This window comes from Peromyscus californicus, unplaced genomic scaffold (assembly GCF_007827085.1).
Source record: "Peromyscus californicus insignis strain IS unplaced genomic scaffold, ASM782708v3 Scaffold_4__1_contigs__length_199733344, whole genome shotgun sequence".
Taxonomy (NCBI): domain Eukaryota; kingdom Metazoa; phylum Chordata; class Mammalia; order Rodentia; family Cricetidae; genus Peromyscus; species Peromyscus californicus.
In genome coordinates, this window is record NW_026294562.1 from 138,064,910 (window position 1) to 138,135,286 (window position 70,377).

General features: G+C 52.0%; 1 protein-coding gene across 1 annotated transcript; it reads left to right on the plus strand.

The window, feature by feature from the left end:
- Positions 1 to 2,651: 2,651 nt before the first annotated feature.
- On the plus strand, positions 2,652 to 55,117 carry Klf13 (KLF transcription factor 13). The gene is made up of 2 exons (XM_052762366.1): positions 2,652 to 3,694; positions 49,669 to 55,117. The coding sequence occupies exons 1-2, from the start codon at positions 3,115 to 3,117 to the stop codon at positions 49,956 to 49,958; spliced, it is 870 nt and encodes a 289-aa protein (XP_052618326.1). The 5' UTR covers positions 2,652 to 3,114; the 3' UTR covers positions 49,959 to 55,117.
- The last annotated feature ends 15,260 nt before the right edge of the window (positions 55,118 to 70,377 follow it).

Below are 70,377 nucleotides of genomic sequence, written 5' to 3' on the forward strand. Positions count from 1 at the left end.
GCCCTGAAATCTCTGAAAGGGGCTTATAGATGTCAGTAGACGCATGCGCACTTGACCCTGATCCCAGCGTTGCTCCATTGCCGCTGCCACTCCGTTAGAGGAGTCTTTATCTCCTTCAGATGGATGCAGTCCCCGCTCAGGGAGAGGAAGGGGCAGCTGTAGCTTCTCCGGGAACAGACTCTTGTGCAATTATTCTTATTTCAAGTCCCTTTGTCGTCCATTTCCAGAGGTGCCCAGTGCCACCAGTTGTGAACCTTGTGGGGAAACTTTCCTTCCTGTTTCAGGCTTCCATTTTCTTGGGTCTGTGGGGGACTTTTTAGCATTACTGGCTGCCGCCGCTTCCTCTCCTGTGCATTTTTGTCTTATAGTTGAGATTTTTGTCTTACAGTTGAGGTTGTTTCAGAGACTCCAAATGGCAGTTAAAGTCGATTCAACTACCACCTCCACCCCCAAACCTCACCCATCTTTAGTCTCTTCATGGCTCACTTGCTCTCACTGGGTCCACCTGATCTGCCCTCCCCTCCCCATTTCCAGCTAAAAGGAACTATCCCTACTCTCACCTACCTATGCCATTGTTGTCAAAATCCTCCTGGCAAGGAAACATGGAACCATACAATGAGTGTTCACCGGAGAGCAGAACTGTACCCCTAGGATATTTCCATCTGGGCTTGGGACAAGAAAGACCAGGCTTGAGGCCCCAGTCATTAAGTTCTTGGTGAGTGAACTGTTCAGAAATCATTTGAGGTGCTGACTGTTGTACCTAAAATGCCCGTGGGCTCAGGGGAAACCCTTTGAAAGGCCACCATCTAAAGGAGGTTTGGATAGGGCACATCAGGGTAAGGGGCCATTGACTCAGGCTACCATAGAGGCCTGTGACGGAGGAGTGCAATGCCTACAATAGTGCATGTCCTAGGAAGGTTCCCCAGTGCAGGCAGAGCCCACGAGGACAGCACAAGTGACTGCTGAATCCCCCCAGCTACAGAGGGTCAGGAAGGAACACATGGCCAGAAAGGCAGTGTAGGGGCCAGCTCTTTCCCAATGAAATGACTGTCTGTGGCATGTGGTGGGAACAGAGGAACATTCTGAGTCATCACTTGGTCAGGACACAGTCTCTTAAATGTCATCAACACAATCTGCCCGGAACAAAGATGACCACTTTCTGCCAAGTCGAGACCCTCCTACGGAGCCTTGATCCAGCTTCTCCACCAGACAGCGGCCCGACGGTGAGGAAATTGAGGGTGTGTGTTAGCACTCAGGGGTGCTCAGACGTTAATATAAATTTCACAACTGAAAATTCCAAATTGCTCACTTTCCCATGATTAACAGAAGTCAAAGTCTTTTCTGTTCTAGGCTCCCAATTAATTTGGCGGAGAAATTAAAGTCGGAACCATGGTTCTGAATTTTGCCAGTGAGATGATTGCCTCTGCTTTAGTCCACTAGGGTGGACGTCTGGCTGCCTCCCCGACTTGCTGGTAGCGGCTGACTTGTTTCAAGACGTCACCCACAATGAAAAGCTGAGGCTGCTGACCCTGTTCTCACAGGTCAGAGGCCAGCTGTGACCAGAGTCCTGAAAAGTGCGTTAAGATTGGTTCAAAGGCAGTAGGAAGCTATGGTTTCTCTGATGATGGCCTAGTGTGTTTGGAGAGAAAGACTATGAACGTGTGTGTCTAGACTCTAGAGCAAGGTGGCCTGGTTGGAAGGCCCCGGCGGGGCGCAGCCGAGCATTTCCTTTAGAGGCCCAGACAGTGGATGGGTGGGGCGCCCTGGGCGGGGTCCTCGCAGCTAGTGGTGTTTGAAGCCTCCACGACCGCGGTGGGAGAGGGGCGGCCTGGAGAAGTTGGCAGCAGGCCTGGGGCAGGAAGGGGGAGGAAGGGGCCCCATGTTCCCTGAACAGCCGCGACCGCAGCCCCAGCACGTAGCTCACTCTCTCAGCACTGGCAATGGTGGGCCCTGCACCAGCCAGGTTAACATAGGCTCAAGGGCAGCGCGGCCGCGCGGGGGCGGGGCGGCCCGGGTGGTGACTTGGCTCTCGCCAGGACTGCACCGAGGACCGGAGCTCAATGGGGGCAGAGTGTGGAGGTGGCCGGAGGCTGCAATACAAGCCCGGCCACCCGAGAACTCCGCTGCGGTGGGGTGAGGAGAGGCAGTGTCCCGCCCATAGGCGAGGCCGGCCGCCTAGGTCCCGCTGAGACGGATACGCCACCTCGCCCGCGCTCCCAGCGGGCGGAGCGACCACAGGGTGCCCTCCCCAGCGTTGCCATCCTCGCGCCACCCACGGCTGCCTGCGCACAAAAGGCTCCGGCACGGAAAGGCCCGGCGGGGTTCCCGCTGCGGGAGGCACGCGCCTTAGCCCTGCGCCGCTACACCGCGGCCCGCCACCCTCCAACGTCGTGCGTCACCGTGCCCCGCGCTGGGCTCCGATTTCCGCCCCGCCTCCTGCCGGTCCAGGGACACGCCCACTGGCGCGCGCAGGTCCCGCGGCCAGTAGAGCCCTCTGGAGGCCCGGATTGGCGAGATGGAGTACTGCAGAGCCAATGGTGTTCGCGAATGCCACTAGCCACGCCCCTCCCGGGGCGCGGGCGCGCGACCGCACCGTCCCTCTGGTGCGCGCTCCAGGCTCCCCGCCCCCTTCGTGCGCGCTGCTCCCTGCGGCCGCTGCCGCCTGTAACCTGCGCCGCCAGGATGTGGCTGGGGGCTGACGTCGGGTCCAGATGTGGCCCCGGCCCCGCCCACCCCCGGGGCCGGTCCGCCCACACCGAGCCGCGGCGCGCACGGAGGCTGTCCCGCCTGCCACAATGCACGGTGGAACTGCGACCGCAACTTGCAGGGGTCGTGCCTAACATCGCCGCTCGACATCCGTAAGACAAGCCGGCCTTGACGCCGCACGCGGACCCTCCTCGTTGGAGCCCCCCATGCGCTCACCCTCCAGTACCCGGCCAGGCGGACGCGGAGCCGCGCGGGTGACGGCAGAAGCGGCTGCGCGCCCAGCCTAGCCCAGCCCAGCCGGAGAAGAGGGCGCGCCGCGCCCCCGCCCCCCGCCGCTCTCCGGAGGCCGTGGGTGCGGATGCGCCGCTGACGACTCCTGCGAGAGCACCGCGCGCCCGAGCCCGCAGCATGGCAGCCGCCGCCTATGTGGATCACTTTGCCGCCGAGTGCCTCGTGTCTATGTCCAGCCGCGCAGTCGTGCACGAGCCGCGGGAAGGGACTGAGCCCCGGCCCGAGGGCGCGGCCGCCGCCGCCCCCACACTGCCCCGTGTTGACGAACGCCGCGACGGCAAGGACAGCGCCTCGCTTTTCGTGGTGGCGCGGATCCTAGCGGACCTCAACCAGCAGGCGCCCGCGCCCGCCCCCGCGGAACGCAGAGAAGGGGCCGCTGCGCGCAAGGCGAGGACCCCCTGCCGCCTGCCGCCCGCGCCCCCTGCACCGCCGCCCGCCCCAGAACCCGCCTCCCCGGGACAAGCAGGCGCGCCGGCCGCGCCCCCCAGCCCCGCGTGGAGCGAGCCCGAGGCGGCACTGGAGCCGGAGCCGGGCCCCGCGGGGAGCGGCGAGCCCGGCCTCAGACAAAGGGGTCGGCGGGGCCGGAGTCGCGCCGACCTCGAGTCCCCGCAGAGGAAGCACAAGTGCCACTACGCGGGCTGCGAGAAAGTTTACGGGAAATCTTCGCACCTCAAGGCGCACCTGAGAACTCACACAGGTCAGTGGGGCGGCCCGAACGCCGCGAACGAGCGGACTAGGGACTGCTCGGGGGGCCGGCCACGCCCCCAGAGCTCCGGGCCCAGCGCTAGAGGGGCTGGGTGGGGGGGGCGGGGAGCCGGGAGCTGTGGGCGATCGCGGCCGCGCCCCTGCCCTGGCGCTCCGGCCTCGCGTGACGCTGGCCGGGGCGCTTGGAGCCGGCGCCCTCTCGGCGACCGCGCCCCCATCGGGCACGCCCCCTCCCTGGTTCTTGGGGCGGGGCCGCGGGGTAGATGTCGTCATCCGGGCTGCGGGCGGCGCGGGCAGGTGCGCTCGAGGTGGTTGGAAGGGGGGGGGACGGTCGGCGCACCCCGATTGGGGCGTGGGTGCTCCCGGGGCTGGAGCCTCGCCATCCTCCTCCCCAGGCCTCCGGGCGCGCTCTGGCTAGGGAGGGGCCGGCCCGGGCGGGCGAAGTTCACCCGGGGACAGAGATCCCTTCAGCCACTCGGCACATTCTTCGCACTCTTCTTCCTGTAATTTTTCCAGCGCTCTAAGGTTTAATTTGTCGCAACCCGACCCAGCGGCGGCGCTGGCCGACGCGGGGGGCGGTCCCAGTCCTGGCTCCCCACCCGCGGCTCTTTGTAGGAGCCCCAGCCCATCCGGCCGGCGGGGGCGCGCCCGGCCGCAGGGGGCTGCTCCGCTTTCTCTAGGAAGGCGCGCTCTGTTCTCTGCCCTTTCTGGCCCAACTTTCACCTGCTCCTGGGCTGGGTGCGGGCAGGTGGCACCTGTACCAAGACGGCCCGCCTGAGCCTGCAACCTGGGGTGGCGTAGGGTCACTCGCTTCTGTGGTTTCCGGGCACCGCTTCGCAGCGCTCGGGCCCCAAACTCGGTAGTTGATTCGTATATGGAAGCCCTCCCCCCCCCCCTTGCTTTTTGGTTTTAACACAGCGGTGCAAACATTTCGTTGTATTTCCTTTGAGCTCACGGAAACTCTTCTGTAATCCTGAACTCTTTTTACAGCTTTGAGGCAAGTTCACTACAAAACACTTAGTTGCGTTGTTTTGTTACCAGGGGCTGTACTTTTTTGTTGTTGTTGTTGCTAAAACAGTTAAGTGGCTGACCAAAAAGCACAGGAAGACACTGAGGCCGTGGAGGCGAGAGCTCAAGGCCTTTCTTGCCCGTTGGTAATGGGGCGTGCCCGAGCTCTGCCGATTTCTGGGCTAGGGGTTCTCAGGCGAACTTTTTCCGCAGAGGCGGGGTTGGGGGGGTGGTGGTCCTAGACCTTTGCTGTGGCCGCCCAAACCGCGTGGCAGGTGATGGGGTTGAGTGAAGGCCGGGCCATCTCCAGGCATTTAGAGTCAAAATTAATGGTGTGTGAGCCCGGGAGGTGGGTGGGGTTTCTGTAGGGCTCCCAGTTCTGCTAGGAAAAGCGGCCGCCGGGGTGGGTGTGGCCGTGGGGGAGGAGCAGAGCTGGGTTCAGAGAACCTGATGGACCAAGAGTGCTGGGTGGGGTTTGGGGTGTTCGGCGACCAACTATCGGATTGAGAAATCTTGGTGCAGAATATTTCACCGTGGCTTCTCACTTGCAGTACCGGGTAGCCGATCTGGTGAAATGCAGAGGACTTGCCTGAAGGGAGGGGCTGGTCGTCGTGGGCGGGTTGGGTCCAAGATGTTTTCCTTGTTGCCTCGCTCTTCCTTTCAGTCTCAATTGGCGTTTAGAAAACGTTTGGGGGCGCTGAGGACCGCGTCTTCCGTAGTGGGGAGGGAGACGTTCTCTCCGGAGCGCCAGGAAACTCAAGAGCAGGTAGAAGAGGATAGAGCGGCCTTCTTTTGAGTGCCAATAGTGTGCTGTACGACCACGGGTAGGCAACCGGGGCCGCCCTCCTTGTATGCTGAGATAAGAGGGAGGCGCCACCTTCGGGTGGCTGTAGAGTTCCAGGCCCTCTGGAGAGCTGGGGGAGGGAGGGAGAGTCTGCAGATGTCTAGGCTGCATTTTATTTGGTACCCAGGTGAGTCTGATGACGATGGTTGCCCATCTCAGATGCCTGCCTCTGGGTGGAGTCTGGTTCAGCCTCTGATTCGGAAAAGCCCTGGGAAGCCATTGCCAGATCTTGCAGCGCTTAAATAACTCACGTTCATAAGGGAAATAGTGAATGTGTTGGGCACAGGAGGGAGATTCCAGCAAGGTGGTCCCAGGGGCTTCCGCATAGGCTCTGGCTCTGGGGTGGATGTGGTTTGGTTTGTGAGTCACAGCGGGCAGTGGCTGACTGAGGCCGTGCCATGTCTGCCCCATCCCAATACCGGCCTTGAGAACAATAGTTTTTGGCAGGAGTGATAACAGCCACCTTAGCCAACAGGTAACCGGCAGCTCTGTGATGTGTAGCTGTTCCCCAGCCTCGCTGTGGTTTTGTGACATGTGCCATGACCACCTGGAAAGCTGGGGTGAGGACTTGATGTTTAGTGCCTTTGGGAAGGGCAAGGGTCCCTAGCCGGGGCTGTCCTCTGATATGGACGCCTGAACAGCTGTTTGCAAAGAGCTGCCCCTCCTGGTTAGCTACAAGGTAACGGCCCCTCCCTCCCTAGTAGTTCGGTGGACCCTTGCCTCTCACATGTCAGTAGTTGGTGTTACAGAAAATGCACAAAAGAAACAAATAAACAAGTCCAAGCCACTTGTTTGTTTAATTGGGACCTCTCAGCTTATACTTGGGGAATTTGCTAACCTTACTTTTGGAGGAGTAGCAAGGCCAGGAGCAGGTGGTTTTGGAGGCTAGGGGATTTGAGGTGGAAATGGAGGACTTCCAGAAGGCCTACTCCATTGAGCAGCAAGCTCTCCTGCATTTGGAGAGTCTGGCGTGGCTGGTGGGCCTGCGGTGGAATGGTGGGTCACTCAGTCTTCTGACATACCCTGAATAGATTCCTACTACCTCTTTGTTCCCATAAAGAATTGTTTTCAAAACTATTCCATGTTGTTATCCTTATAGCACCTAGAACCAAAATATCTCCTTGTATGTTGCCTGGGCTGGGCTACATAGTGGCCCCCAAGGCACCCTGAGGAAGGTAAGCACAGTGTTGGGTATAGTCCCTCCCTGGAGGCGGGGGTAGTAAGGTTTGTGGTCAACGGCCCTTGATTGGAGCAGGGGATGGGAAGTAGAATAAGATCCCCCTCACTGTCTCCTGAATTAATTTAGAGTCGAGGTTAGCCTGAAAATTTATCCTTCCCCACTGAAGTGGGGATTTGATTCTGCATGGGATTCTTGGACACAGTGTATTTCGGCCTCCTCAGAGTGCGCTCTGACCTCAGAGCCTCCTTTCCAAGATGGCGCTGGGCCCCTCTTCTCACTGGTACGCCCTAACATAACTGCCCAGAAATCAGTCTGTCTGAGCAGGGGATGGCTTGGGCAGGACTTCTTCTTCTTCTTCTTTTTGGTTTTTCCAGGCAGGGTTTCTCTGTGTAGTTTGGGTACCTGTCCTGGATCACCCTCTGTAGACCAGGATGGCCTCGAACTCACAGAGATCCGCCTGGCTCTGCTTCCTGAGTGCTAGGATTAAAGGCATGCACCACCACCGCCCGCCTTGGGCAGGACTTCTTTTACCTAGGGTAGAGCCAAGCTCCTTGATGGGCAGCCCTTTGTCCAGGAACATGCCTATACCAGTGGCTCCTAGCCCAGACTGCCAGTGGTCTCTCTCTTCTGAACCCTTACAAGCAGCGCACAGAACTGTCTCCCAGCTACCTATTGCTACCTGCACTGTGCATGTCTTTTCAGGCATCTTCTGTGGATTTGCACGTGTGCATACCACATTGACATTTAAGAAGTGCATGAGTAGGATCCTCTGCAGGGTTCATTCCCTGTGTTTACTTAAGGAGACAATAGTGTTCTTTATGGTGTGAGTATTTGATGGTATGGTCAGTTATATGGCCAGGCCATGACTTCTGTGACCTCTTGTCACCCATTGAAAGCACAGGATTTGGTTCTGCTGTCTACCTGGTAGGTGACAGTCTTGATGCCGAGGAGTCGGTGATTCTGTGGAGACCTGGTGACATTACTCATGAGCTGATTATAGCACATGTGGAGCCCGTTGGCCTGAAGGACAAGGAACCAGCTGCACCTCTTGGTCTCCCCTGGGCGGAGGGAGAGACTTGCTGTATCACCACCGCCTTTCAAAAGAGTTTTTATTTCTCCTTTTCTCATGGAGAGCTTTAGAGTCCAGACCCACATTGGACTCTGCAGACCAGGCTAACTCCCACTTGCCCTGTGCCTCCTCTCCTGGCTTCCTTAGCTCTGGCTTTTCCAGGCCCTTGGAAGTGCTCACCCACTGTTCAGTCCCTGTGGCAGTTAAGTGTGCCTCCTTGTACCCAGGCTGCTTGCCTGACGGTGGCTGGGGTGTACTGACAGGCAAGAATAAGTCCTAGGCTAGAGCTCACTCCAGAAGAGGCCTCGGATCTGGGGTGCACAGTGCTAGAAGTCTTCCAACCCTCCAGAGAGGGGCCTTGCCTTGCAGTCATGGGAATGAGCTTGTGGCAGCCTTTCTGCCTCCAGGTCCTGCTTGTTCCTGCTGCCAGCATAACCTTCCACCCGTGGTTCCTTGCTTCTTAGATGTAGCAGGGCAAAGGGACAGGTGAATTATATCCCAAAGCCGCTAAAGGTGAGTGAGGAAACACTAAGGAGTAAGTTACTCACGTACGCACTTGTGGATGTGTGTGCATTTAAATACGCACCCGAAGAAACCGGAGGCGCACAGTGCCGGGGTGCCTATGGTTCTGCTTCCAGCAGTCCCGGGACCTGCCTTAGAGACCCTGTACAAACCAGCATTCTCACAGAGATTTTCAGATGCCGGAGCGTTAAAGTGTATCTGGTTTGTGCTTTGAGAAGGCAATTTAAATGGTTCTCGAAAAACATCGAAAGCCAGTGGTTCTCAACCTTAAAACCATAAAGTGATTTTTGTTGGCTACTTCATAATTGTAATCTTGCTACTGTTATGAATAGTAATGTAAATATCTGGTAAATAACAAATATCTGTAAGGAATAGTAATGTGAATATTGTGACCCACAAGTTGAGAACCATGGATCTAGAGTGACAAGGTCGGTTCTCAGCCACATCTCTGACACTCCCAAACTACATGCTGGATGTTAGGCCTCTTTGTACTTCTTCAGAAGGGTTGGTTGTTTGTGTTTGTGGTACTGGGGGTCAAACCTAGGCATGCTAGGCAAGCATTCTATCCCTGAGCTGCATCCCTAAGACTTTTTTGCTTTATATCTTCTTTACTTTACTTATATCCTACAGGGCAGGGTCTTCCCATGTAGCCAAGGGTGACGTTCAACTTTTGGTCAACCTCCTGGGTAGCTGGGATTTCAGGAGTGTGCAGCCACATGTAGACCTGGTAGAAGCACTCATTTCAAATGAGGAAATTAAGGTTCAGATGGGTTAAAAAGTGCCCACACTGCAGGTCTTCACCAAAGGCTTGCATGGGCAATGTGCTGAGTTTGGACACACCTACCACGTGCCCCTTTGCCACACTTCTTGGACCAGCATTCTGAGTGCCACAGGCAGGCAAGGCTTACCCTGGTGTTACAGAGCTATGGTCACCCCTGCCTTCGTTTGTATGACTGCTCAGGTGCCTAGGGGGTGGGGCAGTGAGCACTGTGTGTCTCCCCAAACCGGGCAGTTGATACATGTTCTGTTCCCTTACCCCCTCTCTGTGAGGCTCTTTAACTATTATATGCGCTGTCTGTCTTCTGTTTGTGTAAGGGTCCCCAAAATCTCCACACAGGATCTGTCTAGGCAACATACTTTGTCCCAGCTGCCTTGAGTCTAGAACAGCCCATCTTCTGGCCGTTTGAGAAACTGACATTAAAAAGATGCTTTTTTTTTTTTTAGATTTATTTAAGTGTATGGGTATTTTGCATGCATGTATGTTGTGTCCCGTGTGCATTCCTGGTGCCGGAGGTGGTCAGGAGAGGGCATCAGATCTTCTGGAACTGGAGCTACAGGTTGTGAGCTATCATGCATGTTCTGGGAACTGAACCCAGGTCATCTGCAAGTGCTCTTAACCACTGAGCCATCTCTCTAACCTGAGACACTGACATTTTTAAAATGGAGCCCATTTGTCCTGGAGAACATCCCATAGCCTGGACTGATTTGATACCTCACACTTAGTAAGTATAGCTTTCAAGAAGTTTGATCAAACCGGGTGGTGGTGGTGGTGGTGGTGGTGGTGGTGGTGGTGGTGGTGGTGGTGAAGACCTTTAATCCCGGCACTTGGGAGGCAGAGGCAGGCGGATCTCTGTGAGTTTGAGGACAGCCTGAGCTACAGAGTGAGTTCCAGGATAGCCTGGAGAAACCTTGTCTTGGAAAACAGAACAAAACAAAACTAAAAAGTGACTGGTGATGTTGGGCATCTCTGTTACCAGAACTGGCAGGGAAAAGTATGTCAACTAGTTCCCTTGTTAAGATGGTGCTTGTTGACTCTTCACTCTACAGGGACATGTTTTTCTTTTCTTTTTTTGGTTTTTCAAGACAGGGTTTCTCTGTGTAGCTTTGCAAGCCTGGAACTCGATTTGTAGACCAGGCTGGCCTCGAACTCACAGAGATCCGCTTGGCTTTGCCTCCCGAGTGCTGGGATTAAAGGCGTGTGCCACCACCGCCTGGGTGTTTTTCTTAATACTAATCAACCTGTGGGCTGTTGCTCTGAGACTGGCCACCAGCCTTGTGCTCATCCGCTTGCATACCCCTGGTTGGTTTCTTTATCTAATATTCTAACATCCTTGACTGAACAAGTGTTCGAGGTTGGGGGTCGCTGCTTTTGTTGATGGCTTTCAAAGTTAAAGGGCAGTCCGGCGGTGGCACACGCCTTTAATCCCAGCATTCGGGAGGCAGAGGCAGGTGGATCTCTGAATTCAAGGCCAGCCTGGTCTCCAGAGGGAGTTCCAAGACGGCCGGGGCTGTTACACAGAGAAACTCTGTCTCAAAAAATAAAATAAGCCGGGCGGTGGTGGCGCACGCCTTTAATCCCAGCACTCGGGAGGCAGAGCCAGGCGGATCTCTGTGAGTTCGAGGCCAGCCTGGTCTACGGCGCGAGATCCAGGAAAGGCGCAAAGCTACGCAGAGAAACCCTGTCTCGAAAAACCAAAAAAAAAAAAAAAAAAAAAAAATAATAATAATAATAATAATAAAAAAATAAAATAAAATAAAAGAAATAAAGAAATGTAAATAAAAATAAAATCTAACAGTATCCTGAGGGAACTTCAGGCACTGCCCTCTCCAGACAAATACAGCAACTCATTGCTTGTAAGGAAAGGGCTTCCAGGTACATTTATAGCGGCTCAAAGGGTAGTTGGCATCGTTTTTTGGCTTGACCTCCTATACCCTTACTTGTCTTGCTCTTATGTCTGGATGGTTGGTATCACCAGCACCTGTAAGGTCCTGATGAGAATCTACCTGCTTTCAAGAAAACAGAACCCTCTTGTGCCCACATACCTGAGTCGGTAGGATTTGTTAGCTTGTTTTTATTTTATTTTACATCTCTAAATGGCGTTTTTCTCAAGAAATCAGCTTCCCATCAAAGTGGAAATAAATATCTCTCCACCTTGGCAGTTCAGAAGTTGGCTGTGTGTGCAACTTCTGTATCAGGATTGGGGCAATAAAGCAGCTGGCACCAGGTTCCTAGGCACAGAGTGTACTCCAGCCGTGGTCATAGGCCAGTGTGATGGGGACCTGAACCCCACCTGTTGACTCTCCGTGGCAGGAATGGGTTAGGTCTAAGGTCCTTGTTGGAAGCCAGAGTGATGATCTCTCAAGCAAAAGCTCTGCCTTTATCCCGTGAATGTTTGTGTATGTACGCACACACACCCACACACAGACACACGTTGTGAAGATCCCTAGTTAGTGTTGTCTGGGGAGTCCCAGGAGATGTGGCCTTGCTAGGGAAGCATGTTACTAGGGGCAGGCCTTGAGAGTTTAAAAGCTGGCACCATTTTGAGTTTGCTCTCTCGGCTTCCCGCTTGAGGTTCGAGGTGTGAGCCCTCAACTCTCAACTTTCAGCTTCAGCACCGTGTCTGCCACCCTCTGGCCCCACCATTATGGAACCTAGTCCTCTGGAACCTAAACCCAAGATAAACTCACTCTTCCTAGAGTCGTTGCCTTGTGTTTTATCGCAGCGGTAGACGCCCGAAGACAGGTAAATGTAGTGACCGCATTGCGTCTGAGCCAGGCATCCAGAACCGGGGTATGGTGGCTATATGGACACTCCACTTCCTATTTCTGCGTTATAATTCAGGGTCCACCCACACCCCCAGCAACTGTGGCTGAGCTTTTTATGAGTCTTGCTCCTGAGGGAGGCACAGGGTTCCCTCACTTGGAAGTAGAGCTGTGGTAAAGAAGCATCCATATGCCCAGTCAGTTCTCATTTTTTTTTTTGCTTTTTTTTTTTTAAGGTAGGGTCTTGCTATTTAGCCCAGGCTTGCCCTGAACTTAAGCTCCTCCTGAGTGGTGCGTGTGTGTGTGTGTGTGTGTGTGTGTTCTAATGCTCTCAGTACTACCTATCTGTAGTCAATTGTTTTTAGTGTGTGTGTGTGTGTGTGTGTGTGTGTGTGTGTGTGTGTGTATTCCAATGCTCTCAGTACTACCTATCTGTAGTCATTGTTTTCATTTGTGTGCGTTGCACATGCACATTTGGTGTAACACAGCATGGTACCGTGGGCCAGAATGTATCTTTGACAGACCCCTCCTTTCCAGTATTGTTTTAAAACAAACCAAAAGCATACTTCCAGAGAATTTTTTCCCTTGTGGGTGGGGGTGGGCACCTGTTTATTGTTCTCATTTTTGAACTTCATCACACAAAAACACTTGCTAACCAGGAACTTGGCCACACTCCGTGGCCATTGGCCAGTCTGTCCCAAGGTGACCTGTTTAGAAAAGCCCTGAGGCTTGAAACCCTAGATTAAATGTCCTTGTACAGCTGCCACTGGGGTATGGGGGACAGGGCAGGCTTGTCTCCTTGGAGCCAGACCCAGGGTGCATCATGGAAGAGCTTTTGCAAGACATGGGAACCCAAGATACGTACCAGGGCCTTGGGGGTGTGGCTCAGTGTAGAATACTTGCATGACTTGAGTGAGGTTCTTTTTGGTCCCCGAGTAAAAAAAGCCACTTGCCAAAGAGTCAGTGGCTCAGTGCCGTCATTGGGCTCCTGTCTTGAGGGGACTTTTATTTTTTTTTATTTTTTTATTTTTTTGGTTTTTCGAGACAGGGTTTCTCTGTGTAGCTTTGCGCCTTTCCTGGAACTCACTTGGTAGTCCAGGCTGGCCTCGAACTCACAGAGATCCGCCTGGCTCTGCCTCCCGAGTGCTGGGATTACAGGCGTGCGCCACCACCGCCCGGCTGAGGGGACTTTTAAAGGTAAGCTTTGGCACTGGTTGGTTGCCTGTGGATGGAAGTTGGAAGCAGCCAGAGACTTAACACAGTCTCACCTTGCCCCACCCAAGTCGCTAGCACAGCTCACATGGGGCCTGAGATAGGGCCTCCTTTTTGCTTTCTGGAGAGCAGCAGTTAAACTTTGTGGGTATGTGGTCCTTCCCTGGCCTGTCTCTCTCCCTACAGTAAGGAGAGCCTTTGAACACAGCAGCAGCCCCCAGATTTATGGAACTGAGGGGCCCTTAGGGTTTCATATGTGGGATCCCAGGGCAGATGAGCCTTTCTTCATGGGGACTGGGTTCCCTCCTGGTGGGGGAGGTCCAGCCTTTGCAAGGAACAAGTCTCCCGGGAAGTTCTCCAGGTGATAAGGTGGGTTTAGGGAAGCCTAAGAGTCATTTTTCAGCCACACCTGAGTATATGTCAGGCCTGCGATAAAAGCAGGGATGTTCTACTCCTGTAAATTCCTTCTGTGAGCCCTAATTGTTCTGGACTGGGAAAATGGCTCGCCTTCCATGTAAGCAAAAAATCCTGAGTTCAGATCCCCAGAACCTGTGTGAAAAGCTGTGGAGGCACCATGGTCCTGTAACCTCAACACTTCCTGCCTAGGGGTGGGAGTGGATTCTGGAGGATCCCCCAACCTCATTGGCTGGCCAGCCTAGCTAAATCAGTGAGCTCTAGGTTCAATGAGAGACTCTGTCTCAAAAAACAAAAAGTAGAAAGATAATCAAAGTTGACCTTGGGTCTCGAGACCACAGGTGCCCATGTCCACTTGCACCCCATGCATGCACATTCACACTGACAAGTACCTGCTCCACATGCACACCCATGCACATGCACGTGCACACACACAAGGGATGAGGAAGAGAAACAACAAAGAGCTTGGCTTGGGAAGTAGGAAATAGGGTTGTGTAAAGAGGCACTGGGAAGAAGGGGTCAGAGGAGACTGGTACCCTGGGTGCTATTGGCGGGGCCCAGAAGTGTGTGCTCGGAAGGATGACCGGAGTTGTGGGGAAGCGTAGGCCTGGGACCTGAAGGTGAGTACCAGGGGGAACCTGGGCTTCTTTCCAACACACACCCCAGACATGTTGTTTGAACAAGGATGGTGAGCATGGGTTAATTACATAATGGCCAGTCACACGCAGATATGTAAAGTTGAGTACAGTCTGGCCCTTAGCAGGCTCTCCATTGTCTTGGCCTGGGCTTCTCCAGTCTGCATCTCTCGCTGCCCTCAGCACCCCAGCACCACAGCCTTGGTTTCCTTGTTGGTGATGGTACCTACATGTTTCTCCCATGGTCCTCTCCCACCTGCAAGAGGTAGGTGGCTTTTGGGTCCCCCGATCATAGAGGTGTCATGCTCAGGAAGTTTTCTCTGAGCCTGTATTTGACTACCAGCCCAAGTGAAGTTGCAGTGGGCAGAAGTGGCAGCCCCTGGGACACACAGGGGCTTTGGGCCTTCATCTTTCCCGGAGCGCTTCCTTTTGCTACTTGGCTTGAGACGTGCTCCTATCTTCTGTGTGTGAGCCCTGGGCTTTGCGGAATGTCCATATGTCAAGGCTGTGCCTGGCAGGCTTTGTGGAAGGGTGTGGCTCTCTGAAAGAGAGCAGTCGAGAGTGTTCCCCGTGCTTGCACGGTTCTACCATGTTAACAATCCTGAAGCTGATTTTCCTGAGCTCCCGGGCTGGAGAGACCAGGCTCTGATGTGGCCTCTCCCGGTGGTAGGCATTATTTTGCTTTGGATAATTGTAGTGCTCCGAGTTCACCTTCTAGCTTTTGAAAAACATCAGCCCCAATATTCCACTTCCGGAGATTGTACCCCAGGTTTTGTGCATGCTAGGTGAGTACTTTGTCCCCTGAGCTCCAGTGATTTTCCTCCCTCAGTGATCTCAAGAAGTTGGCTAGGCTGCACTTGAACTTGGGGTTCTCCTGCCTCAGCCTCTCAGGAGCTAAAATTACGGGTCTTCTCTCCCACATCTGGCTTTGACCTGAGTTATGATCCAATGTTGTGAACTCATTTGTCTAGTTACTGGTGGAGCTCAGCTTGTGAGAAAGAGTTTATGTGGGTGTGTATGGACATGTGCCTACATGTACCTTGTGTGCATATGTGCCTTTGCGTGTACGTGTGCACTTGTGTGAGCCTTTCAGCCAGCACACAGGACAATTGCTGCCTTGGATGAAAGCCAGCCAGGTGTCTGTTAGTTGTGCAGGCTGTACCAGGGATGTTGGTTGCTGTGACACCACAGACCCTTCAGCAGGCCTGATGCCCTGCAAGAGCAGGCCAGGAGGGAGTGTGCTTGGCGGTGGCTGTGCAGACAGGCCTGGCCTCCATGTGTGGAGAGGGACCTGTAGTTGAACCAGGGGGGGAATTTGCTCTCCGTTCCTCCGGGCCTCCTCACAGACCAGGGACCTAGTTAGGATCCGAGCGTGGGCATGGACTGTCCAGCTGAGGGTACAGTCTGGACACATCCACCCTTAATTTCCTCCTTGTACTTGGGACCCGACCTGCTTTTAACCTGCCTTCAGTGGTTTCCAATCCCCAAGGAACAGGGACACAGGGCAGTGGAAGGAAGGAGAGTATAGGCATCTCTCCTTTGTGCTGTAAGGTGGCTCTGCTGGGGAGGTCTACACAGCCGTGGGGGAAGCTGTGGCTTCCTCCTTCCGTCCTCTGGGGACACCCTGGCACCCATCCTGCATGGTGTTGGGGAGGAGGTGGCTTGGTTGGCTGTTCCTGGTCCCAGTCAGGGTCCTCCTACACAGCAGAACTGGAGGTAAATACTGAGTTGCCTTGACAACCAAGCCGAGTCTGGGCTCCAAGTGCTCCTGGCTAGAGAAGCTTTCATTGTCTCAAGTTTCTAAGATGGGTTTCTATTTTGATTTTTTTTTTTTAATTAGCTAGTATGACTAAGATTGCAAAATGCCTGACCTGGTTCCTGTAATTTCTTAATAAACATTTATATTCTTTTTATAGGAGGAACATTTCTGTGATTCATTGACTTTTTCTTTTAGGTTGGCGAGGCGGGGTGGGGGCAGCGCAGAGGGCACCCCACTGTCGACAGCTGGCACAGCGTAGGCTTCTGAGTACTGGCTGAGGGCCAGAGGCTGGGAGCGCTTACGTAAACACCACACCAGGATTTATTGGCTTTGAGGCTGATTAAGTTCCATGGAAAATTTTGGGGAGCTGCTTCTCTTCTCCTGGAGTGTTCAGATGCCCATAAGTGGAGCTTCCAGAGCCCAGGGGCCACCTACCTTCCTGCCCAGGGCCAATCCTCCTGGAGGAGGCTGGGGTGTGAACTGGTTTTACACCTCAGCCATGCCAGGGAGGATTATGTTCACTGTTAAACTCCAACTGCTCTTGTAGGCAGCCTGGCCGCCTGGACCGGCTGCACCTGGCCAGGCTCTCCTGCCCGCATGCCTGACTGTTGTTGGTGGGAATGTCCCTGTGGGACTGGCCAGCCCATGAGTGGATTCAGCAGCAGGTCCCCAGGCCTCCTGTTTTGCGGGGGTCTCTGCTCTGCCTGACTCTTGGTCACCTTGTATAGAGTTCCCTGCCCCAACAAGGAGTCAGGTGAGTGTGCAGGAAAGCCGATTCATTCATTTTCTGACCAGTAATGGCTGGTCTAGGTCACCTGGTGGATGGTTTATCCAGTGAGGCATCCTGCGTCGTCGTGGTCACGCAGGGCCTCATGGGTCCTGTCCCAAGGGGGCTGGGCTGTTTCATGGACCCTTTATCCCCTGTCCTCAGGGCCCACCCTGAGTGTGGACCTGCCGGGAAAGCACGTCTTCAGCCTCTTAGAGTTGCCGTGTGTGGCAGAGCCCCCGACCCAGCACCAAAGGGCTGTCCAGATTCCCTGTGCCGATTTCAGAATCAATGCGGGCATTGCTCTCCACAGTCCAAACGGCCCAGCTCTGCCTGCTTTCACTAGGGAGCAGCCGCTGGCTCCCAGCAAGGGACCCAGGCCAGTTCCTGGGCAGAGGGCTGCATGGCTCCCCCCCTCCATTGAGAATGCCTTTCCCCCCAACTCTTTGTAAGTCAGACGTGGCCCTCCTAATATCACCCTTTTCAAGCATAGAATTGTTCTTTGTTTTTATTTTTATTTTTTGGATACTGTTAGAAAAACCACTTGAGTTGTTAGCATTGCATTGAGGGGTGTGGAGGGACCCCGAAGCAGGATCACTTGAGACTTCCGTGCGCTACATGTAAGGCCTAGTGGTGTTGCTGCCTCCATCCCTGACCAGCTGTGTGAGGTTAGGCTTCAGAGATGGCGCATCTTAGCACCCTTCTTGAAAAACCTCCCAGTGTTTCATCTTTTAAAATTTGCTTTTACATTTATATGTTTTGTTAGTGTGTGTGTGTGTGTGTGTGCGCGCGCGTGCGTGCGTGTGCGCACATGCACACATGTATGGTCCACAGCGTACATGTGAATGTCAGAGGCCGCCTGGGGGAGTCACTTCTCTCTCTCTCTCTCTCTCTCTCCCATGTGGGTTCCAGAAGTCAAGCTCAGGTCACCAGGCTGGGCAGCAGTTGTTCTTACCCATTGTGCCACTTTGCTTTGAGGAATGCACTCGGCTATGCCCTGTTACGTAAACAAAGATAATATGTCTTATTAACATGGAGGTTTGGCCTTGAGGTATGAGTGGGCTGAATACCACCCTGAGTTTTTGTCCTTACTTCCCATCTGTCTGGTCATGCTGACCTCTAAGAGCAAAAGAGAAGATGACCCAGGCATCCAAGAGGGTTTGTGCCCAGGTTCTGTGTGTGTGTGTGTGTGTGTGTGTGTGTGTGTGTGTGTGTGTGTGTGTTTAGCCTGAAAAAACAGTTTCATGTCCTGCAGTTTTTAATGTGTATTTTGCCCTTATGTTCACCACGTGAATTGCAGTACCTGCAAAGGCCGAAAGGGGCTTCGGATCCCATAGAACTGGAGTTACAGACAGTTGTGAGTCACCGTGTGAGTGTTGGGAACTGAACCCCGGGTCATCTGTAAGAGGAGCAAATGCTCTTAGCCACCGAGCCATCTCTCCAGCCCCATGTCCTGCAGTTTTGTGCTTGGGTACCTAGATAGATGTTTTTGCTTCTTGTCATGCCCGTCAGAACGGCAAGCTTCCGTGAGCATCCTTGTGTTGCTATGGAGACCTCGTTGCTGGGTGCTGAGCTGTGCTCAGATTAGAGAGTGGCAGCCTCTTCTCAGGTGAGTCTCGTTTGTTACTAGGTAACCAAGACCTCCCAGGTACCAGCAGATTGTATTCAATTGGACTAGTTTATCAGAAGCAGATGTGCCGAAACCTCAAGGCGAAAGGCTTGGGTACGGCAAGGTGGGCTGAGGGCCAGTGGCCCCCGCCTCCATGTCTGTAGTTTTGAACAGTTTCACAGCGGTAGGCAGCAATTCGAGCCTTGCTGAGTGATTCTACCCAAAGAGACACAGTCAGGGTCCAGGTGTTTGTACTGTGGGCTATACTTTCCAGAGTCCTGGGCAAGGGAGACTAGCACCCTAGAGGTACCATGGCAGGTTTGAACCTGAGAGTCCTTCACAGTCTGAAGAGCCCAGACAGTCTGTTTGTAGAAACAATACCCAGTATTTCTGTAGAACCCTTGAGCGGGCATGAGCTGCATAGGGAGCTGTATCTGTGGCCTCCCAGGGCTGCTCTGGTTTCCGCAGGCGTTCTTCTGGTTTTCCCAGAGTGATTGCTTTGGGGAGCTTTAACCAACCCACCCCCACCCCCCGGGGCGTGTGTGTGTGTGTGTGTGTGTGTGTGTGTGTGTGTGTGTGTGTGTGTGTGTGAGTGTGTGAGATTTTCTTTTGGGGGCAGCAACTCTGTTTGCGAATGCAAGAATTGTTTCCTAAAGGGAAGCCCGGAAGTGTTTTTGAGGTTGGCTCTTGGACTGTGAACCACCCTTTCTTACCTCTTTCCTGTCTCCTGGCATCTTTGAGTTAGTGTATTTGGCACGAAAATGCTTCCTGTGTGGTCTGAGGTGAATGTGTTGAATGACTATAAATAAGAACATGGCCTGTCTTTCTCCCTCCATTGCATTGCTCCAGAGGGTGCCTAAGAAGGTGCCACTTTGTGGAGCCTATTTGATGGGTGCAGGGGGGGGGACTCTTCGTGGGACATGAGGTGGCCTTGGCCTTCTACACTATCCAGGACCCTTTGCTCGGACAGCGGATGATGCTGCCTTTTGTCTCTGTGTCCTGTCCCTGTGGTCTTTGGGACAGTCTCTTCCTTCTTTTGCTCTGCACCTCTTTAGATGCTGTCCTGAGCCCTGTACAGGGCCTGCTGCTTGGGTGTCTGCTCAGCACCACCCTGGGAGAAGCAATGGCAAGGCCATTTGTTGACCACTTTTGGATGTTGTGAAGACTGTGGAGTAGTTAGGAAAGCACAGCTTGGGGGCTATTAGGACAGAGGCATACAAGACAGACTCCATCTTCCAGGAAACCTCCCAGATCCCTTCCTGTACTGTGTGTGCCTAGGCCATGTGCTATCCTGGGCTTTGCCTCCAGTTTTTTGTCTCTAGCAATAAGGAGAATGTTAAGACATGAAGACCAGTAGGGGCTTCTGTGAAGACCAGTGGAGTCTGGTACTGACATATCCCAGCAAGGACCAGGTGTCTGCCCGTGAGACTCCACCCTGGTCTGTAGAATCTCAGCCTAGGTTTCACTGGTTGTGACAGTTTACAACTACAGAAAAAGGCCTGGAAAAAGAGCTGGGCTCAGGCTCTGCCCTCATCCCACATAGCACAGCATGATGACCCTGTACCTCCCGCTGGAGATGCCTCTAGAAGGTCTCCCTAGGGAGGCCTGAGTGGGTGGCTTGCAGGCACCCTGGGCTCCAGTACATAGAATTAGCCAACCTAGCCTCCTTAGTAGGCTTGGGAGGTGCTGAGACGTCTGCATCTCAAGGCTAACACTCTGAACAATATCCAGCTTGGGAGTGGTCTCTGGTCCAGCCCCCTCAGGCCATGGGTTGGTTCTGTGCCTGGTCCCCCTCTCTCCTCTATGGGAGGTGTGTTGTCATTGCCCACAGAGGTCAATGTGACTGGTATACAAAAGGCCTGACTTTCAAGGATGCCTTTGGCTGGGGGAATCCGCCTTTAGCCTTGAGAGGACACACCCAGTAACAGCTTCCAGCTCCTCATGAGCACTTGGTACCTGAGAGCCGAGGTTCTTCTGTTTCTCCAATAGTGGCCTTGCCTTTGTCCTGTTACCTGTGGGCAGGAGGCCTCATTCACTTAGGGGCTGAGGCTCGGCTCTCTGCCTGGCTCTTTTTATTATTTACTTATTTACGTTAATTTTTAATTTAAATTTTTAATGCTATATTTTGAAAATCTTTCCCCTTCCCAGGTCCTCCCCCCCACCTCCCTGCCCACCCAACTTCACTTTCTCGTTCTCTTTCTCTTTCTCTCTCTCTGTCTCATGAAAGCATCAAAACAAAGAACTCACAGAGACTGTGAGCATTCACGGGTTCAAACCAGAGAAAATCCCAGCATAGAGAAGGGAAAGTGGATACAAAATCCTACCCCCTAAGGAAAAGCTAGTGCAATTGATACCCGCTGGCAAAGGAAATTCTAAGTTTTCTCCAGTGGAGAATACCAACCCCACTCCAGGGCAGGCCCCATGCTCAGGAGTAGTTGACTAACACAAAATGGACTCTATGGATTTTTTAAAAAAAATTTATTTATTATTATTATTGTTATTATTATTATTTTTGTCCTCTTTGTGTTTTGTTTTGGTATGTTTTTGTCCTGTCTGGGTCTCTTCTCCTTACACACACACACACACACACACACACACACACACACACACACACACACACGAAGCACAGTCCATGGCCAAGTGGCCATGCTGTTGTAAGGCTGGTGCAGGGCCCTCCCTGTCCCTGATGTGTGAGGGAAGGCAGCCAGCTAGGTGAAGTGGAGACTCTTGGTTACAAGTAGAGGCTGAGGCCCTGGTCTGGAGCTGCTTGGCATCCCCAGGTGTTCTGCCCATGATGCTTCTGGGAAGTTCAGGAAGATGGTTGGGCTGGGCTAGGCTGGGTGTGAGCTGTGGAGGTGTGAGGCAGGTGCTTGCCAAATCCTTCTGTTTCTTCCGAGTTTGACCTGCAGCCTGGGAGAAGCCCTGGACTTGTGAGAGAGATGATGGGCAGGGTCAAGAGTGAAGGGCAGAGAGAGGGGTTGGGAAATTCTGACCAGTGGCACATGCTGAACTTGACTCTGTCAGTGCGTTGTGAGGTGTGACTGGGAAGGGCTGGGTAGGCAACATGGGGATCTTGTTTCCTGAATGGTGTGAGGGCCCTGGCTTGTCTGGTTCCCCTGTCCCTTGAGGACCGGGGTGCCTGAGAGCACTTCTGGGAAGCTTGTGCTCCTGCCCCAGCCCTCTTGGCCAGCCTCCTAGGGGCCTGGAGGGATGTGCTTGGTTAGAGTGTTGGGGTGGGCCAGGTCTAGGCCCAAGTGACTGTGGTGTGCTTGGAGGCAGGCAGTAAGGGGCGGCCCAAGGGAAGTATGTCACCAGATCATATCCTGGACCGAAAGTCCTTCAGTGAGTATGTGGTGTGGACATGGTTGAGAAAACGGGTGTGAGCTGCTCTGGGGCCTTCTGGCCCCACACTGTGACCCTCTCCTTACCTCTGGGTTCTGATGTCCCCGAATGGGTAGGCTTCCTCTGGTGGGCCTGTGCTTTGGGCCTGAGAGCCGTCACTGTTGGGAGGCAGTAGCCCAAGGCAGCTGTACCTACTGTGCCCACTCTGTCATAGGACTGACACACTGCTGGGTGGCCTTCTGCTTCATGTACACCCGCCTTGGCATGAGCGCTCCGAACCCTCTCAGTCACATGAAATCATATTTGCCCCAGGCTCCACAGAAGGCCGATGATGATCCCTAAGAGAGGACTCCAGTTGCACTCCTGCCCACCACCAGGTGCCCTGTGGGGGCAGTGCGCCTCTGCTGGTTGGATATGTGTGCTCCATTCTTATCTAAAGGAGGAGAGTGGGGCTTCAGCCAGAGCACCTGTGTGCTCAGTACTAGCCAGACCCCAGGATGGTTCTGCATAGACACCAGGCTGCACCTCCATGCTGATCTGCAAAATGCACCCTGAAATAAACGGGGTTTTCCTGTCCAGTCCTGTCTCCCAAGAGTCCATAAGGTTACCCTCTACAGTGGGCACCTTACCCTTGCCCATCCTGTACTTTTCCTTAGCTTGGCTGCTTTCCCATCCCTTGGTATTTTGCCTGGACCCTGGCTTCCTGTGCAGTGGGAAGCCCCAGGCCACCGCTCTCCATTCTCTCCCCTCCATCTCCGCTGCTCCCACATGTCAAAGCCTCCTGCTGCCCACCTGTGATCCTAGCCTCTGCAAGGTTCAGGGCACCCTTGGTGCGAGGGCACACGGCCACAGTTGATGTCTGTATCTTTTCCCTTTCAAGGATATCACCTTCTTTAGGATGGAGAGATGAATATGCTCTCGACATCTTTTAGTTTCTCCGTAGAGGGTCCTGGGTACTCTGGGGCCATGTATAGGGTTCTGTGTGGTATGGCCCGTACATCCCAGCAGGCATCCTGTGTGCCACCCCTGTGTGCCAGGAGCACAGAAAAGGTCTGGGGAGGTGCATTTTTTTTAGGGCCATGTAGGCCCCAGGGAAAGAGGCACCCTGGGGTCCAGGGAGAGGGAAGGCTGCAGCAGGAACAGGCTGTGCCACCAGGCAGGCCTGGCTGGGACCTTGGTCCCTGTCCCTGGGCCTGTGACAGCACAGAGCAAGCTGGGCTTGAGAAACTAGAGAGTCATATGGGATGTGGACACTCTGTAGGGATCAGCAGGTGTCCTCAGAGAGCTCTGTCGGCTGCAGAACTAGCCTTGTGAGAAAAAGGCTTCTGTATGCACCCCGGGAACTACCTGGAGCATACCAAGGCCACCCACTTCTTTTGTGAGACCCACTGGACTAGTGCACTGTGGGAATTGCTGTCATCAGCATATATGAGTGGGGAATGAGAGAATTGAGTCTTGCTAGAGTTAGAAACAAGGTTCAGCCCCCAGAGATAGTCTGAGGGTGCAGGGCCGGAGGAGCTGCCTTGGCATTTTGAGTCGGGGTGACAATGTGGAGGGGGTGGTAAACCGTTTAGAACAGGGTAAACGTCTGTTAAGTCTACAGGGACCCTCAGGAGACTGGCTGTACACACTGCCTTGACCCTGGTGGTGTGTGATCCTGGTCTGTGGGTTAAATGATTCTTCTGAGAAATGAAAGAGACCTACAGCAGACTCCCACCAGCGTGAAAGGCTGAGGTGGGGCAGGCAGGTGACCTGGGAGGCCAAGGGAAGAAGTGGCGACAGGCAGTTGTGATCATTGGGCCCAAGGGTATCCTGAAGGACCCGGTCTCTCTGTGCTCCCTCCTGGCGTCTGGGACCCTGTGCAGCATGGGTGTTGTAGAATGGGGTCACCTTCGTGTTGTGATACAGTTTAGTAGAATAGGAATGTGTAGGCTTCTGGTTACCAGCCCCCAAGGATGGCGTCGCTCCCCAGTGCAGACAGCAAAGGCATGCTTTTCAGTGGTGCCCTGGCTCCACGGTGTGGTCTCCCTCACCCTTGAGGCTGCTGCTTGTCTGGAAGCTGGGGATGAGACTCAGCCTAGAGCTTTCTTGCTGGTGGGGGAGGTCTCTGATAAGGGCGATCCCTGCTTCTTCCTTGAAGTCAAGCCTGGAGCTGGAGCGGACACTTGACCTCTCTTGCCAGAATAACCTGGAAGGGATAAAGTCCAAAAAAGAAAAAGTTCACGGCAGAAGCACACGGGAGCAGCTGGTGCCTTGTGCCAGCCCCTTCACCTGACCGCACACTGGCTTGACAGCAGAACAGAGGGCAGTGCTGGCAGCTCAGTTTGTGTGTTCTGGAAGGAAGCAGCAGCATGCACGGCAAGCCCACGTGTGGGTGCACGTGAGTACCCACATTTCTACAGGAAGTGATAGATACATTGCTGCAGACCATTTTGCCGATACAGAAATGCTCAAAGAAGACATTCTGCAGCACCCAAAGATACACCCCAGAGAGGAGAGCTGCTTGGCTTTGTTCTCACTGGAGACTTAGAAATAAATGGCCCCGGGAGCCTTTGCTGCCAGCCAAGGCGCAAGCTGCCTGCCTGCTCTGGCCGCAGAGAGCTGCTGGCTGTAGGAGTCTGGGGCTCAGTCTGTGTCCTGATCACGGTTCTGTTGCTGTGAAGAGACACCATGGCCGAGGCAACTCTCACAAAAGGAAGCATGGGACTGGAGTCTTGCTTACAGTTTCAGAGGTTAGTTCATGATCTCTTGGTGGTGAGCGTGGCAGCATGCAGCAGGCAGACATAGTCCTGGAGCAGTAGCTGAGGGCTCTACATCCTGATCCATAAGCAGAGAGAGACTCTGGGCCTGGCGTGGCTTTTGAAACCTCAAAGCCCGCCCCCCAGTGACACACTTCCTCCAAAAGGCCACACCTCCTAATCCTTTTCACATTGTGCTGCTGCTCACTGATGACTAAGCATTCAAATTCATGAGCTATGGGGACCATCCTTATTCAAACCACTGCGGTCTGCATCTCTGCCTCCCATCCGGTACCTTACATCCAGGTGCCTCAGTTGTGCTAGAGTTAGTTTTAGCATGTACTATTTTTGGAGGGCCGATGTCTTCATCATTTGGGGCTGCTGTTGTATACCATAGGCCAGAAGTCTTAAAAACAGAAGGAATTTGTCATAGTTCTAGAGACTAGAAGGCCGAGGTCAGGCCAGCTACAGATTCAGTGTCTGAGATTTTCCTGAGACACATTCTTCTTCCTGGTGTCCCTATCCCAACCATGAAGACTAACTCGTGGTCTGATCATCTGCTCACCTGTCAGAGGTCTCACCGATCCGTGTGAAGACTCCAGCATGGATTTCAGAGGGAGACGTTTAGACCACAGTGTGTGCGGCTTGTGGAATCGGGTAGTGTAGATGATGGGGGTGGAGCTGGATCTGTGTCTTCTGCAGGTCTATTACTCTTCTTCATGGGACTTTTTTCTGCACTCTGCCTCTGTAGGACCACAGACAGCTCTGTTTCGTCATCTTGGGGGGAATTCCAGACCCCTTGGGAAATGCTACTGCCACCCATTTAGGGAGAGGAAGCCGAAACTGGATTTGTCATAGATCGCCTGCCTGGTCTGTGATGGTTTTCCCAGAACTCCAGATGGACCCACAGCCTCCTCCACCCATGTGGAAGCCTGTGTCCTGTAGGGCAGCATTGGGACACAGGGAAACAGGAGAGTGTCTCGTGCTCTGCTGACTCTAGGCCTCAGTCAGGTTCTGGCCTCTGCGTTATTTCCTCACCCCTCATAGTCCTAGAGTATCTGCTGCTTAAGTGCGTGGGCTATGTCTCTTCTGGACCCCACAGCACTAGAGAGGAACATGCTGATGGCTACGGGAGGAAAGGCCTGTGGGGCTCTGCAGGTGGTGTGGCCAGGCCTATGCCTGTGGCCCGGGTCCTTGGGGCTGCTGGAAACCTGTTTCTCCTGGGCAGACATGGCCTATTGCTGTAGTGTGTGTGTGTGTGTGTGTGTGTGTCACAGCAACCAGCGCCTCCCCTGCCATTGTAAACTTGGATGTGGAACCACAGAAAGCAGATTAATTCAACATCCTCTGGACTTCTACATAAGGTTAGATGGTAGGATGTGATCACCCACGTATTGGGGAATGATCGCAAGTACTCATCACGTTCTTGAAGCTGCAGTGACTGTCTCTTGGATGATGCAAGCTTCACCCTGTGAAGTCCTGGGGACAGGTGCTCTGACCTTCAGCCATCCTCAGACGTGCAGCCTCTGCTCTTAAGCTATTGATGATATAAACATAATAGTCTGGGAAGGGAACAAGGTCCATGGACATCAAGCGTCTGTGACCCACGGATCCTGGACAAGTACCTGAGGCTTTGGAGGCTAGAGAAAGTAGGGGCCCTTGAGACACAGGGCCCCTAGATGCCCACTCAAGACATAGGTCCATATTCTGTGCACGAGTAGAATGGGAGTAGCTGTCTGTTGCCAGGCAGGTGGACTTCTCTGAATAGATCTTATTGTGACCTCAGAGGAGGAGGTTGGTTCTCCGTGAGGATGCGTCTCCGAGGTTCCATCTCCCCCAGATGCTTTTAGGAGGAATTATGTGTTTCCCCACAATGGTTTTTTTGTTTGTTTGTTTGTTTTTTAACCATGGCTTATGGTAAAGGACATGAACGAGAGGTCCACTCACAGAGTGTTTAGACAAAGCTGTTTGGTGCATAATGTGGTCTCGGGTTCAGCTTTCTGGACTGCGTCTAGGTGGAACTTGTAACCTGCACAGGTTCTGTCCAGCCTATAGACCTCAAGGGATACCAGGCAGCTCAGGTCTGGAGTCAGCTCTCTAGAAGGGCCTCAGGTGGCTCGGGTCAGCAGATACTGTGAAGTCCACTGAGCGCTGAGGATCCCCCACAGATTAGCCACAGCCTAGACCTGGCAGCCACTGGCTGGGGTCCTTTTGGGATGCAATAGTTTTCATGGCCCTCCTGTGGGAACATGGTGCTGAGAAGGTAGGCCCTGGATATCCAACTGGAGAAGTCTTCTGTCTCCAAAACAACTCACTTTGAAAAGAACACCCAATCCACCATCCCAGGACCTGTTGGCAGATTCCAAATCATGTCAAGGCCTGAAAAGCCTGCGATGACAGTTGAGGCTCACTGTTGGGGCTCCTGGGCAGGGTTAGGTGTGTGGAAAGAATGGGGAAGGAAATCCATTACTAATCCTTTACCCACAGCCATTGCTGTTATTGCTATCGTGGATGGTCCTAGGAATTGAACCCAGAGCCTTAGCCCAGGAGGCAAGTGCTCTGCTGTTCCTTTGATCGCGGTAGCATCCACAAGGTACCCAGGGATATTTTTTTTTTTTTTGTCTGACTTGTATTTGTGTGTTCCTCTAGAGACACTCAGAGCCTTGGGTTTACTCATCACGCACCCCTAGCCTGACCTTCAGTAGTTGCTCCTGGGCGGCTGTCAGTCCATCCCTCTGCCTCCTTACTCAAGCCCTGGGTCAGATAAGCATGACGTCTGTAGTGGTGTGTCCTCCTGCAGCAGCCATCCTTAGTAATCTCAGTGTCAGTTCCCAGGAGCCAACCAGGAATGTGCCTTTCGGGGGGTCCGTAGCCTTTGAGGAAGGCCTGAGGGCCCCTGTGGTCCATACCTCGGCAAAGAGGGAAGTATGTTTCTGTTAGATACTGAGAGGGTTTTCCAGTGAGCAGAAGTCACTGTTTAAATAGGCTTGTAGCAAGAGGGGCCCAGACTCCACCCTTCACCCAGGGACTCCAGTCTTTCTCCTTTTAAAGGGAAATGAGGCTGCTTCCAGGAAAACAGTGCACCCTGTGGCCCTGCCTCTCACCCTGAACGCTTTATGACCCAGCCTTGAAAGACAGGATCCTCAGATCTTGGAGTTTCTGCAAGGAGGATGTTTCCCAGCGGAGGCCTGACCTGGGGCTAGCCCACCGAGTGCCTCCACTGGGCCACACCACCACTTTCCATCCTTCATCTCAGCTCTCTGCAGGAAGGGCCTTCCCCTGCTCCAGGGACTGGTTAAGTATCCTGGAAGGGGTTCTGCCATGGTACCCTGCAGGCTGTTAGCATTCTGGCTGCCGCTTGCTATGCAGACTTAGTAGCCACAGTAAGAAAGTATGGGCTGGGCCAGCCCCGCCTGGACTAAGTGTGAGCTGGACAACAGCCTTAAGTAACTACTGAGATTAAGGCCTGTAAGCAGCATCGCTTGGTGGTGGTCTGACTCTGGGCCAGGGCACTGCAGGCAGAATCACCCTGTCCCCCATTATATACCCATGACACTCCTCTTTCTTGGAGGGAAGAAGAAACCCTCTGGAGTTTGTTTCTTCTTTTAAATGGACATGAGGCTGCTTCCAGGAAAAGAGTGCACATATGGACCTTCCTCATACCCAGAGGGGGCCTCTGGCATCTTCCCTCCCAAGCAAGGGCACTGTCCTCGGGTCTGGGATCTCCGTTTAGGCTCTTCTAGGCTTCTGAGGGGTGGGCCACAGCTCTTATATGCCTTATGGCTGATTCATTTCTTTCAACATTTGCAAATGGGCAGAAAGAAACCTAACACAATGTATTCAATCTCTTGTATCACGTGGCCAAGCTAGATTTCCTAAAGAAGAGGGAAGACATGGTTGCTCAGTCCCCAGTGGTAGACATCACCAGATAGAAACCCTGGGGAGTCAGTAGGAGCCGTTGTCAGGAAGGGACGCTTTCCAGTGTGGAGCAGGGCAGAGCCAGACTGTCCTTCCTGCCTGTCTGCGGCCACGACACAGCTGGCCTGGCCCGTGGGCCGCACTGGCACCTCCTCTGAGCCTGTGGCCTGCTGCTCAGACACTGGGTGGGCCCTCAAGAGGCGGGGCTGCGGAGGGTGGTGACAGGGAGGCGAAGCCTTGCCAGGGAACTGGGCTCAAAGCTGTCCCCCACCTTTTGCTGGTAGTGAGTCTCCTGGCACCCCTCGGTCTCCCCTTTGGCTTAGTCCCTTTGTCTCTCACCAAGGCAGTTGCAGTGGGTCATGTTAAAAGGCGAATGGCCAACAGGTCAGAAGCGAGACGTGCCACCCTGGTTGAGAGGTGCAGTTGCTGTGGGCCCTACAGCTATGGTGCTGGCCACCCAGCAAAAGAGTCGCAACCAGCTCAGGGCTGGGGGAGCCGTCCTAAACTCAACATAGCCAGCGTTTTAGGTGCCCTTGAGTGTGTCTGCGGGGATATAAGAGCTCCTGGCCAAGTGGGGTACCATGGGAGGGGCCTTCGACTGGGCCTTTGCTCTGCCATCTGGCCTGGCCCACCTGGGGCCGACCTCAGCAGGCCTGGTCCCAGCAGGGTTTGGGCTGCTTCCAGATCTGTTTTCATTTTCAATTCCCTTTATTGCTAAACCACCTCAGGGCCACAGAGAACAAACTGTTGTCCTCAGCTGACCTCGGATTCCTGGCCTCAATTGTTTGCAGTTTGCTAACTTTAGCTTCTGATCATTTCCACCCTTATCCTCCCCCCAAAGGGAGACACAGACCAAGAATAGCTGCTGGGAAGGGGGGCTGCAGGGGTTGTGGCCAGCGTTCCCACAGTGAGCTATCAGCAGCCTGTGTGAGGCAGCTCCTGCTGCCTGGCTTTGGAGGAGGGGTTGTCTGTAGGCACAAGCCCAGGGCCCCAGCCCCAGGCTCTGCGCTAAGCCCCAGGCCCTGTACCCCAAGGCGATCCCAGACCTTGAGCACAAGAGGACGCCTGTTTCCATTCCTTTCTCCTTTCAAATCAAAACCAGGCTAAAGCCAGGAAAACGGTACACCCCCACAGACAGCTCTGCCTTACCCCCTGAGAATTGCTGACCTCAGCACCCAAGTTACAGTCTGGGGTCAGGTGCAGCCAGGCCCAAAAGATGCCTCAGACTAGAGGACCCAAGCGTGTTCCGTGTTTGCTGAGTAGGGCCTGAGAGCTTACACAGCACTGCCTTCCCAGCCATGGAGAGCACACTGGACCCCCACCACCACCCCACCCCCCACCCCCCTATCCCCCCGCCATGGAGGGACAGTGATAGAGACTACAGGATGGCACCCACCCAGGGAGCGGGCAGGGGTGGCCAGTAGAGCAACTGACCCAACCCAAAGCCCCGGAGCCGGCCTTCGGGGAGGGAAACATTCAGCCAGGAAGGAAGTGTGGCGAATATGCTGGGCGGGCGTGCTGCTTGGGATTGCTAAACTTCTATGGTGAAGAAGATCCCACAGGCACCACCCTCCCAGTTGTTGTGAACGAAATCTGGGACACCCCATTACTTTACCCTAAGTCTTTAAATGCCGGGTTGTTTTTCTACATGACAGTCTGGTATGTCTACTATTGGCGCAGGGTGGCACCATGTGACTCCTGAAGACACCCCAAACCTGGTCCCCTTCCTCGACGACGTCAGAGCCACCTGCAGAACTGTAGAGTTGGGGTGCACTCCTATGGTTGAGTGTGTGGTTTGTTTGCGCTCACGGGGCCCCAGCACTGGAAAAGAAGAAGTTAAAAAAAAAGCGCACAGACTTTCAGCCTCAGGTTCTAAGTAGCTGTGAGGGGAAAGGGGCAGCAGCCTGCCACCAGAGCTGTGCTGCTCTGATGCATCTGAAGCTAAGAGTCTTGTGAAGCAATCTGAGGCAGCCGGGGGAGGCCCCGTGCTTTAGGATGGCCCCTCGCCTCTCCCAGAGCAGGGGAAGTGCTTTGCCTGCACATACCTTCGGAGACCAGCAGGGCCAGCTCTCTCTCCTAGGGCTTTCAGAAGAGAGTAATTCTCCAAGGAACAGCTGGCAGGCTGAGAATGTTGCACTCATCCCATTTTGCAATGGGATTTGAAAAACTTATTTCGGCGGGTGGTGGTGGCGCACGCCTTTAATCCCAGCACTGGTGAGACAGAGGCAGGTTGGTCTCTGAGCTCGAGGCCAGCCTGGTCTACAGAGCGAGTTACAGGACAGCCAAGAGAAACCCTGTCTCAAAAAAAAAAAAAAAAAAGTCAACAAAACGGAACAAAAAACTATTATTTAAAAGACTCGGTGAGTGTGCACATTTGGCAATCTATACAGCTTAAGTAGCAGGTTATTGTGAACATTTTATTATATACTAAATGGGTCTCTCCTTGCCTCTTCCACTGTCTTTTTCCTCAAGGCAGCATGGCCGGCTTCATGGCCATTTCCTTCGGAGGTAGCCTTCCAGGAGGAGTCTGCCTTGTAGGCTTTATTTCTTGTCTTACCAGGACGGCAAAGGAGTATGTGGCTCCCCTACCACCCACCCCTGGCTCCTGTGCTCCTCTCCTGTGGTAATAGGGTCCCTTGGTAGGTGACTGAATGCAAGCGGTGAGGGACACATGTACCACATGCGCCCCCCCCCCCCCCCCCCGTCCCCCCCGTCCCCCGTTCCCGCTTAGAATCAATCTTTGGCATGGTTTTCTCTGTGCTGTTGGTTTTCCAGATGCTGTCCCTGGGCCTGTGCTCCTGCTAGGTATGGACTGTACAGCGTGGCTCCCGGAGGGTGGCTGCTTGCTTGCTCTGCATCTTGGTGGTGCATTCCCCCCCCCCCCCCCATTGCTTCTGGAAGAGGGTATGGAATAGGCTTAGAGGATGGGAAATGTCTCCATCTTGGTCTTGGCAGTTCAGATCTGGCTGTGAGAGTTTTCTCAAGGGACTGTGAAACACACATTGCTAAGGCTGGAGCCCTTCTGTTGCTGGCCATTTGTGTCTGTCGTGCTCTGCTCCACTCTGGAACGTTTCCTTCCTTCCTTCCTTCCTTCCTTCCTTCCTTCCTTCCTTCCTTCCTTCCTTCCTTCCTTCCTTCCTTCCTTCCAGATTTATTTTTATTTTGTGTCTATGGACGTTTGTCTGCATGTATGTGCGTGTGTATCACATGTGTACCTGTGGAGACCAGAAGAGGGTGTTTGATCTCCTGGAACTGAGCCATATGTGGGTGCTGGGAACTGAATCCAGGTCCTCTGAAAATACTCTTGACACTGAGCCATCTCACCAGCCCAAATGCCTTTTCAAAAAAGATTTATTTTTTTTAATTTTTTGTTTTTTGAGAATTTCATCTACGGAGTACTGTATTTACATCATCCTTTCACTCCCTCTCCTTATTTTTAATTGTGTATGTTATGTATGGGTCTGTGTGTGGGTTTATACATGTGGGTGCAGATGTCTGCAGAGGCCCTGGGTGTCCGATCCCCTAGAGCTGGGGTTGCCCAGTGTGGGTGTTGGGAGTTGACCTCAGGTCCTCTATAAGAGCAGTGTATGCTCTTAACCACTGAGCCCTCTCTTCAGCTCTCTATTGAACTTTCCACAGGCTACATTTATCCTAGGGCTCAGAGGTATCGATTTTGTGAGCATGTCTGCTGTAGACTTTTCTGCATCCCCCGCCCTTTTGTGTGTGGCATGTGACTGGCCTGGGGTAGAGGTGTGGGTTCTGTTGTCAGGGACTTGAAACTATTGGGCTGGCCTTCACGGTTTCCTATCTTCCCCCCCATGTGTCCCGTTTGCTGTTTGCTCTACAGTTTCTTCAGCATTCCCTTCTAACGCTGCTACTGGGGTTTTTAGTTCTGACCCATTTTCCTCTTGGTGGAACGTAGTTTTCTACTGTGGGTTTCTGGGTCCCTTGTTTAGGTGCCCTGTCTCGTCTCGCAGGATAGTAATGTTAACTTGGGAAGCATGCTTCTCACGGAGTCTCTTTTCTGGTGCACCCTTTCCTGCTCTGTGCTGACTGACAGGGCCAGGGACTGCGTGTTCAGCCCATCTCTGGTGTCTGGGACTGCTGCCCTGATGGTGGTGGTCTGTTCAGCCATTTCCTTCAGGACTTTGCCTCAGGGAGGAGTCTTTTGCCCTGCCTGTGGGTTCAGAATCAGTTGGGATGGGCCCATTAAGGTAGCGGTATCCAGCCTATGAGCTGGTGTTGAAGAAGCCACCCCACCCTGAGCCAGAAGGGCCCAGAGCCTGCCATCCGCTGGCCTCTGCCCCAGCAGATAGGGGAAGGTCAGGCACCATCCATGAGGAGAGGGACCCTGTGTTTGCATGACCTCTAATAATGTTCTTCCTCCCACACCTGCCAGAGGCTCCTGAGCCCCTTGGGTGGGGTACATTGTGCATGGTAAGGCGAACCCCCTTTTACTGCCTCTCTGGTCTTGGATCCAGCTTCTAAGTGTGACCCTTGCTCTTTTGATCCGTCTGTTCATTTATTTTGTGTCAGTGGAGATCAGAAAGTGGCCGATGTCCACAGCTAAGCTTCCCCCTTTACCCCGAGTTCCTGTTTGGCCTTAGGTCTAGCATGGGAGATCTAGGGAAAGCTGAGCACTTGAAAAGACATGATGAACAGACTATTTGTTTAGTGGGGGGTCATGCCTTTGGTAGTCAGAGGACTTGCATGAATTGGTTCTCTTCTACCAGGCCTGAGGTCCCAGGTTTCCTTTCCTCTGGTTCCAGGTCCAGTGACAATCCAGGCCTGGTGTAGCAGCCACAGGAGGTTACAGAGGCCCTGGCTCGTTCCCTCTTTCCTCTAAAGAGGTTTTCAGCATTCGGATTGGGCCATTGTCACTGCATGGTACATGATGACACCTGCTCCTGTGATATTAGTAGCATTGGAACATAACCCAGACATGAAGAAAGGGAGAGTGAAGGGAATATGCTCTTAGATGGTCGGTCAGAAGCAGTTGACAGAGCCAGGCCTGGGTCTATGGGAGTCTGAAAGGAACAGGCTTCCTTGGGTAGTGCCTCTCAAACTGCTCAGTCTTTCGAAGGACAGTTGCTAGGCCAGTAGATACCTGTTGCCGGGTGACTCCCATGTGCTTCCTTCCCAGGTGGGCAGTCACGAGGGAAGTGTCTGCTTGACAGAAGTGACCACTGGGGATTGCTCCCAGCATCGTTGAGGACCCTGAGAAACCCTTAGTTTCCCTGGCTTGCTTTTACTGCCAGTTGAATCTGATTTAGCCATTTGGTCCATCTCGGCAGTGTTAGCTTGTCACGCCCCAGTAAGTCCACATAGCTATTGTAGTCGTGATCACAAATGGCGAGGGTCGTCACCTGTAGTTCATCAACGGGACAATAGTTGTCCTGTCTCCCTGGGTCACTCCTGGCACCTAAGATTTTACTCTTTTAGGTTGTTTGTTGTGAGACGTGGACTCTAGGAACTTGCTTATGTAGACTGGACTTGAACTCACAGAAGTCCACCTGCCTCTGCCTACTGGATGCCGGGATTAAAGGCGTACACCACCATCATGCCTAGTTTTGGCATTTTAAGAAATTAAATATTTTTATTTATTCTTCGACAATTTCATACATGCATATACTGTGTATCTTGATTGATTATCCACCCCAACTCATCTCTCTCATTTCCCCAAATCCTCTTCAGCTTGTCTGTCTCCCACTCTTATGTTCTTTTTATTTATTTATTTAGTCGTTTGGTTAGTTAGTTAGTTAGTTAGTTAGTTAGTTAGTTAGTTTTTGTTTTTGTTTTTGTTTTTTCAAGACAGGATTTCCCTGTGTAGCTTTGCGCCTTTCCTAGAACTCACTCTGTAGCCCAGGCTGGCCTTGAACTCACAGAGATCCGCCTGGCTCTGCCTCCAGAGTGCTGGGATTAAAGCTGCCCAGTGACGTTCTTTTTAAGAAGAACTCCGTGGGTTCAATCATTGCTGACCTCATGCATCTGGGTATGGAGCCATTCACCCACCAGAGCACGGACAGCTTACCTGTGGCCCCAACCCTAAGAGAAACGACCGCCCCCTCCCCGTGAGAAGCCATCAGATGCCCGTCGCCTGTCAGCTAGGGGTAGGACCTCATGAGCCACCCCCAGCGCATGCTGGAATGCTAACTGCTTGATCTTGTGCCGGTCACCTTAGCCGTCTTGAGTTCCTGAGTAAGGCAGTCAGGTCAGGTCTGAAAGACAGCTTTCCACAGCAGACCTTGAAAAGTTTGGAGGGATATTGGCTGTGGTGTTCAGTTTTCATTGTCAACCCAACTAGATTTCGAATCCCCCAGGAGGAGGGGAACCCCACCCTGAGTATGGGTGATACGATCTCATGACCTGGGGTCCCAGACTGTGTAAAAAAGCAGACAAGCTCCAACACTCATCTCTCTGGACTGCCTGAGAATGCAGTGTGACCAGCTGCCCCGTGCTCCGGCCATGGTGGGCATTATCCCCTCCAACTGTGACCCCCAAATAACCGCTTCCTTACATGGCTTTGCTCAGGTACTCCGACACAGAATCAAGAAGAGTGACCCTACACTGGCTGAGTGTGCCGCAGACTGTCCTCTGTCCCTCAGCAGACTGTCGTCTGTCCCTCAGCAGACTGTCTGTCCCTCAGCAGACTGTCTGTTCCTCAGCCTGTAGCCTTTTGATCTTTCTCTTGGGGTTGGATTAGGTGTGTGGCTTTTTGACGTAAACACAGCAGAAAGGAAGAGTCCTCTCCACTTCATGCCCCTGGGGGATGCAGTCCCTGTGAAGTTAGTGCTATTTGTGTTGTTACTCAAATGTCCCAGCCCTGGCCAAGGACTCTTTTCAGGCTGGTTCCTGTGTCCTTTTGACATGCCCCTTCGTTTTGAGTTTTTGTCTGTTTCCTGACTTTTTGGCATTACATGATGCTGGGGCTCATGGACTTTTCCTGTCCCAGCCCTCAAATCAAATCCAGAGGACCCTGTTTCCTCTCACTGCAGAGTGGTATCAGAATCCAGGATCTGGGTGTGCTCCTTGTGACTGGGGTGTGGCTGCTGCTGTGCCACTCAGTGAGCAGAGCTGGGAGTGTGTGTGTGTGTGTGTGTGTGTGTGTGTGTGTGTGTGTGTGTGTTTGCCCTTTATACATTGTTTAACACATCAGTGAAATACACCATTTCTCTCTTCCTTGCATTTGCACACTGGGCTAAGCATGAATCCACATCCAGGTCTTACTTGGGGCCAGGTCATGGGACTGAACTCCCTCGGGACTGCCTCTTGCTGACCCTCTGTCGTCCCCCCCCCCCCCCCCTCCAGCAGCTCCCTCACCTGTTTACCCCCCTCCCCAGTGCACCTGGAGGCTGGTGTCGATTGATTGTCCTAGTTGAGATGATGTGTTGACTAAGGTGCAGGTCCTTTTGCCTACGCTTAGCCTTTCCAGTCACAACACTGTGTTCCCAGTAACTCAGGTCAGCTGCTGTCCGGCCCTCCACAAAGGCATGTGACTCAGTGTGAGTTCCAGCCTGGGATTCCCCAGCTTCCTGGTTGGTGTTTATTTGTGTGGACTGAAGTGCCTTGTTTGTGAGTACAGTTCCGAGGACTGGGGATTTTGTTGTTTTGTTACAGTGCTGGGTTGAAAGCCAGACTCCACTCGGGTCCTTCCCCAGCACCCTCGCTCTGTGAGGACTGACAGATGCTGTCTCTGTCTGCTGCCCGGCCTGGTACCACTGTAGAAATCCCCCTGTGTGTCCCTTCATGGGAGTTAACCAGTGCCCATCCCCCCCCCCCCCCCCCCCCCCCCCCCCCCCCGTCCCTGATGGGTTTTCTGCCTATAGGTGTGTGCTTTGCAGAATGAAGTATAAACAGAGCCATGTGAAGTGCAGCCCTCTCTGGCTGGCTTCTTCAGCGTGCAAAGTGCATTTATAATTTATCCATTTTGCTGTCAGTCAGTAGCTTCTTTGTTAACCATTGGATAGTATTCCATTGTGTGGATACACCGAAAGTTGTTTCTCCATCTGAGGACAGCACTTGTCTCCATTTGTGATGGTTGTGAATAGCTGTTTAAGGTCTGCGCACAGGTCTTCGAGGGGAGCCTGTTTGCCGTTCACCTTGGTGAGGGCCTGCCAGTGAGATTAGGGTGTTGTGTGTAAGGCTGTGTGAATTTGAAAGAATCTGTGAGTGACCTTCCACAGTGGCTGCTTCTCCCTCCCTCCCAGTGCGTGAGAGTGAATTGTGGTGCTGTCTTCTCCTTGTTCTCCTTCGTATTCCAGAAGGTGGGAAGACAAGATGCTGAGCACCCCCTAGGTGTTGATCACCCCTTCAGTGTCTGCCCAGATCTTCCTTCCTTGTTGAAGTTGGGTACTTACTGTTGAGACTTCAGAGTTCTTTATATATGCTGGATGGTTACAAGTCCCCCACCCCCACCCCCCAGAGTTTCTCTGTGTAACAATCCTGTCTCTCCTGGAACCTGATTTACAGACCAGGCTGGCCTTGAACTCACAGAGATCCTCCTGCCTCTGCCTCCTGAGTGCTGGATTAAAGATATGGGCCACCTGCCATACCTGGCTAAGTTACCTTTTCTTTAGATAATCCTCAAATAAAGAATATTTTCATCAGACAGTGAAACCTAGGTCCTGTCTTTGGTAGCTGGGGAACTTTGAAGCGGGTGGGTTGCACATCATTGCTGGGCGGTCAGCCACTATGATGTGTAAATGTGCAGCAGTCCCCATGAGGAAACCCAGAGAGAGACTGTGATCCTGGCTTCTGAAATGGGATGTGGTCCTTCAGTTCAGGGTGGCCCACGTGCGGCTGGGTTTCTGCAGCTTGGGGAGGATGAACCAGGAAGACACACTGTTGTCCCTTTGGACGCAGTGCTGAGACCAAAGAATTGAGAGAAGTGGAAATGTCTGCTCTTCGGGTTCAGCTCACTCCCCATGGCCTCGATCGCCTGGAGGAGACCTTTGATGTGGCATTTCCACATTTGAGAACTCCTAGAGTGGATATTTACTTCCTTGGGTGTTCCTCCAACACAACAAGGGGAAGGACGGACGCCTGTGTAGGGGAGGGCCTGTCTGTGGTGGTTGCTGGCCTCCTGGTTGCTGTTTTATAGGGGATCCTAGAAACGGAAATTTTCAAATGTGTTTTGTAACCCTTAGTAAAAGGAGAGAAAACACCATTATGAAATGTCTGGCATGTGGTCCTTTTGACCTCTCCAGGCAAGTGTACCAATGTGTGCGAGTTAGTGCTGCTTCCTTGTTGGGGTGGGGGTGCTGGTTTGGTGGAAGCAGCCCTGGTTGGGAGCTGGAGGGGGGGAAGGGGTGTGTGTGTGTGTGTGTGTGTGTGTGTGTGTGTGTGTGTGTGTGTTTGTGTGTGTGTGTATGTGTGTAGGCTTTGTGTAGAGTGTTGTATTCTTTATGATTGTCTGAACCCCTAGTTCAGTTGAAAATATAAGAAATTCAGAAAGGACAATCACACACATTATCTTCCCCCAGAATACTCCATGTTTCTTTCCTGTGCTCAAGGCTACAGAGTATGCAGTTTGCCTGCATCCAAACAGGTAGTCTGCTGTGTTTAAATCTCCCTGTCTGTGGCTTATGAGAACATTAGACAGTTCCATGTGCTTCCACCCCCCCCCACCGCCCCCACCCTCAATCTAGCCCTCCTCCAGCCAAATGTAGATGCCACTGAGCTCCACCCACAGTCAGCTGGAGAGGGGCGGGCCTCAGGACAGGGTTCTTGCTCTGGGAGGTCATCCAACCTCCCTAGTCACCAGCAGACCCAGGTCGACCTGGGTTGTGGAATCCCTTGCAGAGGGACATTGGGAAAGGTCTTTCTAGTCCTGGGTGTTACGCAGTAGCACTTACCTTCCTTCCTGCTGGGTGTCTCTTGGATCAGCTCCTTTGGGCTCCAGGCAAGGATAGCAAAAGGTATAGGAAATAGGGTGGAGGGCCAGAGTTCAAGGAGGAAGGGACTCTGTGGAAGCCCTGGGCAGGACTGGGGCCGGAATGGGGCTGGCTTTGTCTCCTAGATGGCTTCCGGAGCAGAGTTCCCAAACTTCTGAGCAGCTGCAGGCAGAACTGAGGGACTATGCCTGTGGCTGAGGGAACTCTGCAGGAAAGCCCATTCTCAAACTAGACCTTTGAACACAATGGTTTTCCCAGAAAATACGCTGGGTATAAATTGCCAGTAACTGGAGGCATCTGCTGGGTCAGTGGACCGGTGATCTGTAGAGGAGATTTCCCGGCGGGCCTTGAGGGTGTGAAGCAGGACTCCCCACCACTCTGCAGCTGTTCTTAGAAAAGACAGGTCGCTGTCCCCCCTTTTCCTTTTTTAAATAAAAAACCAGATAGCTCAGGCCCACAGTAAAAATGACAATTCCAATGTGTTTGCTTTATGAAGTCAGCTCTGGATAAACTGTTTGTTATGTCCTGCTGGTAATTTCATAGGGACCCCCCCCCCCCCCCAATTAATTAGAATCTTCCTAACCAGCCAGGTAGGAGGTTCAGGACTTCCAGGTAGTCACTCTCAGGCTCCCCCGACACTCTGCTGCTTGGAGTGGGCAGGTGATTGGCAGTATACAGCTTTCCTCTCATGGATAGGGCCTTGGGGCTGGGGAAGCTGACCCCTTCTGCAGTCTAGGGGTTGTCTGCTGCAGCCAGAGCATTGGTGATTGCCTGCCCTCTCCTGGGATTGTTCTGCAGGGGTGCTGCCCCTAGCTTGCAGGCTGACTGTGATCAGGAATTGGCCAACTGCTACAGCCTGATTCTGAGATAGCTGCTAGTCTTCCTCTGCAGAACTTGAAGTGTGGGATTGGTGAGGCTGGGGGCCAGGCGCCTCACAGTGTGACCTGTGCTCAGCCTCTATCTGTGGGTCAGATGGGGCACTGGTTTCCTATGTTTCTCTCCTTTCACCTGCAATATGAGTGTGGAGGCAGCAGGCCATAGCATTTCCCGGCATCACCGTTGTGGTGAGGAAGGATATGCAAATTCCTTCCTAGGCAAAAATGTAGGCTTTGAGGCCCAGCTCTGAGGGGGCATTGACTCCTCATCTGAGGTGGGTCCCACACTTTCAGGTCTCAGGGTTGGTAGAGGCAGGTAAGCTGGCAGGCATAATGCGAGGGTGAAGCTGACCCACTGTGGATGGCTCCTACCACTAGGGTGTAATATCCGAGAAGAACAAGGTACATGCCCCTGCTGGCCAGGTACCTCTAGGGGGCACCCAGGGTAGGGGTGAGGGTACACAGGAAGAGGAAAGAGGAGGGAGGCACATTGATTACCACAGGGCAGAGAGGTGGCCTTCTCTCTCAGCTGCTGACAAGAGTCCTGGGGGTGCAGGGTAGACCTACCACGGGTACAGCTGGCAGACACCGTCACCGTGCCACACTCTGTCCCCTGAGGCCTCGCTTGGTGCCCTTGAAGAGTTTCTTTCACAGAGGAGGTGTGTCCTCCACCCCCACCCCTGGGTGGGCAGAGGGCTTGTCTGTGTTGGTGACTTTCTGGGAGTCTCCACAGGTTGCCGATTGCCGGCTCTGCCCCAGAACATCACAATGGGGCCCACTCTACCAGAGGGAAGTACTCAGGCTTCTTCACCTTGTACCTGTTGCCCTCCCTCGGCCTTCCCTTTGTGATCCAAGAGTAAACTCTTCCCCAGAAGTCTGCTGTCTCCCTGGTGCCCACCGCTCCAGCCCCTACCGAGGGACCAACTTTCCTGCTTGATGTTGGGGAGTGTGTGTTAGGGCTGAGGTAAGACTTGGCCTCCAGGATGCCAGCACCTGCCCTTACACTCAAGTAGGTGTTCAGGGGATAGTCTTGGAGGGTACGGACAGTTGGGAGGAGCCTCTTACCCAGTCACCGTCCTGGACCTGCTGCTATTTACATTCTTGGCCTGGCCAGTATTTGTCACCTGTCCCTTTCAAGCCCGCCCTCTTCTGGATTGCCTGTCAAGCCTTTATCTGAGAATGCCCTTGAACAGAAAGAACCACCTGCCTGTGATGCAGGGTCTCTAAAGCCTGAAACCTTGCCCCGGAGCAGCTCCTATAAGTAAGAATGGCACGTTGTTGCTCTTTGGGGTCTCTCATAATCTAAGCACCCCTTCCCCATGGTCTTAAGAGAGTCCCCTGAATGACCATTACGTTAAGAGAGCTGATTGGGCAGGAGAGATGGCTCTGTGGTTGAGAGCATGTTCTGCTCTTGCAGGGGACCTAAGTTGAGTTCCCAGAACCCATGTCAGGCAGCATGCACCCAGCCTCTGTGCTGCTGGCCCCAGTGGGCCCTGCACTCACACACAGACACCCACCTAGACAGAGACGCATACACATACACATAATTAAAAATAGAGCTGGTGAGGGACGGGTGTTGTACAGAGTAGAACGCAGCTGAAGCTGAGTGGAGGCTTGGCTAGGAATGTGCAGATAAGTTACTATTATTATTACTGATAAGAATATTTACATTAGCCCAAGCTGGCCTAGAATCCACTAGATAGCCTAGGCTGGCCTCTAACTCAGGGCAGTCTCAGCCTCTGTCTCCAAAGCATTGGAATTATAGACATGAGGTCCATGTCCAACTGAAAGATATTTCAAAGTCTAGTTTTTATTCTTACTTTTTGTTGTGCTGGAAATGCAACCCGAGGCCCCATGTGTGTTAGGCCAGTGTTCCTCCTCTGAGCTGTGCTCCTAGCCCTAATGTCTAATTTTTAAGTAGACATGACCCGCGAGCAGCATTTTCTATTTTTAAATTATTATTTGTTATTGTGTATTGTATACGCATGCATGCTGGTGTGTGTGAGCTGCTGCTCACGTGGAAGTTAGAGGACAGCTTTGGGGAGCCTTGTCTTAGGGTTTCTATTGCTGTGAAGAGACACCATGACCACAACAACTCTTATAAAGGACAACATTTAATTGAGGTGACAGCTTACAGTTTCTGAAGTTTAGTTCATTATCATCATGGGGGGGGCGGGAATGGTGCCCTGCAGGCCAGACTTGGTGCTGGCTACATCTTGATCAGAAGGCAACAGGAAGTGGACTAAAACACTGGGTGGTATCTTGAGCATATATGAGACCTCAAAGCCCGCCTCCACAGTGACACACTTCCTCCAACAAGACCACACCTACCCCAGCAAGGCCACACCTTCTAATACCGCCACTCCCTTTGGGGGCCATTTTCTTTCAAACCACCACAAGGCTGTTCTCGGCCCACTGTGCGCTTCAAGAATCTAATTCATGTTGTCAGGTTGGCACAGCAAGTGCTTTTTTTACCCACTGTACCATCGTGCCAACCCCATGACTAGCATCATTTCCTACTTGACCATATGGAATGTTGTTTTTTTTTTTTTTTGGCCTGGCTTGGCGTAAGTGGTTTTGCAGCCCTCTCTGTCCTCTGCCTGCACAGGAGAACCAGTTCTCACTTCTGCACAGACAGGCAGGTGCTTGTGCAGCCCCACACTGCTTATCCAAATGCTTCATGCTTTTGTTCTGGCCCTTGTTTTCCTCACCAGGCGGTTAGCCTGTCTGTAGCGGTCCACAAAGAACACCAACTTATTCATGTTACCCTCTGGTACACGTGTTCCCTAGTTTCAACATCTGTTGAAGAATTCTGTTCATTTCTGGGCTTCAGCCCTGCCGACCAGTCAGGTGTGAATACCATTTTCTAAGTGTGCGGGTATGTTTGTAGGTAGGCACTGAAAGGTTTAGAGGCCTGGAGGGTAGGCAGTGTTTTAAAACACAGCAGTGGGGCCTGGCCCGGCGCCTTGGGCATGACGGCTGATACTGGGCTGCAGTCTCAGCCACAAGTATAACCTTGCTAGTTGTTGCCCGTCACCCTGAGAGGAGCTTTCGCAGTTGTCCTAAGCAGAGGGACAGAGTGGCTACGTCCCTGTAGCCTGACATCAGTGCAATCCTTTGCTTTGAAATCCTGGTGTGTGTGTGTGTGTGTGGAGGGGGCTCTTTGTGGTTGTATGGGAGACCCACCGTACCCTCCTTATGAACGGCTTCTGCCTGGTTTTCCACCTTTTTTTTTCTCTTCTTCCAGTTTTCATAAACACCATATTGAATATGATGAGCTTTGTGTGTGTTTTTTCCTGTTGGTCATTATTAGAACGACTGTGCATGAAGTTCTGTGTGGTCCAGTTCTCAGTCTTTTCTTTCCTGGCTGCTGGACTTGGATTTCTATAAAGAACTTCTGCCCAAGTGTTAGAGCACACTTTGCTCATAGAACTTTCATGGTTTCATTTTTCATGTTCACATCCTTGACAGCTTAGACTTTCTTTTAATTTCGGAAATTTGAACCAGCATATAGAAATTGTATATATTTACGGAGGACCATGTGATGCATTGATGCCGTAGAGAATTGATTCTGGCAGAATGTATAAAGTGTGGTGCTGACCCTTATGGACACCAACTGTTTTAATACCTTTTGTGACACTCCCCTTCTCACTTGGTACAGCTGATGGAGTTGCCACTTGTTCAGATCCAGCTCTGACCTCCAGCCCCATTCCAGCAGCTAGTTACGATATCTTCAAACACGGTGGTCCCTTCACAGAGCTTTTCTGACTCGATTTTCCATACGCATTTTAGTAGCAAGTTATCCCATACCAATTACAGCTAAAAAATATCCCTGCATCCAGTGCAGAAATTGCCAAGACACATATTGGTTCAAGGTGGATTCTGAGGTTGAGTAGTACTCTCCCTTCTGTAACTGGATGTGTGTGTGTGTGTGTGTGTGTGTGTGTGTGTGTGTGTGTGTGTGTGTGTTCGCCGCTTTTCGGCCTTTGGGCTAAGACCAAGTGTAGGGAATATGATGCAATCATTGACGTTGGTTCCCACAACAGCAACAGCAGGCCAGAGAGCTAGAGCAGCATGTGTAGCCAGCGGTTCCTCCGGCTGCTGTATGCCACCCATTTGCTCAGGCATACACGTCCCTGGGGCCCCTTGGTCCACAGGCGATAAAGGCATATCTCTTACCAGCACGACTGTGCAGCAGGCATATGTCCTCCAGTTCTCCCACATACCCCTCACAGTGGCTGGGAAAGAGGTAAGAAGACCACTCGAGGCATCAGTGGCCCAGTGAGGGCAGGGAAGACAGTTTCCTCGATGTTTGCATCTTTCTTGATGCAGACTTGAGTCCTGGGTCCTAGCTGTGACTACTCGGGCTCTGCCACTAGCCTGCTCTCCTTCTGGGGTGTATACTTCTCACCTTTTCTGAAGGTGAGGAAGACAAGTCATCTGCTGATGAGTTGTCTTGGCCACTAGCAACCAAATGGTACCTAGTGAGGTACCTTCATAGCCCAGTGAGGCTGTGTACCTGAATTTTCATGGAGGTCTCCAGTTGAGCATCCCAAAATATTTAGCTGTCTGCTCAGCTTTGCTAGGAGGGCAAGCAGGCCTTCCTGGAGTGAAGACTACCTCAAGGCATTCTTGAGGTCGAAGCTAGAAATGGCCCCAAGCCAGTGACCACAGATCAAAGCTGTTAAGTGACAGCCCACTCTGGTATGGAGTAGCCAAGACTGAGAGTCTGTGAGGTGTGGGATCTCTTTAAAGGCTTCTGATTGTTCTGCCCTGCCTCCGTAACCTCCACATAGATTCCTTGTGCCGACAGAGGCCTGTTCGTGTAATCTGGGATGCTGCATAAGGTTGATGGATGATCTGCTTTTGCAGGGTCTCCTGGTCAGAGGGGCATCATCCCCAGGCTCTCCCTTCTCCCTCCACAATAAGAGAGCAAGGTAGGCATCCAGTTGGATGCTGTGGCTTGGGCAGTAAACCCAAACCAAGGTCAAGCAGGAGGTTGCCCTGTCCCCTCCCCAGCACACATAGGGTGGGGGTGGGGCAGCGAAAAGTCTCTAAAAACACTTGCTGCTCCTGAGAGGTCCACACAAAGCAGAAAGCGCTGTGGTTTGTGCAGGTGCTGCTGGAACCCGAAGAGTCCCACTCAGCTGGTGGGGAGGAGTGAGAGTGGCCGTGAGGCTTAGCTATCTGGGTGGTGCTAGGTAACGGGAGCATGCCCTTTGGACCGGAGGATCCAGCAGTAGCAGCCCGGGACTGAGCTCAGACTCTGAGCTGGAGCGCTTTGAGAAGCCAACAACAGTGCTTGTGCACCTCGGCTGCTGGACAGTGCGCGCCCAATCCCAGCCAGGGCTTTGGCAGGAGGAGAGCCTGTGCGGTCGCTTCCCCTCCTCCGGCCAGCCTCACAGAGAACACGCTGTTCCCGCCCAGGCCTGCGGCTTGGGCAAGAACGTGTGTGGGACGTTGTGTTCCCTGATAAGATGAGGCAATCACGCTCAGCCTGCGCCATGCGCTGCTTGCTGCTACTGGCGGCCTCGCGGCGGCGCCAGGGAACATTTATGTAACTGTGGTCCTTTCGAGCCAAGAGCCCCTGGCCAGTCCCACCTCCCGCTGAATCCCCAGGACACACTGCATCCCCACGCCCCCAGCTTCACGCTGAAGCCCCCTCACCCCGTGTGCAGGGTCGCAATTCCGTAGCCCCCTCTGGACTTTGCCTTGGCCTACTGCTTCTGGCCCTTGTGCCTGCCCAGGCACTTCCCCAACCCTGAGACACCGAGACAGCCTAGCTCTGGCCCCGCCCCCTACAGTGGTTGGCCTTCCTTCAGTTTCCTTCCTCTACTTCCCTGCCCACCCAGTCAGAGTGCCTCAAAGTCAGCCGCCAGCCCCCTTCCTCCCACCCTGTCTTACCGTGTGGCTCCAGTCACCTCCCCATGCACCTGTCTTGGTCATCCAACACTCTGTTCCGTGGTCCCTTTTAGTTTCTGAGAATGGGGTCCCCTGAGGGCTTTGGGAGTCTTCAAAAAGACCAGCTTTCTATAGGGACCTGCCTCCTCTAATCCAGCTACCTTGAGACGACCAGTGTCTTTCTTTTTGAGTTAGACGACACCTTATCCTTGGGGGCTGCGTTGGACGCAGGAGGGCGCATGCAGGATTCCAGTCCAGCAGTGAGGCCAGCAGTGAGGGGTTTTAGCCATCGCACTCCCTTCGCCGTGATGGAAGGTGGGGTCACCAGCTGTGGTGCCGGGCTTGCCTGTGTAGGGTGTCCTGTGATTAGTTCAGTCCAGCCACTCCACCCGGAGGCCAGTCTCCAGAACAGCGCTTTCAGAGTGATGCTGGAGGGTGGGTACCTGTAGGCACCTGAGACCCTTGCATGGCACCATGAGCTAAAACTGTTGACTGCAGTGACAGTTGCCTACCTTTGCTCTTCCTAGAGTACAGTGGAAAATTCCAGACTGTGTGATCATTGATGGCCTCACTCTGGACAGCTGCTGGAACCTGAGCTTGGGTGTTGTTTGTGCTGTGTCTTCTCTTGGGGTGAGGACCATGTCCCGAAGGTCCCGCCTTAAGCATGTACTCGGCGAAAGTCCTTTCCCACTTTCCTCCCCAGCGAGAAACTCCAGTGACAAGTCTCCTCAGATGCTGCCCTTGTCTGCAGCCTGGACATTGCCTGGCCCACCTTTAATAGTACCCACCTCATAGGCTTCCGGGGATACGAGCGGAAAGATCCTGAAAAGGACAAGGATCCAGGGCTGTTAGGAATGCAAGTGAGTCTGAGTTCAGTGCATTCTGACTCCACCCTGAACCCAGCTCCCACCCCCACTGCAGTCTAAGAAGACCGGGGTGGGGATAGCACATAATAGCCATTTTGGACCACGGCAAGCCTGGTACCAGAGCTGGTTGTGTCCAGCCTGTCCATCACCATGTGGGCCCTGCTGTGAGAACAGGACAGCATATTTGTTTCCTGTAGCTGCTGTAACACAGAACCAGTGGAGAGCTGAAAGCAGCTGAAATTTACTTTTCAGATTTCCTGAATGAAACCAGAAGCCTAAGACCAAAATGCTGGCAGGGATGGTTCTCCCTGGAGGCTCCAAGGGAGCACCTGCTGTGTGCATCCCTCCTCACTTCCAGCGCTGGAGCTGGCAGCTGCGAACTTAGGGATGGGTTGGTCCAGTCTCTTAGCGCCGTCTGCCCGTTACTTCCCTCTGTATCTTGTGGCTTTGTCTCAAGATTTTTACCCCAATTTTATCTACAAAGACCTCTATCCCCCACCCCCACTTCAAATTAGGCTACCTCACAGCTTCTGGGGGTTAGGGGTTGGCTGTCTCTTTTTCTTTGCTCATCCTACTGCACGCAGTCTGGAATCGTACCATCAGTATAACGGAGACCGGGTCTGACCTGACAGCGTCGAGGCCAGACCTTCCCACGGTGCTGCTGCTGATTAATAGGCCCTCTGAATGTCCGAGAATAGAATTGGCGTGTGACGTTTTTCACTGTTTTGTTGATAAGACACTCCCTCCCACCCCCGGAACCAGTGAGCAGTGTATTCAACATTGCCATTTCTTGGACTGTGGTTGGGTTAGATATTTTTAAAACTGTATTTAATCATTTTTTTAATTGGGAGGTGGTGGTACATGTGAATAGCATGTCACACGTGTAAAGATCAGAAGATGACTTTTGGGAATTGGTTCTCTCCCTCCACTGTGTGGGTCTTGGGGATGGAACGCAGGTCATTTGGCTTGATTAAGCGAACACTTTTACCTGCTGCTCTTGTAAGTCCGCAGCACAGAAAAGCTTATCATAAAACTGTGTTCAATTTAATACTGTTCCCCTGATCTGATTTTAGTTGTCCTGATGGGTATTGTAAAAAAAAAAAAAGAAAAGAATATGTATGTGTGTGGTATATATAATATACATTTCTGTTTCTTAATTTCTCAGATTAATCTGTTGTTTTCATGCTATTAATTTAAGAATTTATCTCCTACCCTTATGCCCACCCTCCTCCTGAGTTGATGAATATATAATTTTAATTATTATATTATTTTAATCCCACCGTGTACCTTTCTACCTTTCTTTGGAAGCCACGTTTTCTGCTGGGGCGGTGGGATCCGTCTGTGACACTGATTCTGCACAGTCTTGAAATCTAGCAGTGGCTTACAGGACTGAGAGACAAAGTTGACCTGCTGAGGCCTGTGCTGGGGTTCTCTTTACTTCTACCTTTACATGGGGTTGTTGGGAAAGATAAGTAGTTTTACATAGGAAAAGCGGCTGAGCCTTTGCACGCTTCACTGGTTGCACGCCAGTACTTGAGTGTGCTTCTCATTGGATTGTTGTTGTCTTGTGTCCAGATTGCTCCTGTATTTACTGGAGTTCATAGTCACCTTAAAAAAAAAAAAAAAAGGAAAAGTCGTGTGCCTTTGCTGTGTCCTCAGGTTTATCTAATATCTTGATCATGCTCTCTGCACAGAATTACTTTGGTCCTAGGATCATCCCCTGTGGACCTTCGGCCCCTGCCTCCCCAAGCCTCCGGGTTGCCCTTCACTCCTGGTTTCCTTTTTTTTTTTTCCTGTATGGAATATATATCATGTAAACTCCCCGTTCCCTGCCCTCCAGCTGTCCAGTATGACATAGACACGTAGTATCTTGTTCTGGCGTGGATAGCCTGAGGTTTGTTTCTCGCGTACCACTTATTAAGTGTTGAGCTCTCATTTTTTTTACTCACTGTTGTTATTATGCAGAACTTCTCATAGCAAGGGATGCTTTTGTGCACTCAGCTCACACCTCTGCCTGATTTCCCCCAGCATCCTCTCCTGTCTCTCTGCGCCCCTACCACACACACTGACAACAGATTGTCTTACTTTCCACTTAGCAATTTCCTGCATTCTTTTTTTCTCTTTTCCTATTTTGCCAGTCTATACCTCTTCTTAGATAAAAACCCCTGTACTGATTCCTGGAGCTTTCAACTTTTAGTCCTCTGCTGTCTGTTAAAAACAAAAATTCCGCCGGGCGGTGGTGGTGCATGCCTTTAATCCTAGCGCTCGGGAGGCAGAGCCAGGCGGATCTTTGTGAGTTCGAGGCCAGCCTGATCTAAAGAGCGAGATCCAGGAAAGGCGCAAAGCTACACAGAGAAAAAAAAAAAATCCATGAAAAGCTAGGAATCTACTCATAGAACAGTCTTGGAAAATAGAACCAAAAGAGTTGCCAGGCGGTGGTGGCACACACCTTTAAACCCAGCACTCAGGAGGCAGAGCCAGGCGGATCTCTGTGAGTTCGAGGCCAGCTTGGTCTACCAAGTGAGTCCCAAGAAAGGCGCAAAGCTACACAGAGAAACCCTGTCTGGAAAAAAAAAAAAAAAGAACCAAAAAGTAACCACTCATGGCTATGCCCCAGGTTGCTTGGTTTTGAATCACCTCTCAGTATCTCTCCCCATGATGTGAAAATTAATGAGGAAAACATATACCACACAGGGCCTTGTCTTCAGCAGTCCCAGGAGCAGTCCCAGGTGAATGCAGCATTCACCTATTTTCTAGAATTGTTTTTTGTTTTCAGTTTTTCAAGATAGTTCTTTGAATATATCTCTAGCCTTTTAGAATTATTATTTAGTCAAGAATATGTTTAATTTCAGTGCTTTTTTTTTCTCTCTCTGAAGTTGCTTTTTATGGCGTTCTCTTTGTTCTGTGCATCCCACCATATCTCAGATTCTGTTGAGAATACTGATTAGAAATTATAGGTTAATATTTTGTTTCCTGGCTTCTCTCTTTTTCCTCTGGGGTTGGTGGCTTTTTTGCTTTCCTTTTCATGCTAGTGATTTTCATTGGCTGTCAGGTGGCCCCAGGTGTCTGTTTATATTTAAGGTGGATGGGTGGGCTATGTGGATTTCCTTTGCTGGACTTAGGTGGGCCAACTTCAAGGGCTGGAAATCTTCCTTAGAGCCTCTGTAGGGCAAGGAAAAGGGAAAAGGCAGCGTGTGACTGCTCCAGTACCAGACAGGCTTCATTCTGGGGTGCCACCAAATGTGTGTGCGTACGTGCATGTGTGTGTGTGTGTAAGAGTTGGGGTAAATGCTAGCTTGTCCCTTGATCTGAGCAAGGAGTAGATTGGGGTCTAGAGTGAGTGAATCTACACTACGGAGGCAGAGGCGCTCTGTGGTCTGCCTTCTCCACACCTGCCTAGGCCCCTGCTGGGCCATTCTGATCTATCATCACCTTTGTGTGTCATCCTGCTTGAGTCTGCAGGAGCCTTTTGAAGTCTGTTGCGTGCCTGGCCTGCCCTAGGACCCCTGCCAGAGCAGGGGCAGTGTGCTGGCAGGCTCTGGGTAATGCCCTCTCCGACCCCCTCTTGCTAGACAAGATGAAGAGTGTCCCTTGGGGCCTGCACCTCCTTCCTACTCCCCTCTCAGGGCTAAGTACCATTGGCCCTGCCCGGGAGTGTTGATGGCATGCTTTCTTTCCCTTGCCTGAGCGCCCGTGCCAGAGTCGGCCTTGTTGCTTGTTTCTTCCTCGGACCTGTCATCCGCTTGCATCTCAGGTGTGGGCTGAGAGCTGGTCACGGGCTGGGAAAATGGGCCCCGAGGGTGGCGGGAGGCAGTGGCCTGGCCGGGCGGTGGGGTGTGGCCGAGACTTAGCTCTGCCCCTGTCTCCCGCAGGTGAGCGGCCCTTCGCCTGCAGCTGGCAGGAGTGCAGCAAGAAGTTCGCGCGCTCGGACGAGCTGGCGCGGCACTACCGCACGCACACGGGCGAGAAGAAGTTCAGCTGCCCCATCTGCGAGAAGCGCTTCATGCGGAGCGACCACCTGACGAAGCACGCCCGTCGCCACGCCAACTTCCACCCGGGCATGCTGCAGCGGCGCGGCGGGGGCTCGCGGACCGGCTCGCTCAGCGACTACAGCCGCTCGGATGCCAGCAGCCCCACCATCAGCCCGGCCAGCTCGCCCTGAGCGCCCGCCCGCGCCCGGACCGCGCCTCGCCCCCTTGGTCATAGGAAAGCTGAGCGAACTTGAGAAGTCCACAGCAAAACACTTTTCTTCACCTCAGGTGTCAATTTTTAACAAAAAAAAAAATTGTTTTTTTTTTCAAAAAAAAAATATATACACGACCCACAAATTGCACAATAGAGCTAGCCACGAAGTTGAGATTCAGCGGTGTTGAAACCCCCCCCCCCCCCCTTTCTCAGGGATGGACGCGGTCCACGAGGTCAGTGAGGGCACGTCTTTCTGCCGCCTTACTCTGTACATAGATTTGCACTCTGGAGTTTTCTGTGAGGTTGGGGGATCACTGGGGCAGAGCAGGCCAGCTGGGAACAGATGTGGCCACTGACATTGTGCTTTCGCAGCAGGCCCCCGCTCCCCCAAAGGCCTGTACCCCTCTTCCTGCTTACCACTCAGTTGCTGTCCTCTGCCCCTCGGCCTGGCTCAGAGCACAGGTGGGTCTGAGGGAACTGGCCACCTCACAGGGATGTGGTAAGCCATGACAGACCATGGGAGCACGTGCCTGTGGAACTGTGGAGAAGGACATCTGCCTTGTAAGCGTGGTCCTGCCTGGCTTTCTGCCTGCAGAAATCCTCAGAAAAATGGAGGCCAGATGCAAACCCCGCCTGGATTTGGGACACCATTGCTGCCAACAACCCAGGGAGGCGGCCCGGGCCCTGCCTGCCCTACAGAAGGCACCTGGGACCCGTCACCCTCACACCACGTTCTCAGACTGGGAAATAGTGCCCTGGGCACGGTGTGCTGAAACTGCCCCCCCCCCCCCCCCCCAAATTGGTGGTGTTTCATCCAGTTCCCCAAGTTCTCGTGCCCTGGGCCACTGTGGAGGCCTCTGTTTGCAGCAGGACCATCATGCCCCCTCTTCCGCCTCTTCAGTCTGTGTGTGTGGCCCTGTGGGTGGCAGCGCTCACATCCCACAGAGACCGCTGGTGGCAAAGGCATTATCTATCGGCCGGACCTCCTCAGAGCAGCACAGCAGATGTGATAGGAGCTGATGATACATACTGGAGAGACAAGGACCCTGCTTCTGCGGCGGGACACCTCGTGAAAGTTGTGGGGGTCACCTTCTCAGAACCTTGAGTGGAGACTTTAGCAAACCCACGGTTCCACACTGTTGCACTCCCCACTTCCGGCCCTCTTTTCTGCCTGCCCTGCCTCGGAGGACCCTAGCCACACCCAATCTGCAGGGTGGGGATGGGGGAGGGGCTGCCGGTAAAACAGCAGGAACCGAAGCCAGGCCTGCCCTGTTTCTCCTGGAGCCCACACCGGGGCTGGGCTTCAGATGTTGGGCCTCCTTAGCAAGACCATGTTCTGGTCGCTCTTCTGCAGATCCTTGGAGTGTCCATCTACTCCCACCCTGCAGAGACCCAGCCATTTCCTCCCCTTCTCCTAAGAGCTGAGGCCTAGGAACATAAGGCCCCAGGACTGGATATATATGTGTATGTGTGTACGTGTGTGTGCGTGTGCGCGCGTATGTATTGGGTGGGTGGGTTTGGGATGGACTTGAGGTGTCCTCCAGAGACCTCTCTTCATTTCGATGTGGAGGATCAGCCCTTGTGACTCAGAGGGCCGTAGATGGGCTTCCTGGGCCCAGAGTGCCTTGGTTGTGGTCATTCTGCCTGTACCCCAGCCCTCACACAGTGTAGGGGGGTAGCACAGGGAAAACCCAGAGACCATGCCCAGCCGGGTCTGTCTGCAGTTTCTGGCTGTTGTCATGTGGCTACCTTGTGGACCTGGGACACCACTTTCTAACTTCCCATGTCAGCTTTGAGAGGCTAATGGCATAGGGTGGCTTCTGGTAGTGCAGTAGGTGCTGAGCTGGGCTGTGGCATTGTTGCTGCCGAAAGCAGGTGTGGTGGGTGTGTGTGTGGGGGTCCCTTGCCCTGGTCCAGTGCAGGGCTGGTGACAGCCCTGCTTGCATTTCATCTGGGGAAGAGAATGGAATATGTGGTCGGGACCTAGACTGAAGGGAGCCCTGGGTGCTTGGGGTGTGGCGATCTTCATGCTGAGTTCCAAAGTGTCGTCCCTCCCAAAGTCGGTGTGTGAGGCAGAGAAAGCCACACTCTGAACACATTTCACGTCTCAGGAATTCACATTCCAGATTCAGGAATTTTATTCCAAAGTCCTTTGGTGCACCTGCATCCACGGTTCTGAAGACAGAGGGAGGCAGCAGTGTGCCTCAAAGGCCAGCCGAGGTCTCTGTCTGCTTGTGCTCTCCCCCAGAGTCACAGAAGGAGCCTTTCCAACTCCGCCACTGCCTGCACCTAGGAAGGGTAAAAAGGACTCTAAGCCCCATCATCTTGGAATAAAAGAAAGAGCTGGTTTGTCGTAGTAGAGCGGGTTGGGGGTGGGTGGGGGAGGGGAAAGCGGGCGTAGGCTATTTCCAAAGAGCACTTAATTTAATTTTTCCTCTGAATGACCCAGGGCTGTTCCATCGGACGGATGGAAGGGTAACGTTGCCTTAAAACAGAAATATGCAGGCGTTGGCTATTTTTGGCAAATGAACGTGTCTTCATTCCCAAAGTGGTTCTCCTTTAATGGCAGGGTGTGGTCCTTCAGCATGGGACCGAGGCACCCCTCATGGACCCCTCCCCATATCATCTGGGGCTTCAGTTCATCTCATCAAGGGGTGGGAGGAAGGGAGAAACAGGACTAGGCTCATTTCCAGTGGGTTCTCATTAGGTTCCCATCTCGTCATAAACAAGGGATACCTTCTAAGATGCAGAGGCTTCCCAGTCTGGGTCTGTTGCGGGGTCTTTGATTTTTTGCGGTTATGGCCATATTTTCTGGTTTCAGTTTGACTGAGGAACCCATAGGGTGCCCAGAAATAATATGAAAAGTCAAATCTTTTTTTTTTTTTTTTTTCAAGGGACGGGAGGCAGAGATCCCACAATGAAAGTGCCTGAGTGAGGGGAGAGTTCCCCACCGCAGTGTCTAAAAGGAATTCTGGACTTCAGCCATCAGGGGGCTGGAGTTTAGCTCATGTCCCAAATGAGAAAGCCCCTCTTTGCGTCAGCCATATTAGGGGGTCAATGTCTGTTCCCCAGATGCCTACTGAATCCTACAGCCATACAGAAAACAGCCCTTTCCAAAGAGGGCCCTCGGTTCTCTCTTGATGGGTGCTACGTAGGGATGGACAGTGATGCCCTTGATGGGAGTGTGGTCCTGGAGGTGCCCTACCTGTGTCCTGCTGTGCCCCCTACCCACAGGACCTAAGTTCAAGGTCCCCACCTCCAGCTCATCCCATCTCAACTTTGTTCTGAGGCCAGCATTGGGACAGGCTCAGGATTCACCAGAGTGCAGCTTCCAGGTGCAAAAACCTGCACCCTGGTGAAGGGTGATTTAGATTTGGGGAAGAGGGAAGGAGACATTCTGTGGTTCCAAGGGAAATGTGGCAGAACAGAGGGGTTACCATTTCAGACTTCTTCCTCCCAGCCTCATTCTGTCCAGGAGGCCGGCCCTTTTCTTGCCAGAAGCAGGTGCTACATACAATGTACACAGGGTCACAGCATTTCCTAGAGGCTTCCTCTGGGATCTCCACCAAGCAGGGGCACCGTCCATGTAAGACAAATCTGAGCAATAGCTTGGCCTCGTTTCTCAGCTCCCGGTTGTGGCTTTTTTACAAGGCTACCTATTTGGACTTCTGACAGGTGTTACTGAATGCGCATCCCCCACACACACACTTTACAAAAGGTCATTAGGTCAGAGACAGTGCTGGAAGGTTTATGTACAGCCATGTTGTGATCAGTAAAATGCTTTGTAGGTCACCCACATTTTTTTTGCTGTCCAGAGTTTCCATATGTGAGTCCTGGTGGCCATATCTTTCAAAGTGAAAATCCAGATGTGGACTCACTGTTTTGAAATCGGGATGGCACGAGGAAGAGCCAGGCCCCATGACTAATTTTCCTGATTCTGAGTCTTCGAAGGTTTGTCCTGGACACATTCCAGAGAATTTTGTACCCAAACATGGATGCTCAATCCAGCTAACTACTGATAGAGGCCTGAGCACTGGTGAGGGAGAGGCCCTTCCTCTTGCTGGCTAATTGACCTCCAGCGAAAGGAGCAGAACTGGCCTGGAGGCCCCAGGCCACCAGGGGAAGGAGGCTGGCTTGTTTTCCGTTGACTCCCTACAGCGATAGTGGTGGGCTTGTCTTGGAACTCTCTAGCTCAGCCCCGCTCCCCCACCCCCCCAATCTCACACAGCTTTAAAAACTTAACTACTTTTATTTAGAAACAAACAGGATGGCAAAGAAGACTCCTCCCCCACACCCCTGGGGGTGGGCAGGAAACAGGTCAGGCATGAGGGTGGGGTTTCTCCCAGCTCTTTCCCTAGGACACCCACTGTGGGTCTGCTGCCTGTGCTCAGGAGCAAGGGCAGCCTGTGAGCCAGGCTGCCCTTCTCAGAACCGAGAGCCTAGACTTGGGAGTATCTCTTCCCCAGGAGAAGCTATGGCCACTTCTCACGTGACTGACACTGCCTGGTCATCTGCTCCAGTGTCATACTTGAGTTACGAGAACTACCCTGGTATGTGAGAAGAAGGATTTCTCTGTTCCCCATTGCACACTGGAGAGGCCCGGGGTGCCTAGTGCAGGGGACCCCAGGGACAGTAACACAAGCCTCCTTGCATTGTGGGGCCAGAGCTCCTGGCCTTCCATGGTGACTGGATATCCCTGTTGTGGTTTCATTGGTTAGGCCCAGGTGACTGCTTCTCATCCAAAGCCATCGGTGGAACTTCTGTGGGATCCTTTGCCAAAACCCCAAGGCAAAATCCAAGGGTCCAAGGCCATTTCCATCAAGTTCCAGGTTTTCTTTCCTATAGGAACTTTTTTTTTTTTTTTTTTTTAAACAAAACCCTAGCTCCCAACATGCTTCCAAAGGCCATGTTCTGTCTTTCCTGGATCACTACAGTGAAGTATTACAGTTGTACAGTTCCCAATCTGGCCTTGGCTTGCTCGGATAAAACTTTGTTATGTATTTTGTAAGGCATAGATTCTATATTGTAATGTCCTATGCAAAAGAAAAAAATTAATGAAATTGTAAATTTTATTGTTTTAACATGTATGCATGTTTAGTGACGTTTACATTTTGAAATAAAATTTATGATTCATTATTTTATTTGCCTAGGTAACTCTCTTGAGGGGTGTGGTCAGCCGAGGCTCTGGGAGGGGGACAAGTTAAAATCTGGAGAAACGCCAGCCACTGACTGGAGGGACAGAACCTCAGCTGGGACTTTGCACAAGATCTCTGGGGACAGTGGGTTGTCTTTTGGGTGTGGGAGACATTTGAGTTCACTGACTTTCCCTCACTCGAAGTCAGCAGAAAGGACATGGAGGACATGATGCCCGTGTCCTCAGAGGGTTATATGTGTGTCCTCTAGTGTCCTTTTTGTTAGTAGTCACTGTAACAAATAGGATAATCGACCCAAAGAGGAAGGGGGTCTTCTGACGCATGCTTTCACAGGGTCCGCCATAGGCAGTTGGCTCCTTTGCTGTAAGCCTGTGGTGAGGCAGGGTGTCCTAGCAAGAGGGAGTGATGGAGCAAAGCCATTGACCTCCCCATGAGGTGGAAGAGGAGAGGGAGCCCAGTTCCCCCTGTGCCCTTGATGGGCACATCATCATGATCTGAAGACTTCGGCTCTGCCGTCTACCAGCATTACCAAACCCTGGGGAGCAAGTCTCCACATGGACACCCAAACTCTAATGCTCCTGTAAGCGTCTACATTCTCCCTAGATGCAGCCACTCTGTGTCTAAGATTCTAGAAAGTGCCCATTTCTAGCCACAGAAGTCACAAGCCAAAGTTCACTGCCTAGGGAAGAGGGAAAAGATTTGATGCCTGTAGACACCAGAGGCCAAGTTCTCTGTGATCTTTTACTGTCCGTGGTTGCTATGGATGCCAGCAATGGAAAACAGCTAGCAGGGTCAGGTGAGTGACTGGGTCATCCCCACCCCACCCCACCCCCGGTCTGTAATAACAGTAGCATGTGGGTTGGGAGATTGGGGGCAGGGTATAGTTGAGACCCACATCCTCAGCCTTCATCCACAGTGGCATCCATACCGTTTCAATCTGCACCTGTAAGTGAAACCCACCAAGAAATTCTAAATATTAACAAAAGAAGGCATTTCAGTTGAAGATGGGTTTCCCTGAAGCCACACTGACCCTGTCATCACTTCCTGGTAGACAATGGTTTCTAAGATCAGGACAGATGTACATGCTCAAAGCACCAGGTACATTAACAACCATAGACAAACACTCATCTAAAAACGTGTTGGCCCAAGATACTTTGCTGCCAGTTCTCAGTTGGAGTCTTGCCCCAGGACAACGCTGTTCACCTCCTCTGCAAAGTTCCCGTATTGTGTAGGAACTTCCGCAGACAGCAGTAACTGCAGGGTGGGTCTGCTTCCATAAATGGTGTGGGGGAAGGGTCCTGGATGCTTTAAAAATACCCACAGGAAAAAGAAATGCCCGTCAGTCATGACGTCACTGCTGAGAGCTCTTTCTAAGAGGGAAGCAGCATTGACGGCCCACCTCAGGAACTGGGGATCTCCTGAGACCTTAGGAAACAAAACACATCTTCTAAAAAGCCTCAGTTTTTACTGATACTTGAAAGAATTCATTAGTACATGAGATATCCAAGTAGCACATCCTTTCTGTCCTCCTGGGACAAGGTAAAGAGGCCCCTGTGCAGTTTGTGGTAGTTTGGTGGAGTGCCATATCTGCCTGTATCCAGGCCAGGGGAGGGGAGGTGTCAGATTGGGGGTGTGGCAGGCTACCATCATCCCAGGGAGCTGATTCTGCCTGTTTTCTTTTAAGTTTTTATTTATTCATTATGTCTTTCACATCAAGCATCTTGATCCCATACATTTCCCCATGCCTTCATATCTGCCCTCTGCCCTTACACCTCTGTAAAAATAAAGTAAAATAAATTTCAGAGAAGAAAAAAAAAAAGGAAAAATCTGGTCATGGAAGCTGTAGTGTGACACAAAATCCTTTTGTCCATATATCTTTACTTGTAGGTGTTCATTGTAAAGAGTCATTGGTCTGGTTCGAGGCATCTGGTCTCTGCCATACCATCAATGCTGGGCTCTCACTGGGACTCTTCTTGGATATCCTGTTGTTGCCCTGTGTCATGGAGATCCTGCAGCTTTGGGTGTGCAGGATCGGCCCCTTCACATGTTCCAGCAGATCATAGATGGAGTGGATGTTGAGGGTGGGCCAACTCATAACCCTGGTTCTGGACCTGGGTAGTTGCAGGGTTGGTCAGCTGGCCAGCTCTCCCTTGTCCTCACCACCAGGGTGAGCTCTTCAGCATTACCCTGGCTAGTTCACCCTATGTAGCAATGAGCAAGGAGTGGGGCCAGTTGTCCTGCTTTCACACCCTCAGGGTTGGCTCTCCCACACCTGGACCATCAGGGTCAGCTCTACTGTGTATCCCAGGTGAGGTGCAGGGCCTGCTCTCCCAAGTACCACAGCTGGTGAGGGGCAGGGGCAGCTCTCCCACCTGCCTCAGGCATAGAGGGGTGTGTGGGGGGAAGAAGAACATCTCTTCCCCACCCATGTGGCAGATGAGTGGGACCAGATCTCTCATGCCCAGACAAGATGCAGGGCCCACCTTCCTGAGTGTTGCAGCTGGTAATGGGGAGAGCCAGTTCCCTCAACAGCTGGAGGCAGTAGGGGCGGGGGAGGACATCTTTCCCTGCCCCCTACCACCACACCACAAATGGAAAGAAGCACTAGCAGCCATGCCCCTGTCACACCCTGAAAGCTGGCTCACCCATGCCCCTGTCTACAGGGTCCACTCTACTGTGCTGCCCAGGCGAGGTGCAGGGCCTGTTCTCCCGAGTGCTGCAGCTGGTGAAGAGTTGAGAATCTGCCTCCTTAAGGGTGGACTTACCATGTGTCCTAATCTGTCCTCTGCTGTTGGGAATGTGGTGTCACAGTGAAGGTTAGTTATAAAGATGAGGTTTGTTTTGGCTCAGCCTTTCCTGCAGACGCAAGCAAGGTCTACTGCCCACATCTGATAGCCTTCCTCCAGGCACATACCGTGAGGCACGTGTGTGCATATATCCCCTTGGGACTCTCTTTTTTACGAATGAATCAACCAGTCCATTATGGGTGTTTCACCCTGATACCGTACACCTAACCACCTCCCAAATACCACACTCTAAACATCACAGTTGGGTTGAATTTCCACCTTTTTTACCACTCACCATGGTTAAACTCAAGCATGACTTTCTGTCGGGAATGAGCCATAGGCAAACCGTAGTACCACCCTTGGTACCAGCTCGCAGACCGTGAGCACCCCATTGCTTGAGGCATTCAAGCAGATGGTAAAACACTGCTTGGCAGGAACACCACGAAGAAAGCTGTGTTCTAGAAGAGTAGCCGAGCACGCACGAGATGGGTTGTTCTGCTTCTAGGTGACTCCTGGGGCATGATCATGCAGACCCTTGGAAACACTCCGTTCACTTGCAGAGGACCTTAAATCACAGGTTAGGCATGTGATTTGTACTGAGGATACAGAGGACTCAACCTCTCCAATCAAATCTCATACGGCCCATGGTAGAACACTTACTGTGGGCAACACTCTTGAGGTCTGTTACATGCAAAGCAGTATGATCAGGTAAAGACCCAACTTCTGACAGCCGCATCCTGTCTGCCTGACTGTCCTGCTCCAACAAGGGTGAAGGACTTTGACTCCACAGCAGTGGTATAAAGGCTAGGCCAGTTTTGACAGGTGGTTTTGAAAAGGCTCATCCTGAACTCATTTCCTATTACTGCTGCTTTAATAAGCTTCCCCAGACAGCAACTGAAGGCAACACACATTGAATTTTTTTTTTTCTTATGAAAGCTTTGAGGGTCAAAAGTCCAGACTGAGTTGTCCTTAAGGTGTCAGCATGACTGGTTCCTTCTGAAGGCTTTTAGAGTCCCAAGTCTATTCCTTGACTTGTAACCCCATGGTCTCTTCCAAGCCATCAGGCATCAGGGGAGAGTAGTCATCTCTCTGCTGTGGGATGTTCTGTATGGCAAATGTGTTGCTCTGATTGGTTAGTAAATAAAACACTGATTAGCCAGTAACCAGGCAGGAAAGATAGGTGGGACAAGCAGAGAAGAGAATTATGGGAAGTGGAAGGCTGAGTCAGAGAGACACTGCCAGCCACCATCATGACAAGCAGCATGTGAAGATGCCGGTAAGCCATGAGCCACGTGGCAAGGTATAGATTTATAGACATGGATTGGTTTAAGATATAAAAACAGTTAACAAGGAGCCTGGCACGGCCATACAGTTTGTAAACAATATAAGTCTCAAGTGTTTACTTGATTGGGTCTGAGCGGCAGTGGGACTGGCGGGTAAGAGAGATTTGTCCTGACTGTGGACAAGGCAGGAAAACTCTAGCTACAAATGGCGCCCAACGTGTTGGCAAGGGTTTCCACCTAAAACCTGAGAAAAGATTCTAAAACGGAGCTAAAAACAGCTTCCTAATTGTCTTTCTCAAATGAGCGGCAGCTGCCGGTTTGAGCTACTGGTGGGTTCCTAGCGTGCGCTCGACCTGCAGTATGGCGGGAATGAGGCCTCTGCAAGTGGCACATTAAGCTGTGTGGTGGATTTAGCCTTTGCTAGTACAAAACAAAAAAAGAGGTTTCTGGGCTACACGCTGCTTGGATAAAAGCATAGAGACCCACAATAGCTCCCAGAGCTGGTGGAAAACGTACCACGCCATGTTGGAAAGCTGAGGTGGGCGGAGCCAGCAGCCATAACTGCTGCAGTTTAAAGCAATAGATTCACAATAAGACAGATTCAGATGTAATAATTTACAATGTGTGTAAAATATACATAGGCTTGAAAGAGACAAAAAAGGTGATATATACAGTTATATAAACAAATACATAGTTTTAAAAAATAAAGTCTTTAAAGAGACAGTAAAATTAATATAAAAAAGCCACGTAAAGATGAATATTACACAGAGAATTTGGATTGTGTTGTCTTTGGGATTTTTAACTGCAGAAAAACATTTGATCGTAAAAGATGTTGAGTTATGCCAATATGTATATTTTAAAGATACTTGGACTTCAAAATTTAGATGTAAGGATGTGTTGCTTTGGAAAGGAGACTCTGCTTTTGTTCCCACAGAAAGCCAGAGGCTATGGATTTGTTCCAGATTAAGATACATCAGGTTTGACCAGCCAAGACCCCCTGAAAGGTCTCTGATGACACCATGGCCCAGATGATCCAACATCCAAAATGGTTTGAAGGCAACTGGCTCAGACAATACAGCCTCATGGACTATTCCATAATCCTGAAATTTTCTTTGTGTCCCCATAAGATACAGCGCCCCCCTCCAGCAGGAAGTAGTAAGAGAAGCTACGCCCAAATTCCCAAATTATATGTAATTTTACTTTGTTAAGGTTAAAACCTTCCTTTTTGAAAAAAAGAAAAGGGGAAGTGCTGTATGGCAAATGTGTTGCTCTGATTGGTTAGTAAATAAAACACTGATTGGCCAGTAGCCAGGCAGGAAAGATAGGTGGGACAAGCAGAGAAGAGAATTATGGGAAGTGGAAGGCTGAGTCAGAGAGACACTGCCAGCCACCATCATGACAAGCAGCATGTGAAGATGCCGGTAAGCCATGAGCCACGTGGCAAGGTATAGATTTATAGACATGGATTAGTTTAAGATATAAGAACAGTTAACAAGAAGCCTGGCACGGCCATACAGTTTGTAAACAACATAAGTCTCAAGTGTTTACTTGATTGGGTCTGAGCGGCAGTGGGACTGGCGGGTGAGAGAGATTTGTCCTGATTGTGGACAAGGCAGGAAAACTCTAGCTACATCTCTCCTCTGGCATCTCCTGCCTCTGTGATTGCATCTGACCTACCTCATAATCCATGTCCATCTCTCCACCTATCTCAGCCTGCATGCCCTTCCTGCACCCTTCTGAGTCTACAGCAGAGCAGTAGCCAGGCTGCAGTTAAGGAACGGAAGGGGTGGGAAGGCCCCAGTCCCACACGGTCCCCAGAACTGGGTATCTCTTTACCCTGTGTGGGCCTTCATGGTTTTTACTTCACCTTTGATTCCAGATTGCTCCTGGAAAATGGTTGTCGCCATCCTGCCCCTCCATCCCTGCAAGTATGCCCAACCTTCGTCAAAGCAGTGACCACGCAGCCCTGGACGGGGCTTGGGTCTCAGTGCTGAGACCAGCCTGGGCTTCTCATCTTGAACACACTGAACATGACTTGTGCAGCCACAGTGAGCCCGCTCTAGATTTTGTTCCCTCCTGGGAAGCAGGCTTGGGCTGTGGTCTGTGGAGGGTGAAGTTCACAGTGAGGCGGCAGAGGCCAGGAGCCAAGTCAGCAGAGCAGGGCCTTGTGCCGAGCCTTCAGGCCCCTCAGGGTCTGGCCTGTATCCCCGACACTTTTGGGAAATAGTTTGCAGCCCTGCCATGTTGTCTCAGTGTGGATGAAGACCAAGACTAACCTAGGATGAGGGGTTGTCTGGCTCACACTTCATCAGCTGCCTAGACACCTGAACCAGCACCTAGCTCGGCTTCTCCACTTCTCACTACAGTCTGATTGATGCATCTGCACACATGGGCTGGGTGCTACTCAGTGAGTACCCTCAGCAAGAGGCATGAGTAGTTCTGATTCATATCACAGAAAAGATAAGCCAAAAGAGGTAAGGTGCCATCCAAGGTTGTACCTCTGGCAGAGGCCAGAGATTCGTGGCTTTGAGCTTTGAGGTAAGAGTTATTATAACCTCTCTGGGGTTGCTCCTGCCCAGTTGTTGATAACATAAGGATGTTCCCCCACCCCATGACACAGAGCTCAATACTTATGTCTTTTCTGACTCCTTTTTTTCCAGGGCCTAAGCCACAGCCAATGGTGGGCCTTTACCCCGATACCTGCTATGGCCTCCAAGATGAAGTACTACTGTCTCTGGGGACCCAGGGCTAGGCACAGCAGGGTAAGGCCCTCCATGAAGTCAAGCAGCAATGACTTCCCCACCCAGGGGTCTGCATTCATCCACTCAGTCCTCCTGGAACCAGGATGCTGAGGACACAGGACACGACATCGTTGGCAAACTCCAGGTCATCTTTTTTAAGGAAGCTGTTTAACAACTCGTAACTATGCATAGGTGCCAGGGTCTTGCATTGTGTTGCATGATATGTATGACCACTGCATACACACTGTAAACTTTTATTGTTTCTTTATGATGAGAACATTCAGAACTCTTTCTTCCGGCCTACATTATTGTTGGACTTAGCCTGCCATGCAACTGAACACCTGACCTGGTCTCTGATGACCACTATTCTGCTCCCAGTTTCTGTATCAGACACCACACGTGAGTGAGGACATGTGACACTTGTCTTCCCGTGCCTGGCTTATTCCATTTAACGCACTGTCCTCTCTGCTATCAGCAGGATTAAATACGTTTTCATGGCTGAATAGCTTTGTGTGTGTGTGTGTGTGTGTGTGTGTGTGTGTGTGTGTGTGACATGTTCTCTGTATCCTCTCCTCAGTTCGTGGTCCTCCCATCACGCTCATTCCTAACCACAGGGAACATCACTGCAGTAATCACAGACATGATGCATCTCCCCAACACAGTGAATTCACTTCCTTTGGACATACACCCAGCAGTGAGATTGGCAGCTCACAAGGCAGTTCAATTTTTCCTGTTTTAAGGCTCCTTTCTGTTGTTTCCATAATGTCTGTGCTGGTTTACATTCATTCCCATTGCCTGTACAAATCAAGAAAAGGGGTCTCTTTTCACAGCATCCTCACCAACACTGGTTTTGTCTCTATTGTTGTTGTTTTGTGAGACAGTGTCTGGTTAGCCTAGGCTGGCCTAAAATTCTCAATCTTCCTGCCTCAGCCTCTTGAGTGTCAGGAATACAGGTGTGTGCTACCATGTCCTGGAACTCCCTTTGTAGACCAGGTTGGCCTTGAACGCATAGAGATCTGCCTGCCTCTGCCTCCCAAGGGCTGGTATTAAAGGCGTGTGCCACCACCGCCTGGCTTGGTTTGGGTTTTTTGATAATGTCGGAGTCATTCTTTACAGCTGTCTGAGTCTTAATGTCCTCCATCCCCTGCCTTCCCAGTTGGAGCGTGACTTACTTGTGTGTTCTCCAGAGGCACCAGGTGGGAGAATCTGTAGTGTGTGTCAGCATGGCCTTTGTGATGAGCTGTCTCCTGGAACCCCCTGAAAGGAGCCACCATCACAGACACCATGGAGGCAAGGTTGTTGATGGACTGCTGTTGATGTTAGGTCAATCCGCGTCTATTCTAGTAAACAGAATAAACAGCTCTTGTCTGTGTCCTGGTCTTTTCTCTTAACCACACATACCTCAGAGGGTCCTCCAAGATCAGTTCCCAGACTGTAGCACCTGACACTGTCGGAACGGGAAGATGGCTTTGTCGTGGCTCCACTGGGGCGTGAGCAGGTGTCAGTTCATGGGATCATAAGCCTTAGATCCAGGCAGGTAATGCCTCTGCAGTGGCAATCGCCAGCAGGCTGGTGCTGGTGGGAGGGGTCAGTCTGAACTCACCCTTCCCTCACGCATATATGTCTATGAATGTAGCAGATATTAAATTATGAAATATAAAAAGGGAAACAAAGATGTTTAAAACATCCTTAATGTCCAGGGTGAGGAGTTACCCAGTGAGTCACACACAAGTCTCCAGCTTATTTCTAAGGGAATCACATCCTATAAGAACATTCTTGGGGCTGGGGAGATGGTATCATGCGTAGAGTGCTAGTTGTGTGAGCACAAGGCCCTGGGCTTGGATCCCCATCAGCCCTGTAAAAAGGGGGGTGTGGGTATGTATGCCCAGCGAGATGAGCCAGATCAGTGAGTGCTGGGTTCATCCAGAGACCCTGCCTCAAATCATAAGGTGGAGAGTGAAACAGATATCCAGCATCAATGTCTGGCTTCCACGTACATACACACACAAACATGGTTTTTGTTTGTGTGGTTTTCAAGATAGGGTCCTCTATGCAGCCTTAGCTGTCCTGGAGCTCGCTCTGTAGACCAGGCTGGCCTTGAACAAACACACTGTTTATCTACAGTTACGCGATATTCGCATTACACGTTCATAGAAGAAAGGTGCATGGGACACAAACTCCGGCGCTTGTTATTGTTAGGTACCCTAAGACACAGATGGTTATTTATCTACTTGCTTTTACTCTCTAAAATTTCAAAACTGCTCAGGTAGGGTTTATGTCAGGAAAAGCAACAATAGTTCTCTTCTGTCTGAGGCAAAAGCTTGCCAAAGGCCAGCTGGTGACATGTGCCCCACCCCACCTCCAACTACCATCCACCAGCTGCCATGGAGAACAGGATGGGACTTACCCTAAATGCCCCCAACATCCACAGGAGGACAGATGTGCTCCAGGCCTCCCTGTACCTGTCCCCCAGCACAGCAGCATGAAGAAGGGACAAGGAATTGAATGCCCTATCCTTCGAGTCACATCTTAAACTGGCTGTTCCAGGAAATGGAACAGAATTACATAAAAGTGGGAGTCACCCAGCCCTGCCAGCCTCCCTAACACCTTTGCCCACCGTGGGCTGAATGGCACCCGCCCCTCTTCAAATGTTGCAGCTAAGGCCCTAGGGAAGGAATTAAGTCACCAGGAAGCACTCGTGACTGTACAATGCTCACAATGAGATTGGTACATTCATAAGATGATCTCTCCTGGCCATTTGAGGGCACTGGGAGGAAGTCAGCACTCTGCAAGCCTGGAGGCTCTCTTTCTCCAGACACTGGATCTGGGCCACCTTGATCTTCTGGGCCACCAGGTTTGTGAGCAATTAATGTTTAAGTTACTGGCGAGGGATGTTTTGTTTCAGCAGCCCAAACTGTCTCTAGAGTCCAAACCATGAATATGGAAGCACATGGTGAAGATTAACTATCGCGTCAGGTGGCTCCAAAGGTCCAGGGATTCATCAGTGCCACATATGACGTGTAAGGGTTATTAGAAAGGGACATGTTCTCCCTCTATTGTGCTCAATGTGTTTGAGTTTTCCAGGGCACATACAGGGGTTCTTGTGTGCATTCTGGTCATGCTCAGGATGGCCTGAAGGCCTTCCCTATGATGTGAAGACCACGGGTGTGCAGATGGCAGTGACCAGGCTGTTCCCTGCACAGAACAGGGTGGTGCTCCAAAGGAGGGATGTTGCCAAGGAGTCTGGCACCCGGATCACTCACTGCTCAGCTTGGACTCAAGCCATTCAGAGACACAGAGTAAAAATAGAATGATCTGGCTCCAGCAGGGAGATGAGGCCTGCTGCTTGCTGGGAAGCCTCTTAAACAGGAGCAGGTTTCATTGATCTGAGCCTAGAGAAGGATGCTGTGGGTGTGGGGAGGGTCACCGGTACCTGAAGGTAGGTGATGGGTGCTCACTGCTCTTCCCTGCTGGCATCAAGCCCTTGGGTAACCATTGGAGATGGTTTGTTTTCCTCCATGTAAGCACCCAGGAAAAGAACAAACATTTTGTGATGATTGTAAAACTGATTGAGCAAATGCTGGTGGAAATGCTTTAAGATGCCGAACAGCCAAATGTTTATTTTAGAGTGCTAGTCAAGGCATTCAGAGACTTTGAAGTAATTTGACTATGGCCTCCAGTTTTTTTGTTTTGTTTTGCGGGGGTGGGGGGTGGGGGGGGGTGGGGGGTGGGGCAGTTTGAGACAGGGTTTCTCTGTGCAACAGCCCTAGCTGTCCTGGAACTAGCTCTGTAGACCGGGCTGGCCTTGAACTCACAGAGATCTGCCTGCCTCTGCCTCCCGCGTGCTGGGATTAAAGGCGTGCGCCACCACGGCCCGGCCAACCTCCAGTAAGTAACACAAAAGAACAAAACCTTAAAAAGTAAGAGCCCTTCCCCAAACCTTGTGGTGAAAGCTCTCTCCTTCTTGCCCCACGCCGCCACCCCTCCCTACACACTAGTAAGATAGGTCTCTTACAACTCCTAAGTATTTTGTTTGTCCTCCTTTTTTCTAAAGGCTTGTTCTTACTGTTTTTTAACTATGTGGATCTGTATGGGGGTATGCACATGAGTGCAGGTGCCCACGGAGGCCAGAGGTGTTGGATACCCCTGGAGCTGGAGTTACAGTGAGCTGCCACATGGGTGCTGCGAGCCTACATTGGGTCGTCCCCAAGAACAAGTGCTCTTATTTGCTGAACCATCTCTCCAGTCCCACCGTCCTTCCTGATTTGAAAAAATGAACATGGTAATTAACTTCCGGCTCCTCCAGCTTCCCAGTCCTGCCGCTGGGGTTCACTAGGGTATCTCTGCCCTGTGACACACAGTGCTTTTCTTCCTCTTGTTTGCTTCCCATTTGCTGACTGCCCTTCCTACCTCCCTTTCTTGCCCTTCTGAGCCACTTGCTTTGGTAAATTTGTCTATACTAAAGGCAGATTTGTGGGTGTGTCCCAGTATGTATGCATGCACGTGTGTGTGTGTGTGTGTGTGTGTGTGTGTGTGTGTGTGTGTGTGTGTGTGTAGATGGGAGGTTGAACCTAGGTGTCCTTCCCTGGAAGCTGTACACCTTGTGTTTTGAGACAGGGGTCTTTCACTGGGACCTGGGTCTGGCCATAGGGATCTGCCTGTCTCCACCACCCCGCAGCCTCAGCCCTGGCGTTAGAGGTGAACCACTAGGCCCACTTTCCCCCCAGCTCCCATTAGGGTGGATTTCAATGGTTCAGAAGGGATGCAGCCCAGCCATGTTACACATTATCGACAGGCTGAGCAGCTAAAGGTCCCAGGAGCATTTCCTTCTTTGTGAGCCTAATGTGGTCACTACCTCATACCATGTAAGGAAGATATTTCTAACGCCAAGAGGAGATTGGAAGCCAAGCATGGTAGCTTGCACCTCTGGTCCAAGGTCCTCGGGAATTCTCTGCCGACTTCAGAAATACAGGGAGACCTGTCTCTAAAGAATAAACAAACGAAATGGGTTGGATAAATGACTCAGATCTTAAGAGCACCCACTGTTCGTCCAGAGGACCTGAGTTCAGTTCTCAGCAGGCACCTTGAACCGCTCACAGCCTCCTGTAACTCCTGCTCTAAGGAGTGCAGTATCATTTTCTGGCCTCTTTGGGCTACTGTGTGCGTATACACACACACACACACACACACACACACACACACACACACACGCACACGCACACGCACACGCACACGCACACGCACGCGCACACACACACACACAATCTATATTTATGTTTTTAAAAGGAGATTAGATGACTCCCTTTCCACCCAGTAGCTGAAAGCTGTGATGTTTTGCTTGAATTTGTGTGGTTTTGAAGCGTGGTTTTCTTGTATACATTTTTGTCTCTATAGCTTTGTTAGTAGTGTGGCAGTGACTTTTCTCCATCACTTTTCTGCATTGCTACACCTCCTTCCCTCCTTCCCCGCCTTCTACCCTAGTCTGGCCACTCCCTGCTAGGCCTGGGACTCCACCTGCTTGGGTGGGTCACTGAGTAAGTAGTCCAAATCCCATGTCTTTCTCTTGCTTAATTTTCTTTCTCACATTGCTGGAATACATCCTTCAGTAACCACCCCCAAGAAGGATATATAGGAGGTGTGATTTGTTTTAGTCTATTATTCTGGTTTGAGATCTTAAAAATATCTTTATTCTGTCGAATACTCAGCTGATAGTTTGGCCCGTTACAGAAAACGAGGCTCAATGTTGCCTCTTGACTGTTGCGCATCCATTGCTGCAGACGGGAAGCCAGACGCCCTGGAGTCCTCAGTCCATGTAACAAATGTACATTTACCATCTTCGAAATCTGCCAGGCAGTCCCTCCCTGTCGCTTTGTGCTCCCACATACCTCTCTCTAAGGTCACTCTTTCACGGGCACGCGGCAGGCCACCTTTTCCATCCAAGGACCCTCTTCAGTCCTAAGTGTTTCCTTCTAGCAATTTTGCTCATTCCCCTCCCTCCATCTTCTCTCTCAGGAATTCCTTAGCGGAAGGTGGACTTACTGAATCGATCCTCTGTGTCTTCTCTCAGGATTAGCCTGTGTTTACTTTCTCCTTTTTCCTGTTTTCCTGAAGCTGAAAGAGTCATTTTGCCTTCAAGTCGAATTTATCTTCTGAAACCTGGACCACCTGTGGCATGTCAGTCTGTCGGGTCCTGTCCCATGTCCCCAGGAAGTGTCATGGCCCCCTCTGTGTGGTACTTTGCTTCCATTCATTTCTTACTGGGCTGCTGAATGACTCCTGTCATGGGCAGAGCCCTTCTCTGGAGCAGGAGGCTGAGGAGGCTGCATTGGCTGTGGGAAGCTAAGCGGATGTAGTTGGGTAATTGGTTGTGGGGACAAGTGGGGTGAGGGTCTGTGGGGGAAGTTATAGACAGCTGTAAAGTAGACTTTACGGGGCTATGGAGGGCTGAATGGAGCTACAGGGGCTGGGGAGTAAACTGGGGAGAGTCTGTGTAGGTAACAGCTCATGGGCCATTGGAGACAGAGGGAGCTGTGTGTGTGTCAGTCTTTGGGGACAGTGGGGGTACTTCCCTGTTTAGTCCTTCAGGGGCTCCCAGGGACAGAGTCAAAGGAGCAGGAGAGGAAGGGCAGAGGGACCAGGCCAGGAAACCCTCCCACAGCTTCCCAAGGCTCTTGTAAATTCCTGGAATTCTGAACTGCTTGCCCTCTGGTGTTTTCTGTGGAAACCCGGAAGGCTCATGATTCATGTCTGGGCTGATAGCGCCTACTCGGCGGGAGACCCAAAGACTCGTGAGGAGGAGGTGGGGGTCCTCAAGACCTGCTACTCCCCTTAACTGCTTGCACAGTGTCTAGGGCCCCAGGCTAGCTTTCTCATGGGCAAGCCTCACCCCCAGAACCCTAGGCAGGTTCCCTAGGGCAGTGGTCCCTGGAGATCGTGAACCCCTGGCTCCACACATCCCCTGAGTGCTTCAGGTCGGTTCTTGCTCCCTCTCACTTTGGTTCCCACAGCATATGCTGCAGCCTCTTGGGAGTGGAGATGGGACCGTCACGGTGCCCACCTTCCTGTTGGACCCACCTGGGCAACCATCCACTTGCTCAAGAGCTGCTCAAGACTGAAACCGGATGTTTGGGTAACCGTAATTGCTGGCGGTGTTCTGTAAGTTTACAGTCTTGTTTTTGCTTTTCAGTTACTATTGAGGTGGGGGTAAGGGCTGGTCAGAGGACAACTATGGATCTGGGAGCATGGGACTCAGAAGTTTTGGGAGCAGGAGCCTTTGCCCTGAGCTGGCTCTGGAGTTCTGCACTTTTAAGTTTTAGGCATTGGTATAGACTACCCACAAGAGAGGAGGCCCCACCTCATCATTAGGGAGGAGGGCTGAGGCTCCGCCCCTCTGGCCTACCTTAACTGCCCCACCCCTCATGACTTGGCCAGCCTGTCCCTGAGCCTCTCCCCATCAGTCCTTGTAACCATTCCCTCCAGGGTCCCCGGTCCCTGACCACATATCCTGTCCTCCAGGTCTGCAGGTGGCCCTGGGATGAGTCCCTTCCTGTGTTCCAGGCTCTCCTGAGGCTACTGCAGCTCCGGCTTCGCTCCCAGGACAGATTAGGAGGATGATCCGTTCCAGGGCCTCAAAGTGGAGTGGTCTCAGTTGGTGACATTTTGGAAACTCCGGAGTCTGTCCTTGTTTCAAAGTGAGGGATTCCAGGCCCTGGATGTATGTGTAGACCTCCCCTACTAGATACTTCCAGAAGGTCTGTTTCTGAAGCAGAGGTGGCCTGTTCCTCATAGCTCAGAGTGTGTGGTGTGCGTGTGTGTGTGTGTGTGTATGCATGCACGCGCGCGCGTGCGTAAGCGTCCAGCAAGGCTTGCACACTGGGTTGGACAGGTATAAATTTTCACCTCCATTTCACTGAGAGGAGGCCACACCATCTCATGGCTGCCACTCTGGGCTCAGCCCTGGCTGGAACAAGAGCAGCGTTCCCCTGTCTCTGCCTGGGGCCTTGGATAGCCTTAACCAGCTGGAGGCTGGTCCATAGGCCCTTTCTTTTAAAATCCCTTCCTTCCCCTCCCGCTCATTCTCCTGTGTGCTCTGGGGAGGTCAGGGGAGAGTTTTCAGGAGTTGTTTCTCCACGGTGTGGGTCTCGGGGATCAAACTCAGATAGTCAGACTTGGCAGCAAGCTATTTTATCCAATGCTCCTTTTCTAATGAGAACCTGGAGTATTTGTTACAGGAAAAGTCACTAGTGTTTTGGGACTGGTAACTTGGTGAGCACTTTCTGATGGGGATGTTGGGGTGTGCGCTCCACTTCCTGCAGGCTCTGCTCCCATGTTCCTCACAAGGGAGGCCTTCGATGAATCCCTAGTACCGACTGTCATCCCCAACCTCTTCAGCGTTTCTTGGCCCAAGGATGGGTGACATGGCTGTTCAGCCTC

Bases quoted from the DNA above. Each gene is read 5' to 3' on its own strand.
- Klf13 (XM_052762366.1), top strand. From the start codon at position 3,115: ATGGCAGCCGCCGCCTATGTGGATCACTTTGCCGCCGAGTGCCTCGTG. The intron at 3,695-49,668 runs GTCAGTGGGGCG...TGTCTCCCGCAG, and splicing joins GCACCTGAGAACTCACACAG to GTGAGCGGCCCTTCGCCTGC.